Source organism: Humulus lupulus, chromosome 9 (genome assembly GCF_963169125.1).
Source record: "Humulus lupulus chromosome 9, drHumLupu1.1, whole genome shotgun sequence".
Lineage (NCBI taxonomy): Eukaryota > Viridiplantae > Streptophyta > Magnoliopsida > Rosales > Cannabaceae > Humulus > Humulus lupulus.
The window spans coordinates 27,414,162-27,486,250 of record NC_084801.1 but is presented as its reverse complement, the minus strand read 5'-3'; the positions used below and the strand labels follow the sequence as shown (position 1 = coordinate 27,486,250).

The 72,089-nt window shown below is 33.9% G+C and overlaps 2 protein-coding genes and 1 pseudogene across 2 annotated transcripts; all 3 read left to right on the top strand.

Moving 5' to 3' along the window:
• LOC133799550 (berberine bridge enzyme-like 26) overlaps window positions 1–5,521 on the top strand; it is a 6,411-nt pseudogene extending 890 nt beyond the window's left edge.
• Window positions 5,522–40,003: 34,482 nt separating this feature from the next.
• On the top strand, window positions 40,004–42,105 carry LOC133799548 (uncharacterized). The gene is made up of 2 exons (XM_062237557.1): window positions 40,004–40,745; window positions 40,877–42,105. Exons 1-2 carry the CDS (start codon window positions 40,004–40,006, stop codon window positions 42,103–42,105), a joined length of 1,971 nt encoding a protein of 656 aa, XP_062093541.1.
• A 36-nt stretch (window positions 42,106–42,141) lies between these two features.
• On the top strand, window positions 42,142–43,746 carry LOC133799547 (uncharacterized). The gene is made up of 2 exons (XM_062237556.1): window positions 42,142–42,391; window positions 42,659–43,746. The coding sequence occupies exons 1-2, from the start codon at window positions 42,142–42,144 to the stop codon at window positions 43,744–43,746; spliced, it is 1,338 nt and encodes a 445-aa protein (XP_062093540.1).
• The last annotated feature ends 28,343 nt before the right edge of the window (window positions 43,747–72,089 follow it).

The following is a 72,089-nucleotide window of genomic DNA, read 5'->3' as shown; positions in this document are numbered from 1 at the left end:
TGAGTGCCTCGAAGATAACGTAAGATGCGTTTTACTGCTTGCCAGTGAGAAGTAGTGGGTGCGTGCATAAATTGGCAGGCACGATTAACAGCATAAGCGATGTCCGGGCGGGTCATAGTGACATACTGAAGAGAGCCAATGACACGCCTGTACTCAGAGGGGTCGTCGAGTAAAATTCCATCATTTTGAGAGAGAGGTTTCCCAACCATTCCAGGGGTAGGGGCTGGCTTAGTATCAAGCATGTCAGTCATGGATAATATGTCATGAACATATTTCTGTTGGCAAAGGTGTAACTGATTGGATGCCCGAGTGACTTCTATTCCCAAAAAGTAGTGAAGCTGACCGAGATCACGAATAGCAAACTGATTGTGTAAAGCTTTCACAATGTTCTCAAGTTTAGTAGAATCACTGCCAGTGATGATCAAGTCATCCACATAAACAAGTATGAAGATGGCATAGGAAGGTCGATGCAAAATGAACAAGGAAGGGTCAGCTTTGGAGCAGGAAAAACCCCAGCTGGACAGAGCTTGACTGAGCTTAGCAAACCAGGCACGTGGCGCCTGCTTGAGACCATAAAGAGCCTTGGATAATTTGCAGACATAATGTGGCTGGGTAGAGCTGACAAATCCGGGTGGTTGAGACATATACACAGTTTCTGAAAGATCACCGTTGAGGAAAGCATTGTGAACATCGATTTGCCGAAGAGACCAGCCGTTGGAGAGAGCCAAAGTGAGCATAACACGCACTGTCCCTGGTTTAACAACCGGGGAAAACATGTTGAAATAATCAACCCCTGCTGTTTGTGTAAAACCCCGAGCAACCAGCCGTGCTTTATAGCGGTCTATTGAACGATCCGGCTTGTATTTCAACTTGAAGAGCCATTTACAATCAATAATATTGGTGGTAGGAGGACAAGGAACAAGCTGCCAGGTGGAGTTATGATGAAGAGCATGAAGCTCAAGTTCCATGGCAGCTTTCCAATGAGGTATGCTCAAGGCTTGTGTGAAGGTGCGGGGGGGCTTGTGAAGATCAGGAGCCTTTTTTACCACAAGAGCTCGAGGTTTGTGGATGCCACACTTCGCACGAGTCAACATTGGATGAGTGTTGGCTACGGATGGGACTTGAACAATATCAGTAAGAGAATGTGATGTTGGTGCAGCCATGGGAACCTGCAAAACATTATCAGTAGAGACCTGATCTAAAACAACAGCATTAGTATCAACAACATTAGTATCAACAACATTCTGCACAGTAGTAGTAGTGGGAACTTGATCTGAAGTAAGAGGGAAAGAGGGGGGTAAGGAAGAGGAGAAAGAGGGAGAAGTGGAAGGGGTAGGATGAGAGATATGAAGAGAGTGAGGGGGAGAGAATTGTATAAGAGCTGGAGTAGGAACATAGATAGATTTGACCGCAGAAGGACATGGATTTGTAAATGAGGGAAAAGAGGCCTCATCAAAAACGACATGACGAGTGGTGTATATGCGGCGAGAGGAAGGATCTAGACAAAGATAGCCTTTATGAGATGTACTATAACCCAAAAAAATACAAGGGGAAGACCGAAATTGGAGTTTGTGTTTGTTATACGGGCGAAGACACGGGAAACACAAGCAACCAAAAGTACGAAACAGAGAGTAGTCAGGAGATTTGGAGTATAGGACTTGAAATGGAGATTTAAAATGGAGGAGTTTGGTGGGTAGGCGATTAATGATATAGGTTGCTGCTCTAAAGGCATATAGCCAATAACGAAGAGGAAGGGATGCATGAGCTAGCATAGCAAGACCAGTCTCAACGACATGGCGATGCTTGCGTTCGACGCGACCATTTTGGACTGAGGTATGGGGACAAGAGAAACGGTGACTAATGCCACAAGAGTGAAGAAAGGGAAGAAAGCTTTTAAACTCACCGCCATTATCGGACTGAAGTTCTTTTATGGTGGTATTAAACTGATTTTCTGCTAACAATTTGAATTGTTTAAATGCTGAGATTGTTTGATCTTTACTTGACAGTGGATAAATCCATGTGAAGCGAGAGAAATCATCAAGGAAAAGAACAAAGTATTTAGAGCCATCAATAGCAGTGATAGGGGAAGGTCCCCATAAATCGGTATGAACCAATTGTAATGGTTTTGTGGCATGAGAATTAGAGTTAGCAAAGGGGAGTCGATGGCTTTTGGCCAATTGACAAGATGTGCAAACATGATTTTTATTATATTGAAAGGGTTTATTACATTGATGTAGAACAATATTAACAATAGTAGAATTTACATGACCAAGCCTAGCATGCCAAATAGCAGCTGGAGTCTGAGTAACATTTGAAAAGGAAAGACTGGAAGGAACAGGAAAATCTGATGAAGGAATAGTAGAGTGATAGGCACGAACACTAGAAGAAGAACCAGAAGTGCGCAAGGCTGAAGCAACTTGAAAAGTATAGAGACCGCGATCAAGGTAGCCTTGATGGAGCAATTTCTTCGAAGAGAGATCCTTGATGTTATAATGATTGGAATAAAATTCAATAAAGACATGGTTATCCAAGCAAAATTTAGACACAGAAAGAAGATTGGAAGTTAGTTTAGGAACAAGATAAACATTGTTCAATTGAAAAGATGAATAAGAGGACTTTAGATGAGAATGACCAATTGAAGAAATTGAAAGGGAATTACCATTACCGACTGTCACAGAGTCGGTACCAGAGTAAGTGGAAGATTGATCAAGAGCATTGGAAGAGGGTGTGAGATGGTGGGATGCTCCAGAATCAAGTAACCAAGTGTCGTCGGCAACTGTGTTGGAACTTGCGATCATTGCTGAGGCACCAGAAGAGGAAGCCGACGAGGGAACTGCGGAGGAAGGTGAAGGCAGATTTGGATCAAACCGCCTGTAGCAGCTGAAAGCACCATGGCCTGGGCGGAGACACAGTTGGCATATGATTCTTGGCCCGGAGTGATTCGATCTAGGGGGACCTCGAGAGCCAGAGTTAGGGGGAGGAGGATGGACAGAACCCCTGCCTTGAGAGTTGCGATACCATGGTTGAGACTGAATTTGAGAGTGCTTGTAAGCCACATTACCAGAAATAGAGGTAGATTCATCAACAGAATTCTGGTTCTCCAAGCGGGTTTCATGAGCAAGGAGAAGACTTGTAGCTTGCTCGAAAGTAATGCTCTTGGACTTAGAGGTAACAGACACCACAAAGGAGTTATAGTCAGCTCCAAGACCTGCAAGAAGATACAAGACTTGGTCTTTTTCCGAGACCTTTTCAGAGCAGGCAGCCAATTGATCAGCAAGATTCTTAATCTTGAGGATATATTCGAGCATGGGAGTGCCGCCTTTCTTGAGAGTTTGTAGCTGGAGACGTAATTGCAGGAGACGAGCATTAGAGGTGGAGGAATAGATCTGTTGAAGGGCAGTCCAGGCGGCTGCACTAGTAGAATGCCCAACAATTTGGGCCATAATTTCATGAGTGAGAGAAGAGAAGATCCAACTAAGAATCAGACGATCCTTCTTTCTCCAAGTGAAAAATGCAGGATTGAGAGTGGTAGAGCCAACAAGAAACTTCTCAGGAGCAACATTAGAGCCATCCAGATAATCCTCGATGTCGTTAGCGTAAATAACGTTCTCCATTTGAGCATTCCAAAGGAGGAAATTGGTTCGGTCAAGCTTCACTGGGAGGGCGTGGTTTAGGGCTTGAGATAAGGCAATGAAATGTTGCTGCTGTGGAGTGAGGGCAGAAAAGGAAGTGCCATCTTCGTGGATAGTAGAATCGGTAGTCGCCATTGGAGAGAATGAACACAAGGGTAGGACCGTGGAGGCCTGATACCATGTAAAGAACAGAACAGAGAAGAAAGTAAGAGAGATATTTAAGATGAAAGCTCTCAGAAAATTGAATGAATTGACCTGAGAGAGAAACCTCTTATTTATAACCAAACAATTACAAGAAAGAGAGAAACAGAAAAGTAGTTAGCCAAGAGGCCTTAACAGAAAATATAACCGAAATATATCAAGGCCTAAACTAACTAAAGGACTATAAACAAAGGTTATTTAACAGTTACAACCCTCTTCACTCCAGAAAATGCATCATTCACTTCAGTTCTACAATCTTCAGCGACGAATCTAAGGTTCTTGAAGCCTTCAGTTCCAAAACCAGAGTTCATTTTTACCCCCTTACATGATTCCCAAGTCGAAGCATCTGTAGTACGCTCAAAAAACTAGGGTTACATCTGAGAGTTCGTAGTGGAGGCCATGACTATGAAGGTGTCTCTTACGTATCCGAAATAGAAATACCTTTCATTGTTATAAACCTTGTTAACCTTCGACTTGTCAATGTTGACATCATCGATAACTCGGCATGGATTCAAGCCGGCGCCACTAACGAAGATGTTTCCTACAGAATCGCCCAAAAAAGCAAAGCCCATGGCTTTGCAGCTGGAATTTGTACCAGTTTAGGCATTGGTGGCCACATAACAGGAGGAGCTTATGGTGCCATGATGAGAAAATATGGTCTTGCAGCTGACAATGTTATCGATGCTAAAATGGTCGATGCTCATGGAATAATTCTCGATAGAGAAGCCATGGGAGAAGATTTGTTTTGGGCAATCAAAGGTGGTGCAGGAGGAAGCTTCGGCATCATTCTTTGGTGGAAGATTAAACTTGTACCGGTTCCTGAAATTGTTACAGTTTTTAGAGTTAACAAAGTATTGGCACAAGGCGCTATAGAGCTTCTCTATAAGTGGCAAAGTGTTATGACAAAGCTTGATGTAAACCTCTTCATCAATATCATCATGCAAGTAGTGAATGTCAGTAATCAAAGAACTGTTGTCAATACTTATAATGCTCTATTCCTAGGAGGAGCTGATAGACTCCTTCAAGTTATGAAAAAGGGTTTTCCTGAACTGGGATTGACTCGAAAAGATTGTGTTGAAACGAGTTGGGTTCAATCTGTGCTTTACGTAGGAGGTTACCAAAGTGGAACACCCCTTGAAGTTTTGCTGCAAGGCACATCAACATTCCGAACTAACTTCAAAGCCAAATCTGATTTTGTGAAAGTTCCCATACCCGAAAAGGGACTGCAGGGCTTATGGAAAAGGATGTTGGAAGAAGACAATGCAGTGACGATTTGGACTCCATTTGGGGGAATGATGAGTAAGATTTCAGAATCTGAAACTCCTTATCCTCACAGAAAAGGAATATTGTTCTTGAGTCAGTACTTAACATCATGGGGAGATGATGAAAAAGACCCCAAAAGGCACTTGGATTGGATTAGGGAGTTGTATGACTATATGACTCCTTATGTTTCCAACTCTCCTAGACAAGCTTATGTCAACTATAGAGATCTTGATTTGAGGATTAACAAGAACAAGTACACAAGTTTTACTGAGGCAAGTGTTTGGGGTAACAAGTATTACAAGAACAACTTCTACAGATTGGCAAGAGTGAAAAGCGAAGTAGATTCTGATAACTTTTTTAGGCACGAACAGAGCATTCCACCCATCTCAGTTAGTCTTAACGAATATTTAAAACAAAAATATTAGGTGAAATCTTTAATATTATTGATAAGTTATTGCAATTATTTTGCTTTCTTTTCTATTTTCTCTTGTATCTTTATCAACTATCATCTCATGTACGTTAGTCTAGTTAGATGATATCTCACTTTTGTTTGAAGAAAATAAAGAGAAAGTTGAAGCACTTTCACTATGTTACCAGTAGTGGTATATGCCTACTTGAAATTCTTCGTTTGTTTTTTTCCCCCACAATTCTGGATATAACCAATCAATTCAAAACAATACTGGCATTTTTTTATCACCATTCAGTTTCATTCGGTCTTGCTAACTATATACACTGGTTTCAAAATCATAATGGCAAACATTCCAAGATCTTTTGTTTTTTTTAATTTGACAAGCAATGTAATTCACTAATACTCCTTCAAGTGTCAAGCTCAACTGTTAGAAATCTATCTAACAAATAGACTAATCTAAATAATTGATGGTCAAACAAATAAAATATTTGGTTAAGAGTATAAACGAAATCAATTAATCAAGAATATATAAACAGAGGAACAATGAAAGAACAACACAGAAGTTATCCTGGTTCCGGTCCTAGAGATCAATATGATCCCTGACCATACTCCAGCTGAGCTTCATCAACTCGAATCCAATAATAATAATCTGAACTTGTACAAAACACAACCGACAGAATCTCTCAAGCGCACAGCACTCAGAACAGAAGAACAATCTTAGTTCTTCAACCAAACCCCGAGTACACCCTCAGCCCTTAATCTCAAAGAACTGAAAAACTCTCTCTAACAAGCTTTCCTAATCTCTGTCTCTCTCTTACTCTTGAATTGATTACAAGTCATTGAACAAAAAGAGCTAAAGCTATTTATAGACTATAGCTGAAGCAAGAAACGTTATAACAGATTTACCCAACTAAATGCTTTTGGTCAATGAGGTAGTTAAAACCGTTGATCTTAAAGAGGATCAATCACCACAAATTCCACCTTGATCCTTTAAAGATTAAGAGTTTTAACTAAGAATGATCTTCGAAGATGATGAAGAGCTCAAAAAATTTCAGCAATCTCTAATTTTCAGCAAGTTGAGACAATGTTTCAACTTGGTGAGAGTTAGAACCTTAGTTCCCATGTCTGCAGGGTTCTCACTAGTGTGAACTTTCTCCTGTTCGAGTATTTTGCCTTCAATCTTCTCTCTTATCCAGTATAGCCTGATGTCAATATGTTTACTCTTCTCATGGTAAACAGGATTTTTACACAAATGAATTGATGATTGGCTGTCCGAGTAGATTGTTCCTTTTTCCTTCAATAGTTTCAACTCTTGGAGAATTCCTTGAATCCAAATTGCTTCTTTAAAAGCTTCAGTTGTGGCCATAAATTCGGATTCTATTGTAGACAAAGCTACCACTTGTTGCTGTTGTGATTTCCAGCTTATGCAACTCTTGTTTAGGTCAAAAACATAAGTTGTAGTAGACCTTCTGTTGTCCCTGTTAGAGGCATAGTCAGCATCTACATAACCATTTAGGGAAACTTTTCCAGGGTCCCTTTCATATATCAAGCCATACTTGGACGTTCCCTTCAGATATCTTATCAGCCATTTTAAAGCTTTCCAGTGCTCGGGACCAGGATTTGACATGTATCTGCTCAAAACACTTAAAGAGTGTGCAATATCTAGTCTTGTGCTAACCATGATGTACATCAGGCATCCAACAGCTACAGCATAGGGAACCTTCTCCATTTCCTTCCTCTCAGTTTCAGTTTTAGGACATTGTTCATTGGACAGCTTAAAGTGTCCAGCTAATGGTACTGCAGTAGCCTTAGAAGTATCCAAGTTGAACCTTTTTATCACCTTAGCAATGTAGCTGCTCTGATTGAGAATCAATTTCCCTTCATTCTTGTTTCGTAGAACCTCTATGCCTAGAATTTTCCTCACTGGTCTAAGGTCCTTCATTTCAAACTCAAACTTGAGTTTATCTTTAATAAATTTGATCTTTGTCTTGTCTCTGCTGATGATCATCATGTCATCAACATACAATAACAGGAAAACAATACTTGTTGTTTCCAAATCCTTATAGTATAAGCAAGAATCAAATTTAGACCTTACAAAACCAATCCCTTGAGCAAATAAGTTGAACCTCTTGTTCCATTGTCTTGGAGATTGCTTCAATCCATATAAAGATCTCTTGAGCAAGCATACCATTTCTGTTTTGTTGTTTTCCACCTGAAAACCAGGTGGTTGCTCCATGTAGATTTCTTCCTCAAGGAAACCGTTCAAGAAAGCAGTTTTAACATCTAATTGCTCAACTTCAAGGCTCTGATGTGCAGCAATAGCAAGCATCATCCTAATGGTTTTGTATTTCACCACAGGAGAGAATATATCAGTGTAATCTATTCCCTCAACTTGTGTGAACCCTTTTGCTACCAGCCTGGCCTTGTATCTAGGTGGTTCCTTTTCTGTCATGCCTTCTTTTATTCTAAAAATCCATCTGCATGATACCACTTTCTGTCCATGAGGCCTTGGTACTATTATCCATGTCTTGTTCTTCTTCAAGGAGTCCATTTCTTCTTCCATAGCAGCTAACCATTTCTTCCCTGACTTGCTCGCCATAGCTTCCTCATAGGTGGTTGGTTCTGGTATTTCTTCAGGTTGGAGAGTAGCTAGAGCATAGGCTATTAGATCAGCTTCAGCATATCTTTTTGGTGGCCTTATTTCTCTTCTAGTTCTGTCTCGAGCCAACTGGTAGTCTTCCAACTCAGTTTGATCTGACTGAACCATTTCTTGTTGTTCCACCTCAGTTTCAGGTCCTTGAACTGGTTCTTCAGCATCAGTTTCGTCAGTGTGAGCAGGAGCTTGGTCATTTGTTGTTGTAGTTCCAAACTCTGTTTCAAATTCAGTCAGGTCTTTTCTGCCTTTGTTGTTTCCTGCAAAATCAGAAAACATACCCTTCTCGGCTTTCAAGTGCATAAACTCATGTTCATTGAAAACTACATCTCTAGAGATAACAATCTTAGGTCTTCCATTTTCAATAGTACACAGTCTATAACCTTTCACACCAGTGGGATAACCCAGAAAAATACATTTCACGGCTCTAGGATCAAGTTTATCTTCTTTTTTATGAGCATAAGCAGTGCAGCCAAATATTCTTAAGTGCCTGAGACTTAGTGCTTTACCAACTAGCATTTCATAAGGTGTTTTCAATTTTAAGACCCTACTAGGACTTCTATTTATCAAATAACATGCAGTAATCAAAGCTTTTCCCCCAAAAATTCTTTCCTAGACCAGAACTAATCAACAAGCACCTAGAAACCGTATATAAGTCGCCATCAGAAGAACATTGATCTGTATCTTCAGCAATGGACACAGAGTCTTGCTTCTTTTCCCTGTCTTCCTTGAGTTTATTTTTAAACTCAGTGCAGAACCTTCTGACGTGCCCAACTTTGCGACAGAAATAACACTTTCTGTCTTTGTGATGTTTTCCCTTGGATTTTGATCTTGAATGAGATCTGTGATGTCCTCTGGATGGATCTCTTCTGGTCTGATCTCTTCCTCTGACATGATCTCTTCCTTTGGCCATGAAAGCTTCATCTTTCACTTTGTCCTTCTCCTTGTTTAATTCCTGTTTTTTTTTTTATTTAAGTGCTCCAAGAACATCACTGAGGGTAAGTGTGTCCCTTCCATACTTAATCACTGCCTTCAGTTCTTGGTAAGCAGCTGGTAGAGATCGAAGCAAAATGACATCTTGACTTTCTTTATCTACAATGTATTTCAGGTTAGCCAAACCAATTATAATTTGATTAAAAGCATCAAGATTATCATCTAAAGACAGATTTGAAATCATTTTAAAGCCATATAATGATTCTAACAGATTTATTTTGTTAGTTAAAGAGGGCTTCATATAGATTTCCTCAAGTTAATCCCACAACTCCCTGGCTGTCTTCAAGCTTTGAACCTTTCTTCTCACTGTGTTGGACAGGTACATGATAATGGTGTAATAGGCCAACTCTTCCATATCCTCAATCTCTTCTTTCTTCAATTTCTCAGAAAGTTCATCCTTTGGTTTGAGTGCTTTGGCAACTTTCTAATGAACAAGAATTCCTTTCAAGCTTTCCCTCCATAGACCAAAATCTCCTATTCCATCGAACTTCTCAAGTTCGAACCTTGCTGATGTGACCATCTTTGAAAGAACATATCAATCTTGAATGATCTTGGTGCCTTCTTGCCGATCACGAACCTGGCTCTCTGATACCACTGTTAGAAATCTATCTAACAAACAGATTGATCTAAATAATTGATGGTCAAACAAATCAAATATTTGGTTAAGAGCATAAACGAAATCAATTAATCAAGAATATATAAACAGAGGAACAATGAAAGAACAACACAGAAGTTATCCTGGTTCCGGTCCTAGAGATCAATATGATCCCTGACCATACTTCAGTTGAGCTTCATCAACTCGAATCCAATAATAATAATCTGAACTTGTACAAAACACAACCGACAGAATCTCTCAAGCTCACAGCACTCAGAACAGAAGAACAATCTCAGTTCTTCAACCAAACCCCGAGTACACCCTCAGCCCTTAATCTCAAAGAACTGAAAAACTCTGTCTAACAAGCTTTCCTAATCTCGGTCTCTCTCTTACTCTTGAATTGATTACAAGTCATTGAACAAAAAGAGCTAAAGCTATTTATAGACTATAGCTGAAGCAAGAAACGTTATAACAGATTTAACCAACTAAATGCTTTTGGTCAGTGAGGTAGTTAAAACCGTTGATCTTAAAGAGGATCAATCACCACATCAACTTTGCGAGCATACCTGCTCACGAGTGACATGAAAGTCTAGTAACAGAATAGAAACTCGTTAGCAAGACCCTCAGTAAGGCTTGATTAGCCTAAGAAGTGCTCGCCTGATAACTAGGCAAATGCGGAGTAACTTCTATTTCCTTGGTCCTTCATGAAGATAATTTGGAGGAGACTACACATTTATTGACTTACAAATGAGAAGTTAAGAAAAAGGTTCAACACTTTATTTAGGAAAAAATATTTCTTTTATTTGAATTTGAACCCGTTTCATATTTTATTTATATTAATTATTAGAGTAATGATATGTTTACCCAAAATATGCACTTAAACTTTAAACTTTACATGGAGTGACGTGACAGTTAAGCCTAACCAATCACATTTATTAAAATTTTGACACAATATTTTAAAAAACACTGTCACATTACTATGTATAATATTTTAAGGTATATTTTGGGTGTACATATCATTACACTAATTATTTATTTTAATTATAATGAAATAGAGAAATATTCATATTGATTAGGGAAAATAGGTCATAATTTCTTAACTGTGATAACTCAAAATAGTATGATACAATCTTTGTATGTACTTGTTAACGCGATTTCTCGCCAACAGTGGATTAAGAAATCCGACAATAGGGATATTAGACTTTTCCTAAACTGTAATTAAACAAATAAAAAAAATAACACAAACCCCACAATTTTACATATGGTTTAGTGGTTAAAATTCACCTACTCCACAAAACAATCGTATTGATCTATTTAGGGCTCTGAGAGAAATTGTTCATGACAATTTCAGCAAAGTTTCAGTATATCAAGAATCGATCCATTTTTCTATCCATTCCCCTAGTATTTATGGGGGATTTTTCTAGACAACTTTGGGTCACCACGTACATAAATATGGTAAATAATAAATTTGGATAACCTCTCATTTACATAATGATATGATTGTCTATAGAATTTATATCTGATATCTCGGGTAGTAAATGTATAATAAAATATGAGCATTAATGAGCGTATGAGGAATCTCTAAGTCTTTGTTGGGGTTTTATGCCCTAATTAAAACCCAAATTCTTTGTAATCTCATTTTATTATCAACAAAAGAATAGAAATCATTTTTTGACTTGGTCAATCACTTTGCTCACATGTTTTATTTTCATGATTATTTATTTAATATAAACTTCTATTAAATCCCGAGCATATAGCTAATCTTATTTATAGTGACGTAATCACAGTGGAATATAAATATGATTATATGTTCAAAATAAGTTAGTCATAAGATTAGTCAGTGCACCGGATTTACACTGACTTGCCAATCTACGATATGATCTACTTACACATTATAGTGTTATGTTCTTTCCAGAACATTAGCAAAGTAGATAAGATCGGATGTATTTGTTACATCGGACAGGACCGATATTGACAGTTGATAAGATAAGTAAACATACCGTTATTATCTATTCTAGTCATATCATATAGTTGACCATAGGTCAATTCAATCTCAATTCTGAGTGGTTAGTATTCTAACTGATTGTATTATTTGAGTTCTTTGACTTGTTCGTTACCAGCTTACCCTACGGACTAGCCCATACTTACATCTTGGGAACTCGGTAGTATAATTGAGTGGGAGTGTTAATCATAGATATGAACATCTATAGCTTCTGATGAAGAAGTGAAACGATGGTTTCCTTTTAGTTTGGTTCAAGGTGTTAAATGATAGAGATCTCATTTTAGTAATTAAATTAGTTTACTGAAATATCATTTACAAGGAACTAAGTGTTTTAAGGATAAAATACAATGAGGGGTAAAACGGTATTTTAGTCCTATCTCATTGTAGACCGTCTATAGAGGATTGAGTGACAATTATGGTTGTAACAATGGATAATTAATAGCGTATCTATATTTGTTATAGAGCGTTCTATGAATTCAAGAGCGCAATTCCAAGTCTATAGTGGAGTCATGAGGAATTAATAAGTTAGTAAATTTATTTGTTAGATTTATGATAACTTATTGGAGCTTGGTTTCATAGGCCCATGGTCCCCATTGTACCTTGGATAAAATCATATAGATAGTCTCAATTAATTGATTTAATCATCAATTAGAATTATCAAAGTTGATCAGGTCAATTTTGGATAGTTTCACAGAGTTGTGTAATTTTGAGAAGAAAAGAGAAATTATGGCAGATTTATTAATTAAGATAAATTGGTATCTAAATTATTAAATAAATTTAAATCAAGGTTCAAATTATAAATAATTAATTTGATAAAGGATTTAAATAATTATTTGATTAATTAAATCAATAGAAAATAATACAGGCCTTGATTTTAAGTCCAATGGGCTTATAATCAAATGGGAAATTTCACGGGCCTATAGCCCATGATAATTTTGACCTAGGGCTTCAAAATGGCCGTTATTTTATTGATTTTTTAATTAAATTAAATGGCCTAATTGAGTCTATAAAAGGAGTGTTATAGAGAAGTCAAAAAAAGGGTTTTTGATAAGTCAGATTTTCTGATAGTTTTATATTCTCTCTAAACACAAGTCCTTTTCTAAGCCACTTTGTATTTTCTCTTCTTCTCTCTATATCTATCTCATGTGTTGAGAATTGCCCACACTAGTCTAGGTGGTTCTAAGGATACATTGGAAGATCGTGAAGAAAATAGAAGATCGGTTCAGTTTCTTGATAATACTCTGCGACAGAGAGGATACAAGAGTTAGAGAAACTGAAGGAAGGACTCTTAATTCCGCTGCGTATACTGTAAGTATTATATTTTTTGTTTCTCTTTGAATTCAATTTAGAAACATGTTTTAGGCTATCTCGTATTAATTTTTTTAATATCAGATATACATGAAAATAAATAAAGATCCTGTATAAGTTTTTTTCCAACAGTCTTTTGGGTCCTTCATTGTGCGTCATGACAGACTTGTACGAGCTGGTCACTTCCTCGAATTGGATGTGTAGAGTCCAAGAACTTTACTTAGCTAAGATAGATAGTAGTATGATAGTATTTATAGCATTATCTTTGTTACTTTGGATTTTTGGTTCAGACCGGGAGTTATTTGGACACTCATAGTAGTACTTATAGATTTTCTAAGTTTAACCTATAGTTTAAGAATATTAAGTATAACCTAAGGTTTGATTAATGTGACTGATATTAAGGATTATATTATTATATTATAAGGTTTAGACATCAACCAATAGGATTTTAAGCACATGTTTTGAATTGTAATTAAGGATTAAGATTTTTGAGGATTAAATATAATAAGGAGTAAAGTTTGAATGTTATAGGGTCAGTCAGCAGCTTTGAGTACGTTGAGGGCTTAGTCAAGGCTGTTTACTCCATTCAAACTTAGCTAAAAATGTGTAATTTCGTGTTTAAATATTCAGCGTGTGCCGATATATCGCAGCTATAGGGGGCGATATGTCGCAGCACGTAGATACGGAAAACACGAAACGATGCACGGTCGCCTCGGGCATACTGGCCCAGGCGATATATCGCCTACAGGGGGCGATATATCGCCTCCTTCAGCATGGATTCAAACTCTTTTGAATTCATTTCCTTTCAGCCATTCAAACTCCTTCAACAGTCCAGCATCTTGTGAACGAGTCTTCAGCCTCTGCTGAACGATTATTCAAATGATTTTCACCTAAAAAAGCCATTATTTTTATTCAAGTAAAATCAAGATATTTTCATTCCCAAACTCTATAAATAGGACCTAGTACCCAGCCATTATTCACCATTTGCTCTAAGTTCAGAAGCTGCTAGTGTTAAGTGAGTGTGAGAGTGTAAACACTTGGTTTGGGGAAAAAAACTATAAGCTTAAACATCATAAGCTTATCAAACACTTTGGGAAGTGAGTTCTATAGTATTTCGGTGAAGGTTAGATTGATCTTGCAATCTTTGAGGTAAACCCAAAACTCTAGTTCCTTTCTGTATTTTATGTTATTTCCTTTCTCAAAACCTTCTACTCAGTCCCCTAACCTTATTCTTATTTTGGTTAGGGAATCCAAGCTCTTAAGCATATAAGTTGGTAAGTATGTTTTTATGGTTTAGTCTTTCCATCTCTTTTATTTCATCTCCTTTCTTTAGACTCACTCTTTCTTATGGTTTTAGGAGTGTTCCAAAAGTCCCAACTCAGTCCATAATCCCGGTAACTTTGGTAAGGAAAATAGGCTAGAATCAACATGTTATGTGCTTATGTTATCTATATGATTTATGTTATTAAAAGTGTTATGATATGTATATGTGTATGTTTGTAGGCTTGGGCATATGACCCATATGACTAACAAGACCCCAAATGGGTTATGGGCATATGACCTACTTAGCTAGTAGGACCCCACTAATCCCATGGGCATATGCTTGTTTAGTCTATGGGACCCCAAGTAATAATGGCCATTATAATAAGTGAATTATGTGTTATGATATGTCTTTACGTTATTATGAAATTATGTTTATGTTTATGACTATGTGTTAGATTTTTCCTTGCTGGGCATTAGGCTCATTCCTTTCTGTATATGTGCAGGAAATAAGCTTTAGAGGTGGAAAGATTCGTGACGCTTAGAGGATGTGTATCGATGGTGAATGGAGTCAAGGGGCCGAGCGTTATTCGATTCGAGGATGTAGTCTTCTTTATGTTTTTATGGTTTCAAATGTATTTTCCGCATTTTCTATGTAACTCTTTTTAGTTTTTAAGTTATTTTTGCTTTAAAGACAATGGGTACCCATATCCTACTTATTTTATGAAAGTAACCTTTGTTTCCACAAGTTTCAATAAAATTATGGTATTTCCGCAAAAATGTAACTGTTATGTATAGATTCGTTAATGGTCCAAATAGTCTAGATTAGTGGGTCGTTACAGTTGGTATCAGAGCAAACGGTTCCTTCGCATGAAGTTCTCCTCGATACACATGCCAAAGCTCCGAATCGGACCGCCAAGTAAGTGTTTAAGTTACAAGTTACAAGTTACTTTGTCTATGTGTATAGCTAACGACTTTAGTGTTTATGTTTCAGTTAAGAATGAATGGAGCTTTAAGCAATGAGGATATCCGAGCCATTAAGGCTTTAAAAAGAATAAGGGAGCCAAGAAACACCGTAGGAGTACTAGAAAAGATCACTCGAAGATTGATCTTGTTCCACAAAGAGATAGGTCACCTTCAAGAGTCTAAGCAAATCATGATGAGAGCTGCAGAACAATATGTCCTAGTAATTAGGCTTTTGAAAGATTTTCCTTCAGCAATTTTAACTTTAGAAGAAATATGGGAGAATATAAATAATGATGATGACTTACAAGCAGCCCTAAGATATTATTCTCTCATACTTAAGTTCACCTATGATTTAGAGTTTCAATTCACTAATGAGCAACAACATAGAATCTTCTTGAATCTTCCCCGAGGAAATTTTGAGGCTCAAGACAATGATAATTATAAGGAGATAGATAATGATATGCTAGATGAAGGATCGGATGTAGAAGATCCCGATTTTTAAGAATAGCTAGTTTTTCATTGTTTGTTTTGTTTATTTCTTTATTTTATGATTGTAATAAGTGAAAATTATTTTTCCAAATTAATTTCATGTTATTTTATCATCATGTATGAGTTTGATTCTATTTTCACAATCATAATAAGTAATAAATAAAATAAATAATGACTAAGTTCAGTGAGGGTGGATACAAGTCAATGAACCAAGTTTCTTTATTGAGAGTTAGGGGGCCTTAGTAGTGGGAACGATTTTACTGATCCCAGCCCTCCCTCAATATGGTTAACTTTGGAACAAAGATAAGTTTCGAGCCTGAGAATTAAGTCATATAGGATGATAAGAAACACACCTAGAAAATAAAGATGACTTGTTTTTCTAAGTATAGAAACCCACTCTAATAATAAATAAAGACCTATATAATCTTTTCATAAGAAGTCATAATAAATAGGTCCGAGATATGTTTGTTTTAGAATAAGTTTTTGCCTTAGAGCCTATTAGGGTAAGTTCTAACAAGTTCTCGACTGTTAGAACTTTTGGTGAAGATGTCGCTCCGAAGATCTGCACGCACCAGCGGAAACGCCTCCAACGTTGTTCCAACGACCAATAATGCCCTCCAGTTCGCAGAAGAGGAGTGCGTGCTACTACTAGCCGCAACACGCCGACACCGCCTTCTGACAACACCGCGGAAATCGCTAGACGGCGACAACAAGTCGAGGAACTCTTGCAGCAACAACGTCAACAGGCGCAGACTCAGCCTCAGCCTCCGCCGCAACCGCAGCCGCAGCTACAACAAATGGCCCTAGCACCCCAACAAGTTGGTCCATATGGGGGATGGCCAGTGACGAACTACGCGCCACATCCAGTACCGAATATGGAGTCAGTGTATGAGAGGTTCCGCAAGCAGCACGCTCCAAACTTCGAAGGGACTATAGACCCCTTTGAGGCAGAAGAGTGGCTAAGGAATGTAAAACCAATTCTTACGCACATGAACCTCAGTAATACGGACCGCATATCCTGCGTCTCGTCATTACTCAGGAAGGATGCCAGAATATGGTGGGACTTAGTTCAGCAGACTAACGATGTCACCACCATGATATGGACAAGATTTGTGGAGCCGTTCCACAAGAAGTATTACTCCTCGGCAGTCATCGCTAATGGTAGAAAAATATGCTCGTCAGTTCAACAGATTAGTCAAGTTTGCACCAGAGTTGGTCCCAACCGACTTTACGAGGTTGACCAAGAGGACTTAGACCAAAGATGGAATTAGGGGTTAAGTTAGCAAACCTGGGAACCACTACCTATGCCAATGTTCTAGAAACGGCAATCGAAATAGAAAGGATTCTGATGAATGTTAGTGAGGAGAAGAAGGATTAAACGATGGTTCCAGACCAAAGTCTTTGCATTGACCCAAGGAGGAACCCATGCTAAGGATTTACAGGTCAGATCCTATCCTCGATAGTATATGTTCTAGTATCACTTGATTGGTAGATGTATACTCGTAGATCTCGTTAGGAATGATAGAAAAACTAGACAAACCTAGTGAAAGATTTAGAACTAGGTTTGTGACCGAGTTGCCTTCGGGCAAAGTAGTTCTATCATCACGAATAGTACGAGACGTACCGATCAAGATTGAGGACATAGAACTAGAAGGAGACCTGATAGAGCTAGTGATCAAGGACTTCGACGTAATACTAGGCATGGATTGGCTAGCACGGCATGGCGCAACGATCGACTGCAAACGCAAGAAGGTGATGTTCGAAACTCCTGACGGCCAGAGACGATGCTTCATGGGACAAGCTTCAGGATTACGCACCCCGTTAGTGTCATCTCTCAAAGCTCAACAAAGGATAGAGAAAGGATGTCAAGCGTTCTTAGCCAGCATCACGAACGTGGAAAGGGAGACGCCACTTAAGGATGGAGATGTTCGAGTTATACAAGAATTTCCAGAAGTTTTCCCCGATGACTTGCCAGGATTGCCGCCAACTAGAGAAATAGACTTCATGATAGAATTAGTACCCGGCACCAAACCTATCTCTAAGGCACCATACCGGATGGCACCTACGGAACTCAAGGAGTTAAAGACACAACTACAAGAACTCCTAGACTTGGGTTTCATTAGGCCAAGCCATTCACCATGGGGAGCTCCGGTACTATTCGTGAAGAAGAAGGACGGAAGTATGCGAATGTGCATAGACTATCATGAGCTGAACAAAGTAACGATTAAGAACAAGTACCCGCTACCTCGAATTGATGATTTGTTTGATCAACTTCGAGGCGCGACTGTATTTTCTAAGATCGATTTACGGTCCGGGTATCATCAGCTCAAGGTAAAGGGAGAAGATATTCCTAAGACAGCCTTTAGGACTCGTTATGGACATTACGAGTTCTTGGTTATGTCTTTTGGTCTTACTAACGCACCAGCCGCGTTTATGGACTTAATGAATAGAGTCTTCAAGGATTACTCAGATAAATTTTTCGTTGTATTCATCGACGATATCTTAGTATACTCCAAGGATGAAGTAGAGCACGAGGAACATTTGAGGATGATTTTGACGCGATTGAAGGAGCATCAACTCTACGCGAAGTTCAAGAAATGCGAGTTTTGGCTCTCACAAGTGGCGTTCCTCGGGCACATCTTATCGAAAGACGGAGTTGCAGTAGATCCATCGAAGGTAGAGGCCGTGAAGGATTGGCCTAGACCAAAGAACGCGTCGGAAGTAAGAAGCTTCTTAGGGCTAGCAGGTTACTATAGAAAGTTTGTAGAGGGCTTTTCTAAGATAGCCACTCCACTCACCAACCTGACCCAGAAGCAACAAAAGTTTAACTGGAATGATAAGTTGAAGAAAGCTTCCAGTTGCTTAAGGATAAGCTTTGCTCAACACCAGTACTTAGTGTACCGACACCCGACGATAAGTTCGTTGTCTAATGCGATGCATCAAAGCTAGGATTGGGATGCGTGTTGATGCAAAAATGACAAGGTGATAGCCTACGCCTCACGTCAGTTGAAAGAGTATGAACAACGCTATCCAACTCACGATATGGAGTTGGCAGCGGTGGTCGTTGCATTGAAAATCTGGTGCCATTATCTTTACGGAGAACGGTGCGAGATTTATACGGACCACAAGAGTTTAAAATACTTCTTTACGTAGAAGGAGCTCAACATGAGGCAGCGCAGGTGGATAGAATTAGTCAAGGATTACGACTGCGAAATCCTATACCACCCGGAGAAGGCGAACGTAGTTTTCGATGCACTTAGTAGGAAAAGTTATGGAAATTTAGCAGCTTTAGCCGGAATAGAGAAGCCGCTACAGCAGGAGCTGATTAGTGCCAGAATAGAAGTGATTCTAGGCAAGCTGGCTAACTTGTCTATCCAATCGAATCTGTTAGAGGACATACGGATTGGTCAGAGGCATGATGACACACTAACAGCGCACATGGATGCAGTCAGAGAAGGCAAGACTACAGATTTCTCAATATCCAGTCAAGGTTTATTGAGATATAAGGATCGGGTATGCGTGCCAGACAATCAGAGTATTAAGAAGACGATCCTAGAAGAAGTGCACAATACTCCGTACTCAGTTCATCCAGGGTCTACCAAGATGACTCATGACATCAAGGCAGTCTATTGGTGGCCAGGGATGAAGAAGGACATAGCGGAGTATGTATCTAAGTGTCTGGTATGCCAGCAAGTGAAAGCAGAGAATCAGCGGCCTGCAGGATTATTGCAACCGCTTAGCATACCGGAATGGAAGTGGGACGATATAGCCATGGACTTCGTGACGGGTCTGCCAAAGACGAATAAGCAGCATGATTATGCTTGGATAGTCATAGATAGACTAACCAAGTCGGCTCATTTTCTGCCGGTTAAGACTTCTTATACGGCAGACCAATATGCAGACATCTACATCCAAGAGATTGTACGATTGCATGGAATCCCCAAGACGATAATGTCAGATAGAGGATCAGTATTTACGTCAAAATTTTGGAGAAACTTACAGATAGATATGGGTACTAAGTTAAGCCTTAGTACAACTTTCCATCCTCAGACAGATGGGCAGTTTAAGCGTACGATTCAGATCTTAGAGGTATGCTACGCGCGTGTATACTTGATTTCGGAGGATCGTGGAACAAGTACTTACCGCTGATCGAGTTCTTGTACAATAACAGCTACCAGTCAACGATCGGAATGGCATCTTATGAGTTGCTATATGGACGAAGGTACCGATCACCGTTGCACTAGGACGAGGTAGGAGAAAGGCAGCTTCTAAGGCCCGAAGCTGTTAGACAAGCTCAAGAAGCAGTAACGCTTATTAGACAGCGTATGCTGGCTGCTCAAAGCCGTCAGAAAAGATATGCGGATACCAAGCGACGCGATGTGGAATTCCAAGTTGGAGATCAAGATATCTCCTATGAAAAGTGTCAAGCGGTTCGGAAAGAAAGGCAAGCTTAGTCCCCGATTCTTAGGTCTTTTTAGATATTGGACAAAATGGGAACAGTTGCGTATAGACTAGCCCTACCGCCAGCATTAGCCGATAGTCACAACGTCTTCCACATCTCGATGTTACGCAAATATGTGTCAGACCCATCTCACGTCCTCAAGTACGATACGATAGCGCTCCAGAAAGACTTAAGTTACGAGGAACGACCGATTAGCATCCTAGATAGATGGATGAAGTAGTTACGGTCTAAGAGCTTTCCTATAGTCAAAGTCCTATGGAGCAATAGTTCTGAATGCGAGGCAATGTGGGAGTTGGAGGAGGACATGCAAGACCGGTATCCGGAGTTATGTGATAAGTAAATTTCGAGGACGAAATTCTTTTTAGTAGGGGAGAATTGTAGAGTCCAAGAACTTTACTTAGCTAAGATAGATAGTAGTATGATAGTATTTATAGCATTATCTTTGTTACTTTGGATTTTTGGTTCAGACCGGGAGTTATTTGGACACTCATAGTAGTACTTATAGATTTTCTAAGTTTAACCTATAGTTTAAGAATATTAAGTATAACCTAAGGTTTGATTAATGTGACTGATATTAAGGATTATATTATTATATTATAAGGTTTAGACATCAACCAATAGGATTTTAAGCACATGTTTTGAATTGTAATTAAGGATTAAGATTTTTGAGGATTAAATATAATAAGGAGTAAAGTTTGAATGTTATAGGGTCAGTCAGCAGCTTTGAGTACGTTGAGGGCTTAGTCAAGGCTGTTTACTCCATTCAAACTTAGCTAAAAATGTGTAATTTCGTGTTTAAATATTCAGCGTGTGCCGATATATCGCAGCTATAGGGGGCGATATGTCGCAGCACGTAGATACGGAAAACACGAAACGATGCACGGTCGCCTCGGGCATACTGGCCCAGGCGATATATCGCCTACAGGGGGCGATATATCGCATCCTTCAGCATGGATTCAAACTCTTTTGAATTCATTTCCTTTCAGCCATTCAAACTCCTTCAACAGTCTAGCATCTTGTGAACGAGTCTTCAGCCTCTGCTGAACGATTATTCAAATGATTTTCACCTAAAAAAGCCATTATTTTTATTCAAGTAAAATCAAGATATTTTCATTCCCAAACTCTATAAATAGGACCTAGTACCCAGCCATTATTCACCATTTGCTCTAAGTTCAGAAGCTGCTAGTGTTAAGTGAGTGTGAGAGTGTAAACACTTGGTTTAGGGGAAAAAACTATAAGCTTAAACATCATAAGCTTATCAAACACTTTGGGAAGTGAGTTCTATAGTATTTCGGTGAAGGTTAGATTGATCTTGCAATCTTTGAGGTAAACCCAAAACTCTAGTTCCTTTCTGTATTTTATGTTATTTCCTTTCTCAAAACCTTCTACTCAGTCCCCTAACCTTATTCTTATTTTGGTTAGGGAATCCAAGCTCTTAAGCATATAAGTTGGTAAGTATGTTTTTATGGTTTAGTCTTTCCATCTCTTTTATTTCATCTCCTTTCTTTAGACTCACTCTTTCTTATGGTTTTAGGAGTGTTCCAAAAGTCCCAACTCAGTCCATAATCCCGGTAACTTTGGTAAGGAAAATAGGCTAGAATCAACATGTTATGTGCTTATGTTATCTATATGATTTATGTTATTAAAAGTGTTATGATATGTATATGTGTATGTTTGTAGGCTTGGGCATATGACCCATATGACTAACAAGACCCCAAATGGGTTATGGGCATATGACCTACTTAGCTAGTAGGACCCCACTAATCCCATGGGCATATGCTTGTTTAGTCTATGGGACCCCAAGTAATAATGGCCATTATAATAAGTGAATTATGTGTTATGATATGTCTTTACGTTATTATGAAATTATGTTTATGTTTATGACTATGTGTTAGATTTTTCCTTGCTGGGCATTAGGCTCATTCCTTTCTGTATATGTGCAGGAAATAAGCTTTAGAGGTGGAAAGATTCGTGACGCTTAGAGGATGTGTATCGATGGTGAATGGAGTCAAGGGGCCGAGCGTTATTCGATTCGAGGATGTAGTCTTCTTTATGTTTTTATGGTTTCAAATGTATTTTCCGCATTTTCTATGTAACTCTTTTTAGTTTTTAAGTTATTTTTGTTTTAAAGACAATGGGTACCCATATCCTACTTATTTTATGAAAGTAACCTTTGTTTCCACAAGTTTCAATAAAATTATGGTATTTCCGCAAAAATGTAACTGTTATGTATAGATTCGTTAATGGTCCAAATAGTCTAGATTAGTGGGTCGTTACAGGATGCCTCAGAGCTAACCTATCCTGACACTGACTAAGTTCAGAGTTTCACAAAAGAGATCTTGCCATCACGCATCTCGAACTAGGTTGCTGGCGCAAGAGGCAATCTGAAGATTATTTGGTTGTCCTAAGGTGTCAAGTTGAACTCGAGTTGCTCACTTCAGAATTAGCTAGATATTCTATCTATATGTTTTCTTCATGCGCTTCTCTGCCCACTGTATCCTACGCTGAGTGATTCAGTACGTATTTATTTTGGGGTAGAATAATATTATTACTCCACCAAAATCTATTAATAATAATCCTCAACGAAAACAAATTGTATTAATAATATTAACTTGCAAGAAAGCTTACTGCAACTCAGGCATAAGTAATTCTTGTGAATTTGCCAGAAATATTATTGACTCGAATATATATGCTTCATTGAACCGCATACAAAATTTACCTTGTTCTTTTATTTTCTTATTGCCGTTTTACAAAGCTTTGTCAAACTATATATCTATATAATAGGGAGCTACATGGAGCTTAGGTGGCATCCTAACATCTCTTTTAGATGAGTTATCTAATTTTTAAGAATTTGATTTTTTTATAATAAATTATTAGTATTATATTAATTACATGTGAGTTAATTATTAGAATTATCTAATTTTTAAAAATTTGATTTTTTTAATAAATTATTAGTATTATATTAATTACATGTGAGTTATTATATGAGAAAATTTAACATTATTATTATTTATTATATTAATTACATTATTATATGAGAAATTTTAACATTATTATTATTTATTTATTACTAATTTTTAAGAATTTGATTTTTTTAATAAATTATTAGTATTATATTAATTACATGTGAGTTAATTATAATATAACAAATATATCTACATGTTCAAATAATAATAATATCTATATAATTTTATATTATTATATGAGAAAATTTAACATTATTATTATATAAATAATTTTTTTATTAAAAATTTTATGCTTAAGTAAACTTATATATAAATATATATAAGTTTAAGTAATAATAACTTCTAAATCTATACATGTTATAACCATCTATTAGAATAGTTTTATATTATGATATGAATAATTTTATTTACATATATCTATGATTAATATTATTATTATTATAATATAGGACTTAAAACGTTATATTATAATAATAACATCTAAATAATTTTATATTATTATATGAGAGTTAAAATTTAATATTATATACATATATATATTTACCTATATAAGTTCAAGTAATAAAAACCTATAATAATAATAATAACTTCTAAATCTATATATGTTTTAGATAACATCTCTATCTATATATATGAATAATTTATAATATATGGATAATAAACATATATGAACATAATATATATGGATAGTTTTATATTATGATATATACATTTTTTATTGTTTTAACGGTAACCCCACTTGTATGTATGTCATTAATTTATATATATATATATATATTTAAATAAATGCATATATATATATAGATTGTGTCATGTACTATAACTACACAAAGTGTATATATGTATATGTAACTATTTTGTAATTAATCAGTTATTTTTTAATTAATAAAGTTATTTTTAATGATTAATCAGTTAGGAAGTAAATTTAAAATTGATTACAATTATTATTATTATTATTATTATTATTATTATTATTATTATTATTAAGACTTACCGTTAAAATAATAAAAAAGAGATGGAATTCCAATAGTTTTGTAAACATATATCTCTTTCATCATTTATGGGTATTATTTCATAGTCTCAATCTCAAAACCAGTAATAAGAACATATAATAAATATATTGTTATTATTGCTATTATTAAATGAGAGAAAATGAGTATCTACATAACCTATGTGCATATATAAATTTAAGGTATTATAAACATATGAATTAGCCTGACACGTAATCATTCAATATAGTTATATTCTCTACCAAAAATATATTAGATATACATATACAATAGGTTGTGTATCTACTTTTCTTCCACGTAACCCGTTACATGCAAACTATATTATTATGCATGTAGGACAAAGGCTCATATACATACACGATACACAACAGTTTATTTTATTTATTGACCAATGGCTGCACCAATACCCATAACGTCTACTTTTTAAATTATAGTTAAAAATAACTTTATTTTTTAAAAAATAATTTGAATAATCATATAAGTTATGAGATTTAAAAAACGTTATTTTGTAGAAAAAAAACTGATTAGTATATAATAAATGTAGCTTAATATTTTATATTTTTTAATTAGTAAATAGAATTAATTAAATTGGTTATATATAAACACCATTTGCTTGAAGGAAAGTTCCCCTTACAAAGTATTTTTGTGTTTTGGTAATTGATATTTGAACTTTTTCATTGTTTACTTTATGGAGTACTCTTTTCTTCAAGATTTAGACAATGATAAGGGTAGTTTGATGATAAGAGTTCGAGTTTGTAGGATGTGGGAATCAATCAACACCAAGAAAAATGGAGAACTTATCAGTCTTGACATGATTTTCATTGATGAAAAGGTATACAAAAAATCTTTTTATCCTATTATATTGTCTATTTTTTTCAATTATTTTATACTTAATATAATATGGATTTTTGTGACAGGAAAATCTTATGCATGCAACAATAAAAAAAAATTTAGTTACCAAGTTTAAGCACCTTTTGAGTGAGGGTTGTTTATATAGTATAAAAAATTTAAAAGTGGTTGCAAGCACAGACGAGTACAAACCTCTTTCTAATGAGAACAAACTTCTTTTTTTGGTTACAACTTCCCTAAAGAAGTTGGAAGAAGGAATTGTTAAGATTCCAATCAATGGATTTCAATTCATATCTCAAAGTTTAATTGATTTACGTGTCAATGACAATACAATCATCTCAGGTACTTGTATCATTTTTTATATTTTTTAATTTATATTTTAAAAAAATTATCTTTGTATTCTAATGATATTTTTTTTGGGGTGCTATTTTAGATGTTGTTGGATGTTTGTGTGGAGTGGGTGACATTGAGATTGTTGGAGGTAGCTAGAAAAAAAGAGACATAAAAATTATAACAAATTAGTAAGTTTTAACATGGTCATAAAAATTAAAATTATGTGTATGTTTCTTATTATTGGTTTATTTTATAAATCTTTCATATTCTGCCTTTATTTTTTTTTAGTTAACATTGAATTTTTTTTTCCTTCATAGTTCGGTGACAACAAAAATAACTTTATTGGGAGATTTGGGGGAGATGTTTGATCGTGAGTTGTATAAAAAAGATGACAAACCATTTATAGCGATACTCACTTCCACAACAATTAAAAGATTCCAAGGTGATAATTTTTTGACATCTCACCAATTATACTTTTTTTTTTAAAAAAAAAAAAATCAATGTGTATACCTCACTATTATAGTCAAGTTATTTTTTTATTGAAATTTATATTCTTGGCTGTGTGTATCTTATTTTATACTCAAGTTTTGTATATCTTACTATTATATATTATGTTTGATATGTCAAAAATAATTTTATTGAATTTTACAATTACTTTAAATAGGTGAAGTCATTTTTTCTACAACAAGTGCAACAAAAATATATATTAATCTTGAAATAAATTATGTGACATCTTTAATTGAGAGATTTTCCACCACCTCCAACCGAGTGCAAGATATTGAAAGTTCCAACGTCAATAGGCTTTCTCTTGAGGAAGAGATGTTCCTCAATCGCTTGATTATTAAAGAAATGTTAGAGGCTAATTTGGGTGATCATGTCAAGGTAATCATTTTCCATTCTCTTCATCATTCTTTGACTATTCTATTATTTATTCCTTAATGTTCCTATGTCTAATTGTTTGATTTATATTTTTCTATGGTTTGTGTTTAATTGTAGGAGTGCATTGTTACAATAAGGTGAAAAATTATTGGTATAGACAACACTTTTGGATGGTATTATATACCATGCAAAACATGTTTAAAAAAAATCATACCTACAAATGGTGTTTATATGTGCGGCACTTGCAAGAAAATATGTGATTACCCTCTTGTGATGTAAGAGCAATAATGTTGGTGATTTTTTTTTTTTAAAAAAAAATCTTGATTATTTTATTTGATCTATTCTAACTTTTGTTTTTGTCTAATGTAGGTACAAAATACATATAAGAGTCATGGATAAAACTGGAGAAACAACTTTTGTTTTATTCAATGTTATAGCTGAAAAATTACTTGATACATCTGTACACAAGTTATTCAATAGATTATCTTCAAACAATAATCTCCTACAGAGATTGAAACTCTTTGTGGAAAAGATTTTGTTTATAAGTTAAGATTGAATGAATATAACTTACAAGAGGGTCTTGAAAATTTTGCCGTGTCCAAGATTTTTGTGCCTGATGAGAAATTATAACAAGAACATGAATCAAAGAAAGTAGAGAAGGTAATTTTTTTAAAATGCAAGGTTTAATTTGTGTGTGATATATGTAATTTAAATAAATATATTTATTATTTGTTTTGTAGGAAAAATTTACTACAAATGACGGAGATGAGAAACTAAGGGTAACGAAAGAAAATCATTCTCAAGATGTGGTAATTTCATTAACTCCCATTTCTAAATTGATATTTCTTATTATTAAAATGAATATGATTTGTGTTCATATTTTTTTCTTCTAAAAATTAAATTGCAGGGTCATCATGATTTTGGAGATTCTGTGGAAGACTATGGTCTCACTGTTCAAAGTGGAAAGAGAAAAAAGCATGTTGTAGTTGATGATGAAGATGATGATTAAGTTGATGATAGTAAAATTATTCAATTTTAAGGATTTGCTTAGTAGTTTGGTGGACTATCTTTCCACATGTGTGTTTGTGTGTTTAATTTAATTTTATATCTAAGTGTGGTGTAATATGATATTTCTCATTCCTTATTAATCTATGCTTTTATTTAGAATTATTATTGCATTGATCACAATTCATTTCATTGTCTATTTTCAAAATAACCCATAAAAAATATTAAGATTTATCTATTAAATAAAAAAAATGATCAAGTCCATTAGACTTAATAAATCTCATAATCTATTACTTAATGGACTTTTAATCTACTAACAGAATTTGTCAACAAATCAATTTTATTTTCAATAATTTTATTAATGAGATAATATCTCATATATAGAAAATTATAATTTTGTTCTTGATTGAATATTAGACGAGTAAAGAGTCTTTATTTATAAGTATAACAAGTAAAAAAAGAATGAAAAAAATGTGAGCATAGTGGCACTTGAATCAACAAGTTGATGAAACGAGAATTTCTACAAAATATTCTAATTTTAATGGTGATGACTAAAACTTTTTTTTTGGTATTATTTTGTCAAATGTATGCATGTAAATATTAGTGTTTCCTTAATTATATTTTATTTTGTTATGTTCTTTCATACACATTTACATTCTTTTTTTAGGAAAAAAAATTAATAATCATTAATAATAATAGTATTAAAAATTATGATTAATATATTAAATTAATATTAGTAATAGTTCTTAATTTAAATGTTTACGTTTTTTTTTTAAATATTGGTGTTATTCTTATTATATTGATTTCAAAATCATGATGATATGTAAGAATAATTTTTATAATTTAAATGTATTATAAATTGTTTATTATATATAATAGAATAATTTTATATTATTATTATAATGAGAGTTAAAGTTTTATATTATCATTATATGAATAAATTTATTATATACATATATATTTACATATACTATTAATTATAACATAACAAATATATATAAGTTCAAGTAATAATAATTTTGTATCTATATATAGTAGAATAATATTATATTATTATATGTATAGTTTTATTTACATATATATATATATATATTATAATAATAATAATATGGTGTTAAAACTTTATATTATTATTATATGAGTGACCATTCAAATCATCATTGTTTGAATTATTAATAATTATTATATATATGTAAAATAGGCTATTTAATTCATATGATTATAAAACTTTAAATTTATATACGTTATTCTCTCATCTTAAAAAATAACTTTATTACCTAAAACAATAACTAATTAATTAAAAAATAGTTACATATATATATATATACACGTATAGTTATAGTATATGACACAATATTATTATAATAACAATAATAATAGTACAAAAAATATGTAACCTATATATGCATATTATAAATTGTTTATTATATATAATAGAATAATTTTATATTATTATTATAATGAGAGTTAAAGTTTTATATTATCATTATCTTGAATAAATTTATTATATACATATATATTTACATATACTATTAATTATAACATAACAAATATATAAGTTCAAATAATAATAATTATGTATCTATATATAATAAAATAGTATTATATGTATATATGTATAGTTTTATTTACATATATATATATTATTATAATAATAATATGGAGTTAAAACTTTATATTATTATTATTATTATTATTATTATTATTATATGAGTCACCATTCAAATCATTATTATTTGAATTATTGATAATTATTATATATATGTAAAATAGGCCATTTAATTCATATGATTATAAAACTTTAAATTTATATACGTTATTCTCTCATCTTATTAATAATAATAATAATAATAATATATTTATTATATGTTATTATTACTGGTTTTGACTATGAAATAATATCCATAACTACAAAACCATTAAAATTCTATCTCCTCTTTATATATCTTAACTATATCTCATTAATAATAATAATAATAATAATTGTAATTAATTTCTAATTTTACTTCCTAACTGATTAATCATTAAAAAATAACTTTATTATCTAAAACAATAACTAATTAATTAAAAAATAGTTACATATATACATGTATAGTTATAGTATATGACACAATATTATTATAATAACAATAATAATAGTACAAAAAATACGTAACATAAATATGTATATATATGCATTTATCTAAATATATATATAAATTAATGGCATTAATGACATATAGGTGAAGGCTTACCGTTAAAACACTTCCAAGAATTTAACTTTTATTATATGCATATGAGTTATATTAATAAAAATAACATATATATGCATATATAAATTCCAAATGTTATAACAATATGAATTAAATATCTTATTAAATAATAATACCAACGTAACAAAATTTGAATTTATTTTTCAGTTTATTTTAATTATTTTTCAATTTCAGGTTATATTCATTAGTAAAATAAATTTTTGTTTCATTAACTATACTAAAAAAGTCACTTATACATTTCTCTTTTCTCAAAGCACACCACATTTTACTATAAATAATGTGGTTATAGAAAAAGGAAAGGTCAAACAATTATTCTTCACATCATATATATATACACACACATTGAAATGTAAGAAAAGGAAAAAAAATTAGATTTTTGAGATCTTGATGAGGAGCGATTCCAAGGTATTTGGGAGGAAAAAAAGGTGATCTTACAATAGAGTTGCACTTAGACTAAATGTATTTTTAGTTTCATTGTTCTAATTATTAGCTTTACTATATTAATAAAGAATACAAGTTCATGTGTCTATGAAATATCATTATTTTCTTTATATACATATATATATATGTGTGTATTGCACTTTACTTTTGAGCAAATCGTGTTCACCTTGCAATTATATAAAGTTAAGAGAGTTTTAACTTTGTTTTATTTGATAAAATATTGAAAAAAAATGAATTAAAAAATATATCAAAACAAATTTCTTTAATCTTTTTTTTTTTTCAAGGATTGCATTTTCCATTTTTTTAATAAAAAATATCGTTTGAGTTGTTTATTATTTTGTATTGCATGTTCTTATAAATTAGTATTGATGTTTTATTTCTTCTTAGCTATAAAATTTTTCTTCTTGCGATTGAGATTCCTACTGTTAGAATATGTTAAAATATATTATACCTTTAATGATATATTTTGAATATATTCTATGTTATACTGTATCTTTGTATTTATAGCTAGTATATATTTAGGCTCCTTATTGTAAGTGATTCATATCAATCTTTGTACAGCTAATCTCCTAATTCATAGCAATCAGTAGCTATAGTCAAACATATGGTTAGCAAAATAGTTGCCTAACTAATAGCTTGTATTTTGTATATATTGACAAAGTTCAATGAAAAGACTCACGGGATTACATTCCTTCATGGTATCACACTCTTCAACGATCCTTTTCTCCTACCCCTAGCTGCACTTTCATCTTCTCTTATCTTCCTCTTCTTTCATCTTTTCTTCTCCATGGCAGACTCATCCAAATTTCATCCCGCTCTCACCATCACAAACATCAAGTCTCTTGTTCCCGTGACATTAGACAATGAGCAAAGCATGTATCATTCTTGGGCTACTTTGTTTACCAATCTTGCTAGGGTGCATGATCTTTATGATCATTTGGTTCCACCAACGGAGGAGAAGGCTAAAGCTAACTTCGAGAAGGCTAAATCAGATGATACGGCCTTTTGGAAGCGATTGGATGTTGTTGTCTTACAATGGATTTACGGCACCGTTTCCAAGGATCTTCTTCCTGCTATTCTCAAGCGTAATGATACGGCAGAGAAAGCATGGAAACGTCTTGAAGCCCTCTTTCAAGATAACAAAGCCTCTCGGGCTACCCATCTCGAGGAGGATTTTACAAATGCTGTTTTCGAAGAACATAACTCGATTGATAATTACTGTAATTACCTACAATCCATTGCCGACAGGTTAGCAGATGTTGATGCTTCGGTGACCAATGGTCGTCTGGTTTTACGTCTCACCGGCTCTCTACCAGAGGCGTATAGTGGTACGGTTGATTTTATACAAAATCAAGACCCTTTGCCTTCTTTTGAAAGTTGTCGTTCGAGGTTGAAGATGGCGGAGCGTACTATTAAAGCCCGTAATGCTCGTGAAAGTGGCAGGTCTGGGAGTCGTGCCAGCAGTTCAGCCTTGATTGCTTCTGACTTGTCTCATGCGGCTGATTCGTCTTCAAGCAACAAAAGGAACAACAACTATAAGAGTAAAAACACTGGAAAGAATAATGGGAAGAAAAAGGCCCCAAATAATTCCAGTGGGCTCGGACCTAATCCGCTGCCACGTCAGCAAGGCCCTCCACAGTGGCCACAGTGGCAGCCTACTTGGGGTGGGTGGACCATACCCCCATGCCCAATGCCAGCCTACTCTTGGCAACCTAGGCCAAACTACACGGCCCCAAGGCCTGCTGGGCTGGGTGTACTTGGGCCCAGACCCCAAGCATACAAAGCAGTGGCTCCTCTTTCTGCTCCTAGCTACACTCCAACGGACATTGAGGCCGCTATGCAAGCCCTTTCGTTCTCTCAACCCGATGGGAACTACTACATGGATACCGGTGCTACATCTCACATGACGGCGGATGCAGGTATTCTCTCTTCTTATTTCAATTCAAGCAATAAGCATCATAACATTGTTGTTGGTAGTGGTCATTTAATTCCAATTATTGGTCACGGTCGCACTATTTTGCCCCCACCTTATCAACCATTTACCCTAAACAATGTGTTACATGCTCCAAAACTCATTAAAAATTTAGTCTCGGTTCGTAAGTTTACCACAGATAATATGGTTTCTATATCATTTGACCCTTTTGGTTTCTCTGTTAATGACTTACAGACGGGGAACAGACTCATGAGATGTAATAGCACCGGGGACTTATATCCACTTTTCTCCAACTCTACTGCCGTTTCTTCCACAAATCAATCTGCTTTTACTGCTTTGCCTTCAGCTATTTGGCACAATCGTCTAGGTCACCCTGGCGATGCTATTCTTCAGTCTCTTTGTAATAAAAAGTTTATTGATTGTAATAAGGCTTGTTAAACTTTTTGTTCTTCTTGTCCTCTTGGGAAACATTCTAAGCTACCTTTTCATGATTCGGTTTCATATACTTTTCTTCCTTTTGATATTATTCATAGTGATCTTTGGACGTCTCCCATTGTTAGTACTTCCGGGCACTGTTATTATGTTCTTTTTCTAGATGACTATAGTAAGTTTCTGTGGACATTTCCTATTGCTAAGAAATCTCAGGTCAAACATCTTTTCTTAGTTTTTCATGCTTTAGTCAAAACACAATTCGAACGTAATATTAAGACCTTTCAGTGTGACAATGGTACGGAATACATAAATGGCACCTTTAAGGATTTTTTTGAAAAAAATGGCATGCTTTTCCGTCTCTCATGCCCTCATACATCTCCTCAAAACGGCAAGGCCGAAAGACACATAAAATCCATCAATAATACCATCCGAACTCTTCTTGCTCATGCATCTATGCCTCTCTCTTTTTGGCATCATGCACTCTCCATGGCCACATATCTTCTTAACATTCTTCCTACTAAGGTATTGAATTACCAATCACCCGCTCAAATCCTCTATCAAAGTGATCCGGATTATTCGGGTTTGCGTGTTTTTGGTTGCTTATGTTTCCCATTATTCCCATCTTCTACTATTCACAAACTACAGGAAAGGTCAACTCCTTGTGCTTATTTAGGTCCGGCTCCAAATCATCGTGGTTCAAAATGCTATGACATGACTAGTGGTAAAATCATAATTTGTCGTCATGTTCGTTTTGTTGAAACTGAATTTCCATTTTCCAAACTTCACAAAATAAAACATTCGGATTATGATATTTTTAGTGACAATAATATTAATCCACATTTAATACATCACTTGTCACAAAAATCCACTCAACCCTCTGTGCAACCAACACCACATGAACATCCAGACCCAACTGTGCAGCCCATATCAGTTGCTTCCTCTCTTCCTCAATCTGGGCCGCAGTCTCACACGGGCCCAGATCAAAATTCTTCCCGTGTTGTTTCTCCTTTGACCCAACAGGTGCAACAGCCCACTCCTTCTCTTCCTCTCTTGGGCGCCACTCCATCAAGTGGTGATGTACTTGGCCCATCATCTCATACAAACAGCCCAACCGTTTTGACCCCCCTACTTCTAGGCCTACTAACCCCACTTCAAACCGCATGACCACTCGTGCTTCTCAGGGCATTTTTAAACCCAACCCCAAATACTCTTCCAACTATCACACTACGACCACTACTGATATTTCTCCTGTTCCAAAAAATCCTGTTAGTACGCTTAGTGACCATAATTGGAAAAGTGCAATGTTGGATGAATTTAATGCTTTAATTGAAAATAAGACTTGGGAATTAGTGCCTAGACCACCTAATGTGAATGTTATTCGGTCTATGTGGATTTTTCGTCATAAACATCATTCTGACGGTTCTTTTGAGCGTTACAAAGCTCGTCTTGTAGGTGACGGACAAACTCAACAGCAGGGCATTGATTGTGATGAAACGTTTAGCCCCGTGGTTAAACCTGCCACCATTAGAGCAGTTCTAAGCATTGCTCTCTCTAAATCTTGGCCCATTCATCAAATGGATGTCAAGAATGCTTTCTTACATGGTCACCTCAATGAAACAGTCTATATGCATCAACCCATGGGTTTCCGTAGTAAACAATATCCAGATTATGTTTGCCTTCTGAAGAAGTCTTTGTACGGGTTAAAACAGGCTCCTCGGGCTTGGTACCAAAGATTTGCTGATTTTGTGGCTACCATTGGGTTCTCTCACAGTAAGTCAGATCACTCTTTATTCATATACAAGAATGGTTCTGATATTGTTTATATTTTGTTGTATGTGGATGACATCATTCTTACAGCTTCCTCTGATCGTCTTCGTAAGCATATTATGACTCTCTTGTCTTCTGAATTTGCTATGAAAGATCTTGGTCCTCTGAGTTTCTTCTTGGGTGTTGCTGTCACCCGTAATACCCATGGTCTCTTCTTATCTCAGACACAATATGCTGCAAAAATTATTGAACGTGCTGGAATGTCTAACTACAGTCCCTGTCCTACTCCTGTTGACACTAAGTCCAAACTTAGTGCAACCGCAGATACTCCGTATAGTGATCCGACTAAGTATCGTAGTCTTGCAGGTGCACTCCAGTATCTCACATTCACTCGGCCAGACATTTCATATGCCGTGCAGCAGATCTGTCTTCATATGCATGCTCCAACTAATGAGCATATGAGTGCTCTCAAGCGTATTATACGCTATCTTCAAGGTACTTTAACCCACGGTTTGCATTTGTACAACTCCTAAGTTGATCGACTTATCTCTTATACAGATGCTGATTGGGGTGGGTGTCCTGACACCCGTCGATCCACTTCTGGGTATTGTGTTTTTCTTGGGGATAATCTGGTCTCTTGGTCTTCCAAACGGCAGCCTACTCTCTCCCGCAGTAGTGCAGAGGCGGAGTACAGGGGTGTTGCTAATGTTGTTTTTGATTCATGCTGGATCTGAAACCTGCTACTAGAGTTGCATTGTCCTATTCAAAAGGCTACCCTAGTTTACTGTGACAATGTGAGTGCGATATACCTATCCAGCAACCCAGTTCAACATCAACGCACTAAACACATTGAGATGGATATTCACTTCGTCCGTGAGAAAGTGGCTCGTGGCGAAGTACGTGTGCTACATGTGCCGTCCCGTTACCAAATTGCTGATATTTTTACAAAAGGGCTTCTGCGCATTTTATTCAATGATTTCCGGGACAGTCTAAGCATACGTGAACCTCCCGCTTCGACTGAGGGGGTGTGTTAGAATATGTTAAAATATATTATACCTTTAATGATATATTTTGAATATATTCTATGTTATACTGTATCTTTGTATTTATAGCTAGTATATATTTAGGCTCCTTATTGTAAGCGATTCATATCAATCTTTGTACAGCTAATCTCCTAATTCATAGCAATCAGTAGCTATAGTCAAACATATGGTTAGCAAAATAGTTGCCTAACTAATAGCTTGTATTTTGTATATATTGACAAAGTTCAATGAAAAGACTCACGGGATTACATTCCTTCACCTACGACCCAAAGCTAAGTAAAAGTAAGTATATCAATCTATATTTTTGTCATTTTTTAATATTGTACATATTTTTTTACATAAAATTCTTGAAGATTGCATAACAAAACTATATTGTTTTTAACTCATGTTTTTTTTTTCTAATACTGTGACACAAATTATAAATATAAGTAAGAAGTGTTTATTAGTACAAATATCAATAATAATTTTAAAAGTGTTTATTAATGTTAATAATAATTTACGTTCCTTTTTAAAAAAAATGGATTTATTAATCATTAATAATAGTAGTAAAAATTGTGCTTAATATATAATAACTAATAATTTCTTACGTTTTCTTTTATTATATTATTTTTCTTGATTCTTATTTACATTCATATTTTTTTTTAAAAAGATAACCATTAAAAGTAATGCTAATATTTTATATTTATAATTGTAATAATACAAGTATTAATATTAATAATAATTTCAAAAGTATATAAGTTATTTTTTATTTTATATTGATTTATAATTTTTAACAAATTCAATTGCATCACCCAAATTGTAATTAAATATTCAAATGTATTAAATCTCAAAATCTTTTTTTATAGTTTTTTGATAATTGAATTTAGCTTAAAAAATAAAAGGTCAAATTAGTTTGTCACGACACGTTTTCGATAAAATTACAAATTAAAAATCTTTTTATCTTTTGTTAATTTTTCTTGGCTGACCTCCTCATTATCTAGAGATGTGTTTTTATTTTTATTTTGAATTTTTAGAACTTAGCTTATTTTTTGAATTACATTTTTTAAGAGTTTTTTGATGATTGAGTTTAACTTAAGAAAAAAAAAAGTCAAATTAGCTTAACACACAACACGTGTTCGATATAATTACAAATTAGAAATCTTTTTATTTTTTGTTTAATTTTCTTGACCGACCTTCTCATTATAAAAAGATTGGTTTTTATTTTTTGAATTTTTCCTATTTTTTAATTACTTAACAAACATATATAAAGCTTCAACTAATAATAATAATAATAATAATAATAATAATAATAATAATAATAATAATAACATACATGTCATTGTCTAGGTATATAATAAATTTCTAATAAATAAAATTATTTCTTTAATTGTGAAATCATTTTAAATTTTTTTCATATAATAATAACAACAATACTAATAACAAAATAAACATATATAAACCTTTAAATACTACTACTACTAATAATATGTAAATATATATAATATATATTTTAATAAATACACATAAAATTTTAAGCGGTAATAATAATATTAATTATAACGTATATGTAAATGTAAATAATAATAATAATAATAATATGTAAACATATATGTATATAATAAAAATAATAACATAACAAATATATATAATAATAAAGCTTTAACTAATAATAATAATATATATATGTTTATAATAAATTTTAATAACATTCCATATAATATAAATTTGTTCAAATATATTTTTTTTGGGTAAGTTAGTAAGTTCTTCATTCATAAAAAATGTTTACAAAAGACAACCCCCTAAAAGAGACACACGTCAAACAAATCACAAAACCCACCCTCTAAAATAACTCCTCAAAATAGAATATACAACATAAATTCATAGTTTTTTTTTCGCTCAAAGTTACAAGAGATTTAATCCTCCGGTTTTGATAGAAAGTTAAGTGCAATGATATTTTTAAAGATTATTTGTACTAGACAATATGTATTTAGAAAGAAAAAAAAGTACAACAATAGTCATTTAATTTTTTTGACTACTATCAACTTTCTTGTGCAAGATAGAATTTTCTTAACTTTAAAATCACAAAAAAAAAAAAAAAAAAAACTCCAGCATATACAAAGAGTGTCTCAATCACTATTTTTAGTCAATTCCACATATATTGTATATTTATTTAAAACTAAATTGGTCTAATTGCATAAAAATTAACGTCAGTGAGTATGTATTTACATCCTCATTTATCCATTATAAATAGATTATATATAGATATGGATGGTTAAATATTATTTAAGATGATTATTAGAAATATACGAATATATTTATTTTAAAATTAATAGTTATTACAATAAATTTCTAAATTATCTTTTGGAAAAATTAAATCATAGGGATGTTGTTATATCAAAAAATAAAAGTAATGCATTACAATATTTATATTATTTTTTTTATCATTAGATAATTTCAATATATTATTTTTTATATAGTTTTTCTTATTTTTCTAATCAAATTTATTTTACAAAAAAGCCACATTAGTATGAAAATATAAGAAAATTCTAAATTAAAATTGCAAACAAAAACCACATAAAATAATAGTTCTAGTATATAATATAAGCAAAAATTTCACAAATGAGAATCTCATATTTATTAAACATGTGTTCTTAAGAAACTCTTAATTTTTTAAATATCACAAAGTATTATTAATATAATAAAATGGTTCAAATATACACATCTATACTCTCCATATTGACTTAAATAAATAACCATAAATAATCATATGTAGATTTAATACAAAACTTCAAATAGACATCTTATATATGACAAAAATTTAGGACTAAAATATGAAAAATAATTAATGTAATTTTACCACATATCTTATATAAGAATTTTTATCCTTCACAAATATCTCATGCCCTTAATATTTACTTATTTTATATGATTATAAAGTCATGACAACCAAAATAATGAAATCATAAACAAATTGTTACTTGTGATCAAGGAAGTGCAGTAGTATTGAAGCACAAAGAGTATTTTAGCACAAAAAAGCTACTTTCTAAAGAAAAAATACAACTATGATTATTATTGGCGATTAAAATTACGTCACTTTTACTACATAATACATAATAAATTATTGGTGAATAATAAATAATTATCTCAACAAAATACAAACATTTCAGGGAGGAATTCAACAAAAATAAAATGGAACATATACAATATTTTTTTAATAAAAATTTTGAATATAAGTTTTATTTTTAAATATTTTTTGTTGAATCTTTCAAATTACATTCCAATTTTCATATATTTCATAATATACTTTATTCTTTCATATTATTGTACAGACTAAATGGAGCTAATTACTGCAACCATCCAAGAGTTTAGTGGTTCAAGGAATATCTCCGAAGAATTTTCTTACTTATGTCGTCAACTCACAACTATAGCTCGACATGAAAGGATTCAAAGATTACAACTTCATAAATATTTATTGAGTGTTCAATGTCACACTAAAAAAACTGAATTAGCTATCATTCGAAAGAACATATGCAAACATGCAAGATTCAAGAGAAAAATTACTATTATCCACAATAGATTTAAACATGATTTAAGTAAGCGAATCATTTTGATCCTACAAGTCGTGGTTTTTTTCACAAAATCTATGAAGTTGGACAAGCTAAGAAGTGAAATTGAATTGATTCAATCAAATGGTATGTCATTCTTCATTTTATAAATTTTATTTCTATTTACACATCAAACAAAATATTATCCTGTTATATGTATAGATATTTGTATTAATAATTAACAAACATATTTGTTTCTAACATGTTTCAGTTCAGATTCTCCTCCAACCAAATGGAAGTATAGATGACAATTATACTACATCAATATAAATTAATCCAAACAGGCAAAAAAAATAAAGAAAAACGTCGTCTTCAAATAGGTATATTCTCTTTGAGATAAAAGTTTGTTATTTATCCTTCATGCTTCTAATATTTAAAAAATACTAATTATTTATGCTTTTGAAACTACAAAAAAAAAAAAACAGTTGAATACGAACAAGTAAAAAGAATATGTCACTATAATAACGAGGATGCAAATGATTCAACCGACAAAGACCAACACAAAGAAGTTAGTATCCATGGACTTCGTAGCATACAATTGGAGGGGAAACAAGGTAATTTTATATTTTTGTTGTCGTATTCACTTGAAAAATTCGCATACTATATCTTTATCAATATATATTTTTTTCATTTGATAGCTCATTACACAACACCATGGAATTTCGGACCCCCTACATATACGTGCCAATATTGTGGTGCTATTTTATGGTATGAGGAACGAACTAAAAAAACCCAAAATGCTTCACAACCCAAATTCTCTTTTTGTTGTATGGAAGGACGTGTGCAAATACCACTAATGAAAGAAACACCTCATTTACTCAAATATCTCCTCGGACCAGATTCTGGCCAAAAGGGCTTGAAGTTTCGAAGAAATATACGTGCTTATAACTCCATGTTTGCTTTCACATCAATGGGAGGTCGAGTTGATACGTCGATCAACAAATCTAGAGGTCCTTATGTATTCCAGATGAGCGGTCAAAATTATCACCACATTGGTTCGTTATTGCCAGATGTTGGGAAAAAACCACAATTTGCTCAACTATATATATATGACACTGAAAATGAGATTGGAAACAGAATCAAAACATTATCAAGTCAGGGGAGAAAGCCAGAAATAGAACATGAAATTGTCCAAGAATTATCTGAAATGTTGGATCAACATAATAGTTTGGTCAAATCTTTTCGAATGGCAAGGGATAGATTCAAAGAACAACCTGAATCAACGTTTCATTTAAGACTCTTAAGTCGCAGGGCTACAGATGGTCATTAGTACAATATGCCAACAACATCTGAAGTAGCAGGCTTAATAATTGGTGATTTTAGTGAAGCAAACTACCAACGCGACGTTATTGTTGAGCATCGAACTAACGGACTTCAGAGAATCACTGATTTGCATCCAAGTTTCATGTCTATGACATATCCATTGATACACCCTTATGGTGAAGATGGATATAGAATTGATATACTCTTAAGAGACTTAACTAAGACCTCTTTCAAGAGGCAAAAGTTGACAATGAGGCAACATTATTGTTTTAGGTTGCAGCAAAGATTAAATGAGGGGCACACTCTTCTCCGAGCTGGTAGACTACTACAACAATATATAGTTGATTCTTACATGGCAATTGAAGAAGAAAGATTCCGTTGGATACGAAATAATAAAAAAAAACTCCGATCAGATCTTTACTCCGGCTTAATGGGCGCTGTTCATCGAGGTGATTCCGATTGTTCAAGAGTCGGAAAATCAATTATTTTGCCTTCATCACACACTGGGGGACCACGATATAGAGTTCAAAATTACCAAGATGCAATGGCCATTTGTAAGTGGGCAGGATATCCTGATTTGTTTCTTACTTTCACTTGCAACCCAAAGTGGCCAGAAATAAATAATATGCTGCATTTGATTGGGCAAAAAGATGATGACAATCGAGTGGATATCATATGCAGAGTTTTTGAGATAAAGTTATTCCAACTAATGCAGGATCTCAAAAAAGGAAAACCATTTGGAAAAATAATTGCATGTAAGTCATCTTCGTATTCATATCCACAACAAATTTATTTTATTTGTTAATGAAAAACCTGGGCAAAAGTAATACATTAACAATTTGTATCAAAATATTTCAAAACTAAGTTTCACTTCAAATTTTTGCAGGTCTTTACACAATTGAGTTCCAAAAAAGAGGCTTGCCCCATGCACATATACTTTTTTTCTTACACCAAACATTGAAAAATCCATCAGCAAATCATATCGATGAAATAATAAGTGCAGAAATCCCAGACGTACATATCGATCCTGATGGTTATAATGCAGTCAGCAAATTTATGATTCATGGACCCTGTGGCAAGCTCAATCCTAACTCTCCGTGTATGATGCAAGGCAAGTGCACAAAATATTTTCCTAAAAAATTCACAGACGAAACGATTGTTGACACAGATGGCTTTCCGGTTTACAAAAGAAGAAATACAGGTATCCGTGTTGAAAAGAAAAATGTCTTCTTAGATAATCGTTATGTGGTCCCTTATAATAGGAATTTGATTGTCAAATTTGATGCACATATTAATGTTGAGATTTTCAATTACTCAAGGTCAGTCAAATATCTATTTAAGTACGTTCATAAAGGGTTTGATAGAACAACAGCAACAATAGAATCTATTGACACTGCTGAACAAATAGATGAGATCAAAACATATCTTGACTGTAGATACATATCAGCAACTGAAGCTTGCTGGAGAATCTTCCAGTTTGACATACATTACAGACAACCAGCTGTCGAAAGATTACCATTCCATTTGCCTGGAGAGCATACAATAATATTTGAAGAGAACAATTGCACCGAAAATGTGCTTTGCATACCCGGAATAGAAAAAACAAAGTTCACTGAATGGTTAGAGACAAACAAGAATTATGAGGATGCGCGTGAACTAACTTATTCTGATTTTCCTACATGTTGGGTTTGGAATTCAAAAGACAAAACATGGACAAGGAGAAAAAGCGACATAGCAATTGGAAGAATTTACTTTACACATCCTTCAACTGGAGAACACTTCTATATGAGAATGATGCTCAACTTTGTCAAAGGAAGTACTTCGTTTGAAAGTATTAGAACAGTAAATGGAGTGACCTATCCTACTTTTAAAGTTGCATGCTATGCTTTGGGATTATTAGATGATGATAAAGAGTGGATCGATTACTTGACTGAAGCTTCAATTTGGGCAACTGGAAATGAATTAAGACATCTTTTTGTCATGATACTCATTCATTGTCAGGTTTCCGATGCATCACAACTTTGGAAATCTAATTATACTACATTTTCAGAAGACATGGTTTCATTACAAAGGAAGAGATTTGGAACGAAGGACCTTCAACTAACTGAACAATAGGTGGAAGCATACACATTGTTCGAAATTGAAGGTATAATGCTGAAGATGGGAAAAAGTCTGAAAGACATAGATGGAATGCCACTGCCTAATTCTTCTTTAATAAGAAACTCGGGTAATAGATTGGTCAACGAAGAGCTTGAATATGACCAAGATCAATTAAAAATATTGCATGAAAAATCATTTGCTGCTTTAAATCCTTGCCAAAAGTCAGCTTATGAAGCAATAATACATTCTGTGGAGAATGAAGAAGGCAATTTATTTTTTATCAATGGACATGGCGGTACTGGTAAAACATTTCTATGGAATACAATTATTGCAAAGCTCAGGTCACAATAAAAAATAGTCTTACCAGTTGCAACTTCAGGTATAGCAGCTTTATTATTACCTAATGGTAGGACAGCTCATTCACGATTTCGTATTCCCTTGGATGTAGCAGCAGAGTCAACTTGCGTAATTCGACACGGCACCCAATTAGCTGCTCTTCTTATGAAAACCTCCTTGATCATTTGGGATGAGGCACCTATGGCAAATAAGTTCTGCTTTTAAGCTTTAGATAAAACCTTAAGGGATATTTTAAAAACAAGGTATGAAAATAGTGCTACCAAACCTTTTGGAGGACTTACAGTGGTATGTGGTGGCGATTTCCGTCAAATATTGCCAGTTGTCCCAAAGGGAACAAGAGCTGACATTGTTGATTCTTCTCTTAATTCATCCTACTTGTGGTCATTTTTCAAAGTATATCAGCTCAACCAAAATATAAGGCTCTATAATGGAAGTGTTAGTAGCTCTGAGGCTGCTAAAATCGCTTCTTTTGACAAATGGTTGTTGCAGGTTGGAGATGGTACATTATATGATGACATTGATAGACAATCAATTAAAATTCCTTCTGATATATGGAAAAAACCATCTGAAGATCCAATGAAATCTATAGTTGAAGCTATCTATCCTTCGCTTTTACATAAGTACAATGATCCAGCATATTTGAAAGAAAGAGCTATATTAACGCCAAAAAATGAAATGGTTCATGAGTTAAATGAGATGATTATGAATATGATACAAGGAGAAGGGAGAACCTATTTCAGCTCTGACAATATATGCAAAGCAAGTGTAAACGCAAATGATGAAGACCTTCTATATCCACCTGAATTTTTGCATAGCTTGAAATTTAATGGCATCCCAAATCATGACATACGACTTAAGGAAGGTGTTCCTGTAATGCTGCTTAGAAATTTGAATCAAACAGAAGGTCTATGCAATGGCACAAGGTTGATAGTCACCCGTCTTGGTAAATGGTCAATTAGAGGTGACATCATTTCTGGAACAAATATTGGTCAAAACGTAACGATTCCAAGAATTATCATGTCTCCCAATGAATCAAGGTGGCCATTCAAGCTCAATAGACGACAACTTCCTTTGGCCCCATGTTTTGCGATAACAATCAATAAAAGCCAAGGACAATCTCTTAAACATGTCGGCTTGTATCTCCCTAAGCAAGTATTCACTCATGGTAAATTATATGTTGCTATCTCTCGAGTTACAACAAGAGAAGGATTGACCATAATAAATGCTGACGATGAGGTGGAAGACAAACCATTCATCAAAAATATCGTGTACAATGAAGTATTCCAAAATATAGTATAATCAGTCCATAAAATCAAGGTATCTCACATCCTTACATTTTATTTTAAATTTAATTAACATATTATTGCAACCTCATACTAAAATAATAATTTTCATTATGTGTTTTACTTATTCAGCTCACAAATCAATGAATCAGATAAAATATCCAGTCTGCAATGTGGTAGTCATGTCATTTATGTCATTGCTTCGAATTTTTACCTAATAAGGTATAACTTTTGCAATCCTTCTATTTGTTCAAGATAATACTCATTTTTTAGAATTTTATATAGCTCAATTGTATCCTTAATAAATGATTATATATTTTTTTTCACGTTGCGTATCTTTGAGTACTTTCAATTTTATTCTTTTCTTATTTTTGTTTCTAATGCATCAAAAATAACATCATATATTTTAATATATAAAAAATATTAATATATATGTAACATTGAGTTATTATCAAGACCGCGCAAGCGCGGTATCGCTTCCTAGTTTCATATAATTCTGTTGTTGACATCTTTTAGTGTCATACCTCAATTTTGTAGTGTTACAAACAGGACACATGGAACACGTGGCATGAGTATGTTCTTGAATTGAAAGGGATATATACTGTAGAGGGCGTGAATTTAATTGTTGAAATAATAGATATATCTCTTTTATATAATAAGTGTGTAAATTTTTCCTTTTAACGGTTTGTTTTATTAAATTTTAAGCGAATATTCTAAATATTTAACGAAATATACCTTTAAAACTGTAAAATTCTTTATTGACTAACTTTACTTTAGACAAAATATTTTAAAGTTATTAAAGAAAATCAATAACATATCCTTATTGATTCATGGTTTAAATATCAAATTAATTCAGCTGATTTTCTAATGTGAAAATATCTTTTAAGTGTGAATATATTTTTTACCCTATTTATCACAAATAATCAATATTTGGTAAAAATATGTATTTCAATTATCTTGAGATTAGTTTCAGGGATTATGTTTATTCAGGAATAAATAATGTGTCGAAAATGAACATGGTCAAAAGAAATAACCATGTTCGTTCTGCTAGATAAAACTGATTACATTGTTGACTCATCAGTTTCATTTTTTGTCGACACAGAATTCATCTGGCTAGCTGATTTCCTAAATCAAAGGAATTTGCAAATTGATTTCAAGGATATCAGAAAATGATGGCCTTGGACGATTTCCTTGTCTATAAATATCTTGCCAAGGCCTTCGGAATTTTCACCTCTTCCATTTTGAATATTTGTAAACATTGTGTTATTTTGAAGAGTGTCTTTATTTGTAGAGATTAAGTTTGTTCACCTTAATCTTTGTGAGAATGCTGAGTGTACTTGTGGATATCTATCTAGTCCATTGTAAACATATAGTGTCTATTGTGAACGTGTTCATAAGGATCTTCGGGAGAGGATTCTATCTAAGTCTCATTTCAGGAGGGAGTGAGCACTCGCTATTCTTTGAAGGGAGTTCAAGAGAATCAGCGTTTCATCAAAACCAAATTCGTAGAGAAGAGTACAACAAGATTGCGGTAATAGTTTAAAAGGGAGTCTTACATTGTTTAAGTCAATGCTTTTGTACACATTGTTTCTTTAGTAATTGGTTTATTCTCTCGGCATGGCCCCGTAGATGTAGATTATTTGAAAGGATTTCTGAACCTCGTAAAAATTATCGTGTGTTAAATTTTTACCTGTTTTTCTGTTTCTGTTTAAACAGTTGCATAAGTAGTGTGAACAAAACTGAAATCTGTATAAACAACTTAATCAATATTCCACATTTCATTAAGTTGTTTATTTTAAATCACTTGGTAATATTAAAATACAGAATTTCAAAAACTAACTTTAAAATAGATATTTATCAATTATATTAAGATAAATTTAAATATTATAAAATATCATTATTATAATAATATTTAATATAAAACTACATATATAATAAATAGATTAATATAAATTTAAATTCAAAAAATTCAAATGTTATAAAATATTATTATGATAATAATATATAGCTAGGGTGAGACTTCGGTGCAGCCAACTTTTTGGATGTTTCGACACCTTGCAAATTTTTTTTCTCCATTTTTTTATGACAGTGTACATTGTTGTCATTTAAAACATCCTGTAAATTTTCAAGAAATTACAAATAGTTTACAGTGCCGAAAAAATGTTCAAACAGTTGAATTTTACACGTGCATATAAAAAATAGACACTCGTCCAACAACCTTGTTTTCAGCACCATAAACTATTCGAAATTTCTTGAAATTTTTTCGAGCATGTCTTAAATGACAACAATGTACACTGTTATAAAAACAATTGAGAATTTTTTTTTTAAGTAGCGAAACAGTGCCCTGGCTGCACCGAAGTGCTGCCCATAATATATACTCCTATTTTTTTTACTAATTATATTAATATGAATTCAATTATTATAAAATATTATTATATACAAGGCTAGATATTTAATACTTATATCAATATAAATTTAAATATTATAAAATATTATTATAATAATATATAATACATAATCTTAATTTGTATTAAAAAATTTACAAACAAAACTAGATATTTAATAATTATATTAATATAAATTTAAATGTTATAAAATATTATTATGTTAATAATAAACAATCATATGTTTTTACTAATTATATTTATACGAATTCAAATATTATAAAACTTTATTATACTATTAATATTTAATACAAGACTAGATATTTAATACTTATATCGATATAAATTCAAATATTATTATTATAATAATAATATATAATACATAATCTTAATTTTTATTAAAAATGATAATTTATGTTTAAAAAAGTTATCATATTATATATATATTTTTTTAAATTGTAAATTATATATATATTTATATTATATATATATATTAATTTTTCATTTAATATTGCTTATTTATTTGAAATATTTATATGGCAATGATACAAATTTAATAAATATAATTAATAAGTTAGATAAATAAAATTAAGCAAACGTGCATTGCACATTACTTGCACATATATATATATATGTATAAAGATACGATAAGCTCGAATACTCGACCAATTATTTGTACACAAAAGATTATGTCTTGGTCACTTGGGCCGCATTTGTAATAATAATAATAATAATTAAACTATATGAAAATGGTCTATGCTTGGTTGGGAGTTTCCTAGTCTTGACCTCTGAGGCTACTTCTACAGAAGTCGACAAACAATCAGTTTCATTCCATTGGTAGAGCAAGCGTGGACTCCAGGAAAATCTTGGTTTAGTCATGCCCGAACATGGCTTAGTCATGCTTGTACACAACCTAGAGTCATGCTCTAATGTGGCTTGGTCGTGCTCATACTAGGTGAGCTTGAAGCTTACAACAAGTTGAATCAAGGACAAAGCAATCTATAAAAAAATGGATAGTATACAAAGGTATAAGTAAATAGAAGTAAAACACTAGATAAAGCTCACCAAGGTTAGATGGTCATGAAGGGATAGAGCTCACTCAATGATGTTGTCTGAGCTTAATAGTGATCAGTTTGGCCTAAGAAAGTTTGAGGTCTTCTGCCTGAAAACCTACAGATATGGTTGAGCAAGAGTTTAGAAGGGTTAGGTACCACATTGAGTAAGGAAGTTGACTCAACCCTTTGCTTAGATACCTCACCCAAAGTCTCCACTTCTTCCTTTGGGCCCTAGGAAGTACCTTAGAAGGGGTTATATGAACCTTTTGTAGGATCTCATTTATAAAAGTCTATATGCATGCTCCATATTGCACAAAATAACATACAATAGAAAACATATATACATGCATAGAAGTGATTTTCATACAGAAACATGTAAATACAATAATAGAACCATTAGAGTACTTATGAGATGCGTAGCGGAACAATGACTACACACTTTGGATTCCCTCACCTTTTGTCATTGTTGAATGCTAGGTATTGCAAGGAATCCAAACCACTTTGAAACAAGACCTCAGTGTTCCAAGTTTTTCTCTAAAACGACCTAGTGTTTGTGTGGGAAAGTATCAACACATGAGAAGAGAATTCCTAGAGAGAAAACTAAGAGAGAGTGGGCGGCTAGGTATATAATATTATGAGTGGATTTTTACCTTGTCAAATTCATCTAACCTAATGCATTCTATAACACTAGTATACATAGGCAATTATCTACGACATAAAATAAGTTTTAGTTACCTATTTTATTTTAATTATTTAATAATAATAATTAATTAAATACTTGTCAAAATTAACCATTTATAATTTTGATATTTATTTAATTTATTTTATTAATATTAATAAAAATTTATCAATATTACAAAAATTGTCACAGTTGGCTATAATACTCTCTTTTTGAGACTTTGCAATAAAATCCTCAAATTTTCTTCTATTTCTTTTCTCACAAAATATCAATAAATAATTTAACATTATTTATTTTCATTGATCTAATAAATATGATATTTTTAAAATAAATTATTAAAGACTACTAGGTTCATTTTGATAAGAGATGACATTGGGACCATGGATCCATGAACTCAAGCTCCAATACGTTACCGTGAGTTTATTCATAACAAATCATCTCACTACCTTATTAATTCCTCGTGAATCCACTATAGATTCAGAATTGCACTCATTTCATTTATAGAACGCTTTACACCAAATGTAAATACGTTATCCATTATTATAACCATAAACATCATTCAATCCTCTATAGATGATCTATTAATGAGATGGGTGAAAATTACAGTTTTACCCCTTATTGATATTTTATCCTTAAGTCCCACAAATGTCCTTGTAAATGATATTTCAGTAAATTTAATTACTGAAATAAGTACTCTATTATTTAACACTTGAAACAAGCTATAAGGAAATCATTATTTCACTTCTTAAACAGAGGCTATAGATTTCATATCTATGATAAATACTCTCACTCAATTATACAACCAAATCTCCAATATGTAAGTATGAGCTAGTCCGTAGGGTAAGCTGGTAATGAATAAATCAAAAGACTTGAATAATACAATTAGCATACTATTAATCACTCAGAATTAAGATTGAATCGACCTATAGTCAACGTTGTGATATGATTAGATTAGCTAATGATGATACTTACTTATCTTGTCAATAATCAATATCGGTGTAATACCCCGACTAATTCTAGACCTCGGATCATTAAAAACTACTAAACTTAACTACTATTTTAAAATACATTCAAGAAATAATAGAACTTTATTAAAATCCAAAATACGGTACGAGATCCAATTGTTTGATACATAAAAACATAATGAAAACATAAACCTTTATTTAATTGTTTAAAATACTAAGTGCATAAATAAATACATAAATTAAAAGACTTTAAATAACTTCATCCTCGATCTTCCAGCAATCCATTCAATCAGTCCATCCCTAATACACATGCCCAGCTACTATGAATCTGACCTGCCTTCCATCCTCATTTTCCCGTACCACCTAAAATAAAAGGAATGAGCCTAATGCCTAGCAAGGAAAATCTACTAAAAACATATATCATAAATCATCAGACGATATCATAAAACATATACTATAAAACATATGACGTAAAAACGTATATCATATATGACTACAATATTAATGACCATTAACTCATTACCGTACCATGTGATAAAACCATCTAGGTCCTCAGTCTACTAATCAAGGTAGGTTAAATCACATGGCAGTATATGATAACCCATCTAGGTCCTCTATCTACTAATCGAGGTAGGGTAAATAATAACTCTAATCTACGATGATGATAAAAATCTTGGGATTTGATTTATTATCACTAAAACAAAAAAGGTCATTTGCGTCAGTTTATAACTGCCACAATTGAGTTTTTGCGTCAGTTTAATATGTGACGCAATTACCCATGACGCAAACTAGAGTGCCATTTGCGTCAGTGGGGCACTACCACAAATGTTAAAAATGAGTATTTTTTGCGTCAGTTGGGCATTGTCACATAATGTATTAATCAGGGAAATTGCAAATGTTTATGCCAATTTCCCAGGCTTATTTTGATAAAAAAAATCAGCACTAGAAACAGAAAAATAGCAGCAGTATGAACAGAAAAACAACAGTATAATTTTTTTTAAACATTTATCTTGAGTTAACATTTGTGATCAAAACTATAAAAGTAATTAAGATATTAAAGTTAATATATGTACTCTTGTGTTCTAAATTTCTAGGTGTTAAACCTACTTAAACTAAAATTTCCTCACCAACTTGCTCATTTGCTAACTGAGATATGCCAAATTGATTCAGTCCACTCATCCCATATCTCATTGATTTCGTCAGCCGAATATGGACTCGTATTCATAAACTAATTAGAAAATATTAAAATAATAAGTTAGAAATCATCCAAATAAAATTATGAACAATAGTTTAAATGAAAATTAAAAAGTAAAACAATACCTCATTTTCCAAGTAGGCCTTCAGTCTAGGCTGTGAAATCAAGTCTCTAGCAAATTTCATAATGTAAAAGCCACACTCGGTTGGCCCAGTCTGGTTTCGACACTATTACAACATAGTTATCCAAATTTAAGTATTACATTTAGTAAGTTATTATTATAGAAATATGTCAAAAAGTTGAATACGATAAGTAATATAATTTACTTACCTTACGAATACAAACTTTTAGATTAATTGACTCTTTTAGTCTTCGGTGTGTATCATATTGATCCAACGCCCTGAACACAATATTAATATTTACCCATATATGAGTTTGAAATAAAATCATAAATTAATTAAGTAATATGAAAAACTTACATGATAATTATCTTCTTGATTTCCAGACGAAAATGTGAGTTTACTGGATCCAAAAAAGCCACTGAATGACTATGTGGTTGAATTAATACTAACAATAAATGAAAGCTACAATACAAAATCTTGTGTAAGATATTTATCAATAAACAAAATATATGAATATAAAATTAAGTTGAATTACTTGATGTTCCAAGGACAAATTAGAAACTGTGTCTCTAGCTCCATCTGTAGAAACCGATCGAAGAGATTTTTAGCACGTACTTCATTGGTTCCTGCATTAGTGGACACTAAAGCAAGATGCATGAAAGTGTACATGTGGTTCAATCCCTTCGTTTGCACCAAATTATCGAGGAAGCTACATATGATTAAAAAAGTTAATAAACTATAAAATTTCAAGTTAAAATAAATAAACTAAAAGATTATAAACACCATTTTACCTCATATATATTGTTAGCTCAGTCTGTCCAATCATCTCATAGTTGCAAAAGTGGAGGATATCATCTTTCCCTAACAGAGTGATAGTTTGGAATCCAAATACCCTTTCAACTAAATTAAAAAATTTCATATCTACCAGAGAAGAAATATTTGAAAAATAACCTTCTGGTACTTTCACATTCGACAAAGAATGACATACAATTCATTTTTCTTCTTTAGACAGGGTATAACACGCAAGTGGTAAATAAGTTCGTCTCTCACCAACCTCTGGTTGTAACTTACTGCGTATACCCATTACTTTTAAATCCAACCGAGCTTTCTTTCCATCCTTACTCCGATCAGGAATATTCAACAATGTACTAATTAAGTTATCCGACACGTTTTTCTCAATGTTCATTACATCAAAGTTGTGTCGCAAAACCAAATGCTCCCAATACTCAAGCTAAAAAAAAATAGATTTCTTCTTCCAACAACCTGTCGCACCATCTACAACCTCCTTTGTTTTTTCACGTCTAACATTTTTTCTCTTATTTGTATAATTTCTAGGTTTACCGAACTTCCATTGGACTTTGTTCAACTTTGTTAACAATTGTCCTTTAAGTAAAGGTGGTGGAGCCTTTCCAAATTTAGGTTTACCATTAAAGGCATATGTCAAACTTCAAAATTTATGTTTTCTGGATAAAAACTTTCAGTGTCTCATATAACAAATCTTTCTAGAATGTTTTAAATATTCAGAATGAGTCCCTTCACAAATGGGACATGCCTTGTACCCTTTCACACTAAATCCAGAAGGATTACCTATGGCTGGAAAACCATTAATAGTCCACAACAACACTGCTTTAAGATTAAAATTTTCTTTCTTATAAGCATCGTAAGCATTAACCCCCTCATACCACAATGTGCTCAAATTATCAATTAGAGGAGCTAGGTATACATCAATATCATTTTCAGGTTGTTTAGGACCAGGTATCAACAATGTCAACATGGTAAACTTCCTCTTCATACACAACCATGGAGGTAGATTATAGATGACTAACATTACAATCCAACCACTATATTTACTACTAAGGGAATTCTGTGGATTAATTCCGTCAGTAGAAAGACCCAAATGAATATTCCTCAATTAATTGCCAAATTCTGGCCATTTAACATCTACTATTTTCCAAGCTGGCGAGTGAGCTGGATGTCTTAGCTTGCCATCCTTGACTCTATCTTTAGCATGCCAAATTAAATTTTTAGCACAATCATCATTTTGGTACAACCTAACCAAATGAGGTATCGGTGGTAGATACCATAAAACCTTTGCAAGGACACCTTTTCTGACTGCATCTGAATTTTTTTTCTTTTGCCATCTAGACTCGCCACATGTCGGACATGCAATTGCATCAACAAATCTCTTTCGATATAAGTTGCAGTCGTTAGGATAAGCATGCATTTTTTCATATTGCATGCCTAACGAACACAATGTCTTCTTTGCTTCATAAAATGAAGATGACATTTCATTACCTTCGGGTAATAATTCTCCTAAAAATGTTAACAACTCTGTCATTCCCTTAACATTCCACCCATGTTTGGCTTTTAAGTTATACAACCTACGCAATGCTGATAATTTAGTGAACCTTGTACTATTTGGGAAAATAGGTTTCTCAGCATCTTCTAAGATTGACTGAAATTTAATTGGATCCATATGTGATTCATATTGTGCATCATCAATCGTTTATGCAATATCATCAACTTCGTAATCCACATCAAAATAATAATTATTCTTAGATGGTCCCTCATCAGTGACTTTCAATCTTTCTCCGTGCAAAAACCATACTTTATAACTTTTGTCTATTCCATTCCTAAATAAGTGGTCTTTTATTTTAAAAAATGGCATCCTCACAACGTTACCACACTTAACACATGGACAAGGAATGCTATTAGGAGATTGAGTATTTCTTGCACATAATTCCAAGAAAAACCCAACTCCATTCATATATTTTACGGATAACCTATCCGCTAACATCCAATCTCTATCCATTGTCAAACTTCACATAACAAAAAAAAAAAAAAAACAAAGCAACAAACATTAACAATTAAGTTCGTGGATTACTTAATTGACAAGTAAATAAAATAAACAATATGTCCAAAAAAAAATTGGGCAACATTTGACCTATTTCTATCACATTTCCCAAATTTAAAATGTGCATTTATATAGCACATGGTATACACAAAAATATCAAACTAATCAATCAAACATGCATAATTATCAAATTACTAAATCTTAAAAAAAATTGGGCAGCATTTCCCCTATTTCTATCATATTTCTCAAAATTTAAATAAACCTATATTCATCACATAAATACAAAAAACCAATCAATCAAGCAAACATGCATAATTCTCAAATTACTAAATCTTAAAAAAAACTGGACAGCATTTCCCCTAGTTCTATCATATTTTCCAAAATTTAAATAAAAATATATTCATCACATAAATACAACAAACCAATTAATCAATCAAACATGCATAATTCTCAAAGGGTGCACTCTTAATGGTTACTACCCATGGATGATTACTTTAATATTAACCATTGGATTAAGATCAATTGTCCATATTTATAGTATTTAATTAATATTTCTAAAAATAAATTTTGATTTTTTCAAATTTTTGGAAGGGTTACATGATGAAAAAGATGTATTTATTATGAAAATATAATATTGTAAACTTTTCATTTTTCAAATGCATGTCAATTTCTAAATATAGCTAGTGTCTCTCATTGGTTGGAAACAACATTAATTACGGCAAAAAAATATATCTAAATTTGAAGTTAATGTAGAAACAAATATTTACTTGTTGGTGACTTGCTATACCAAGTCACTATGTTGCCACATCATCATAATTGTTAGTACCCATCTATGTGTAGTAACCATTGAGAAGTCTTCCAATTCTCAAATTACTAAATTAAAAAAAAAATTGGGCATCATTTCCCCTATTTCTATCATATTTCCCAAAATTTAAATAAACCTATATTCATCACATAAATACATCAAACCAATTAATCAATCAAACATGCATAATTACAGCCTTATATCAACGCAACACACAGTCCCAGAACCTATCTCCACTATTTTATAATTCGTACGTTCCACTATCTTAATTATACATTAAGGTTTAAAATATTACCTCTAATATAAAATCCTCCAAAGCTTGATCTCACCAACAAAGTTGTCAAAAAAATACATACTCAAATATAACAATAAACAAAAAATAATAAAAAAGTTGACAAAATATATTAAAGCTATATTGTAACTAAATAAACAATAAAAAGTTTAAAGAAAACAAATAATTTGTTATATGTACTCATTTATATACTTAAACTCGAAAGAATTTTTTGTTTAAAAAGTTAACAAATCACATAAAGAAAAATCGACTATAAATATCATAACTAAATCAATATAAAATATAACTTAAAAAAAACAATTTTAATATATATACATATTTAACCAATTAAACACAAAATTTAAAAAGTTAACAAAATATAAACAAAAATTTACTAATAATAATCAAAATAAACAATTAATAAAATAAAAATTATACAAAATATATACATTAATATATACAGATATACTCATTTACATAAGTAAATTCGAAATTAAATTAAATTTTAAAAAAAAGTTAATAAAAAATAAATAAATTATAGTAAAAAAATTCTAAAAAAAATAAAATATTAAAATGCAAAGTATAAACCTAAAACAATTTCATAATCATTAATATAAAACTATCTAAGAATAAAAAATCTGAAATATAGTCAATTTATAAAAAAAAATCACAAAAATTTAATTTAAATCATAAAAATTAATAATATTACACTAACTTGTGGTAATTGAGCAATGTGAGTTCTTGAAGTAGAAAACCCAAAAAAACTAAGAAAGTTTAGGGGTTTTCAAACTATAATCTTCAAAAATATAAAATCTATACAAAAAAAAAAAAAAACTATATATAAGTTTCATAACCATATATAAATCATTATTTTTACATTGAAATTGAAAAAAATGGATACAAACGTAACTAAATGAGTAAAAGTTGGTTGGGGCGCCGCTAGTTTTTGAAGGAGAGTTTTTTGAAATTTTTAAGGGAAATGAGTTTTGCTGAAATTGTGGGCCAGTTGCATCAGTGCCCCACTGACGCAAACGCCCCGTTACCGTCAGTGGGCCACTGACGCCACGGCCCGTTTGCATCAGTGGGCCACTGATGCAAACGGCCAAATTAAACAGTGTCAGTGTATGTTATGACGCAATTGCCCCATCATTTGTGGCAGTGCCCAACTGTCACAACTGCTAATTTTTGGTCAACAGCATTAGTCAACTTCGTTGACTGGCCCGTTTGACTAACACAATTGCCCTTTTTTGTAGTAGTGTATCTAAGCAACTAACCCACGTGACTATAACTTAAAACATATTCATATACATATATAACATATCAACATAACATATCACATAAACATACCATAACACATATAATCTAACCTATTTTCCTTAACTTGTGTGTGGAGAGAAAAAGAAAGAGATGAGATTGCTTGCTATAGAAAACGTCCAATCAACCTTAAATACAACATAAGATATTTATATTAGATCCTTATAATAAAAATATACTTTCAAGAATTTTCTAAACCTCATAAAGTCATACCATAAACCTAGAACCAAAATGATAAAATCCTGAGTCTTCTCTCTAATGTCTATCTTTAACAACAACACCAAGGGTTTGGATACTTAGGTAGATTTTGGTTATATATTGGCTTAATGGGGTTCAATATTTCAGCTATAATAGGGTTTAGAAAGGCAATAGTGTTAAAGGAAAAATAAAGAAAATAGAAGAAAAAGATCCCGAGCACTAAAAGGACTAGTGTTTCGGCTATGACTACGTAGAGTGTTTATGGCAAAATGGAGAGAGCTTTTGGGACTATGGAATTTTATATGAGAGGCTTTTGAGAGTTTTTGAGTGTGAGAAAAATGGTGAAGGGTAAGTCTCTATTTTATATGCTTCAAAACCCAACTCCCTTCCTTGATTTTCTCCACACTACTCAACTTAAATTAAAAAAAAATCAAATCCTTCCTATTCTTGAGCCAAGCCCTAGACTAAGCTATTTTAGTTTTCATTTTAATTCTAATACTTGGACTTAGTTTAATGCCACATGTTCACTTCTTAATACATCAAATAACATGTACATTTAAACACTTAATAAATCTATACACTAATTTAATCATATACTAAAATAATTATATTTACCCAAACTGTAATTATTTCTAAATCATAAAATCATAACTTAAATAATTTAAGCTTAAAGAAATATTTCTTCTACAACTCAAGTTAACTAAATCTAACCTAAGATCATATTTCAGGAGCTTATAAGAAAATAATAACCTTGGTTATTACAATCGGTCCATTCCAATGTAACAAATTACTTCCATTCTTATCTACTTGGTCAATGTCCTGGATATGACATCACACCAGATATGTAAATAGATCTTATCATAGATTACCCAATCAGTAAGAATCTAGTGTACTCATTTAATGTTAAGACAAAATGCTTTTGAACATATAATTACAATTATAATCCACTGTGACCGAGTCACTATAATTGTAAATACATATGTTCGAGATTTTATAAACGTTTATATTAATAATAATTAATCATGTAATAAAACATGTAAACAACGCAATTTGATTGAACAAAATTATTTCTACTACTTTATTGAAAATTAATGAATTACATAAGAAATGTTGTTTTATAAAGGCATAAAACTAAACAGATCCCACTTCCACTTTTAAAACAAATGTGAAATTTCTCTCAAACCCATCCCCTCTATATGCTTTAGAAAATTTGTCTCTCCCAGTGTCTTTATGAAGGGATCCACAAGATTGTCCTCAGATGCAATCTTCATGACCTTCACTTCTCCCCTTGCCACATATTCTTTGATGATGTGGTACTTCCTCTCTATATGCTTCACTCTTTTGTGGCTCCGAGGTTCTTTAGAATTGGCTATCGCCACATTTTTCTCACAATAAAAAATGTGGGGTTTATCCATTTCTAGAGTAACAACAACATTTGTATAGAACTTCCTCAACAAGACTATTTCCTTAGCTGCCTCAGAAGCAACTTTGTACTCAGCCTCCATAGTAGAATCTGAGATTGCATATTGCTTAACACTTCTCTATCACAGCTCCAACCCCAAGAGTAAACACCATTCCAGAAGTTGACTTCCTCTCATTGATATCAGTCTGAAATTTGGAATCAGTGTAGCCTAAAGGATTCAGAACACCACACAAGTAGACTAGCATATAATCCCTTGTTCATCGAAGATATTTCAGTATGTGCTTCAACGCTATCCAATGTTCCCTTCCTTGGTTTGACAAGTATCTGCTCATAACTCCCACTGCGTGGCAGATGTCCGGTGTAGGGCACAATATAGCGTAAATTAGATTTCCAACTCCAGATGCATAAGGAATCCTTCTCATATCATCTTCCTCTTCTAGAGTCTATGGATACTGCTTTTTAGAAAGAAGGATTCCATGTCGGGATGATAACATCCTTTCTTTAAATCTTTCATAGAGAAACTCTCAAGCACCTTATCTATGTAAGCTGCTTGAGATAGAGCCAAAGTTTTGTTCTTTCTATCCCTCAAAATCTGAATACCAAGAGCATAACTCACTTCACCCAAGTCCTTCATCTCGAATTGAGTTCCCAGCCAGTTCTTTATATCTGATAATTTCTTGACATTATTTCCAATGAGCAAGATATCATCCATTCAGAGAATCAAGAATACCACAATGTTGTTTTCCTTAAGGTGGTAAACACAGGGCTCGTCAACATTCTGATCAAAACAATAGGTTTTAATGATTTCATCAAACCTTAGATTCCAGGAGCATGAAGCTTGCTTAAGTCCATAAATAGACCTATTCAACTTGCACACTTTCTTTTCTTGTCCAGTTACTTTAAACCCTTCTGGTTGATCCATATAAATGGTTTCGTCCAGGTTCCCTTTAAGGAACGATGTCTTGACGTCCATTTGCCAAATCTCATAATCAAGAGCTGCGACTATGGATAAGAGTATTCGAATAGATTTTAGCATGGCAACCGGAGAAAAAGTTTCCTCATAGTCAACTCCTTCTCTCTGGGTATAACCCTTTGCCATGAGTCGAACCTTGTATGTCTCGACCTTTCCATCAGCTCCTCTCTTCTTCTTGTAGATCCACTTGCACCCAATGACCCTAAAAGGACTAGGTGCTTCTACAAGATCCTAGACGGAGTTAGAGTGCAAAGACTCCATTTCCTCTTTCATGGCTTCAAGCTAAAGATCCTTATTAGCACTACCCATTGCCTGTTGAAAGATAATGAATCATCATCACGTGTGTCCCCAACGACCATGTTGGTTACACTATCCATACGATAGCGGATCGGGGTACAAGAAACCCTTCCACTACGATGAGGCATCGTAATTGTCTGAACCAGAAGTGTGGTTTTTAGTTCTTCCTCGTTAATCTTGACTAGCGTCACTTGAGGAAGATCAATACGAATATTTTCATTTTCATCAACTTGCGTTGATGGAATCAGAATAGTAGGAATAGATAAGTTAGAGTGCAATTCTTTCGAAACTTCTTTGCTGCGAGGTTTGAAATTATACATGTAGTCCTGTTTAAGAAAAAGTTGTGTTTGTAGAAACAAACACTTTCTTATCTTGTGGAATATAGAATAGACAATCCTGAGTACCTATAGGATAGCCAATAAATAAGAAAACTTCAGTTCACGGTACTAGCTTTCCTCCCTTTTGCTCAGGATGCGAGAGGGACACCCCCAAATTCTATAATGATGGAAACTAGGTTCAAGACCATTCCATATTTCTAAGGGTGTTTTGGAGATAGCTTTAGACGACACAACATTTAAAATGTCACACACGGTTTTCATGGCATGTCCCCAAAAAGAAATAGGAAGAGTTGAATAACTAATCATGGACCGAACCATATCCATTAACGTGGGATTTCGACACTTTGCAACACCATTTTTTTAACATCCAAAATTACCTAATAAGGCTTATGGCCTTAATTAGGGGACCAGGATGGAAAATTATGGAAATTATATGTTTATGTGATATATATGTGTATCATTATATGATTATGTGAGTTATATAATAATTTGACTTGATATGCATGTTTAGGTGTATAAAATATGCATGTGGGCCCATTTTTGGTCCAACGGGCAACTTTCATAATTTGGCCTGTTACGTGTATATGGGGAGTATATGTGAATATATGTGATATATGTGTGAGACCACTTTATTATGTGGATATATTTGGGTTATTTGACACGAGACAATTGTGGCAAGCAAAGTAGCTGTTTCGTCATAACAGGGTCAAATACCCGGCTCGAGGCAAGCCTATGGGTATTTGGTAATTTAGTACATTATTGGGATTGATCGGGCAATGAGAAATTATTTGGTAATTATTTAAGGATATTGGAAGTATTGGGAATTATAAGGAATTAATTATGATTAATGGGGTATGAGACAAATGACCACTTTGCCTTTGAGGGCATTAAAGGACCTAAGTTGGACTGGAAGACAACTTAGTCATTTCTAGCCTAAGGAAGGGATATACTATGTAGTTAAGAACACAGATGAAACACTTAGAAACATACTCTAAACTATCCATTTTCTCACCATCTCATTACTCTCTCTCTCTCTCTCTCCCCTCCCCCCCCCCCCCTCTCTCTCTCTCTTAGCTTTGAGGTTTTATTGAGTTTTGAGGAAGAAAGCTCAAAAGTTTGAGGCTTAAGTTGGGGACTTGGTTAGGAGAACATGAAGATTGGATTTCATAGCTGAGGTAAGCTCTAACCCTTGCTTTAATTCAGGTTTGTTTTGGGTTTAAGGGTGTTCTTGAGCTTCATAGCTCAAGTATGGATTTTTGTGTTTTGGTGGGGTTTTGATCAAGTGTAAGCTTTGGTTTTGTGGATGTTAATGTTTTGACGGGGTTTTGAAACTGAATTATGAGTTTGGGATGGATTTGTGATGGTTTGGATTAAGGGAAAACGTAGAGGAAAACGAAGGATTTCTGTGTTCGTAGGGGAGCGCCCCAGCGCTATTCAGGGGAAGCCCTAAGGGGGCTCTCTGACTTCGTTGGCGCCTCAGCACTACCCTTGGGCATCCCAGTGTTATGTAGGGGAAGCCTTGAGGGGGCTCTCTAACTTGGTTGGTGCCCCAGTGCTACCCTTGGGCACCCCAGTGCTAGACCAGTCTCAACAAAACCCATTTTTATAACATGGGATGTCTTGGGGGCTCGAGGGATGGATCCACCACCCCGTTGGGTGGGATTGGAAGTCCCAAGAGCAAGGGTTTGGTCCCAGAGTTTGTTTTTAGGGATTGAATCTTAATGTGGTTATTATTTGTGATTATGACTAGGTTACCGCTAGGGCTCAGGACAGAATCGTGTTGGAGGGTCGTTCATATTTAACTCGTGGTTAGACCAAAGGCAAGAAAACTGCACACAATACATGATGTACGTGATTAGGGCTTGGCCTGAATGTTGAATCTAGACTTGATCAGAGCTTGGGCATCTGAGAATGTGCATAATTATGGATTAAGAATGATGAATGCTCTATATCTAGATATTTGATATATGATATATGATTGTTTGCATTATCTGATTGAGAAATGCTTGACTTATGAGTCAAGGATGGCAATAGTGCTGAGCGTTGGTAAAAAACCATTAAGTTATAAGTCAAGAGTGACAATAGCGCTGATCTCTGGTTGTTTTTGTTAGAGAACCAAGAGCGCATCATATGCTTGGCCGACCCAATGGCCGTGGAAATCTTAGTGCCAGGTACGGTGGGCCAGCTCCAAGGCTGTTTATATAGAGGATAGGGCAATGGGCTCCTGGGTGATTTATTAGTCCCATATCCTAGGGTTGGGCCTCAGACTAGAATTATGAGTCAAGAACGACATTAACACGCTGAGTCCCGGTCGAAAGCATTGACTTATAAGTCAAGGACGACAATAACATTGAGCGCTGGTCAAAAAGAATTGACTTATAAGTAATGGGCGGCAATATCGTGTTTAGCGCTGGTCGAAATGGTTATGCCTAACCAGGAGAGTGACATACGCTTGATTGAGTTATTGGTCGTGGAAAATTATAGCACTAGATACACTGGGCATGCTCCAAGGCTGATTATACATAGGATAGGGAAAAGGGCCCCGGGGTGACTCATTAGTCCCATATCCTAGGGCACTGAGCCCCAGTATGATTCATTAATCATGAATTTTGGGCACGTGCCCTAGTATGATTCATTAATCATGGTATGATTCATTAATAATTTAATTAGGGCAACTGGTCCCATATGAAGCTATAGTAATATATACGAGTAGTATGCATGCATGAGTAGGGTTATTACTGCTAGGCATGCTTATTATGATTTGATAACATGTTATTAACTGCCTATGAGCGTGTTTAAGTTTTCTTGCTGAGCCTTGGCTCACATGTTCTATATGGTGCAAATAAGGGGAAAGGAAGATGGACCATCCTTGAGTTGGAGAGCTTTGGTGACAATGTGTACATATGTAGCTCCTCGACTACAACGACTGGGGTTTCTCAATGGAACTAGGGTCAATGTAACGACCCGAAATTGCTAATAAGGCTTAAGGGCCTTGATTAGCGTGTTGGGATGGCATAATTGGTATATGTGTGATTTAATTTTTTAATGCATGATTATGTGGGATGCATGATTAATATGATTATATGATTATGTGACATGCATGCTTGTGAATATTAGATATGCATGTGGGCCCTTTATAGCTTATAAGGGCATACTTGTAATTTTGGCCCATTGAGCCATAAATGTGATTATATGCGATAAGTTGTTGAGACCAAATTATTATGTGGATATATTTGCAGCATATAGCTCGAGATGGTTTTAGTGAGCAGATTGGCGAAATAGTCACAGCAGGGTTCAATACCCGACTCAAGGGGAAACCTGTGGTATTTTCGAGAATTTGGAGGACATCATGGTAATTATTAGATTTTGAGTAAATAATTGGCGCTTAATTGGATGACAAGATTAATTGGTAAATCTTAGGAACACTCGAGGAATTAGCGGGAACTGGGAGCAAAATGACTAAATTACCCTTTTAGAACCCTTGGAAGATTGGTAAGTTGGGAGGGACAAAATAGTCTTTTGTATAACAAGGGATAAACTTAGAAGGGTGAAGGAGGTAGAAACAACTCTGGCACTCTCTCTCATTTTCACAATTTTTCTCTCTCACTCTTGAAGAAGTTGAAGCTTTGAGACTTGGGAAATTGAAGGAGCTTAGGCTTAGGCTGGTATTCTTTGAAGGGAGACTGAAGGGAAAGGCTAATTCTAGGCTGGGAAGTCTTGGAGAATTGAAGTCATTTTTCCATAAGGTTCAGCTGGGAACTTAGATGGATTAAGCTTAAGAATTGAAGGTGGAGGCAAAGGGTGTAGCAACTATTTGAGGTAAGCTTAGACTCTTAATTTGTTGAGTTATTGGACTGTTAGGGTAGAATTTGGGCTAAGTAATTGGGTAATGAATTCTGTTGCAATGGGGATACTAGCTTTAGTAATTGCTAGGAATTTCATGGTTTAAATATGTGGATTAAATTCTTGAATTCGTAGCTAGTTTGATTGTGGTTGGTGAGGTTTGTTTAGGTAAAAAATTCTGGGTTAAAGCCTTGTGGTTCTTGGCTGGGAAGAAGAAGGAGAAAACCATGGTTTTCTGGATTCGAAGGAGGCGTTCCACGACCCAGCCGTGGGGCGCCACAGTGCGTGTGGCCTTTTGGGTCCTTGGGACGCTCTCTGAGATGGGAGTGTGTCGTGACTCACTAAGCCAAGTCACCGCCCGCCTCCCCTTTGAATTGGGACCTTGCTCTTTGACTTGGGGGCAAGTCGCGACCCACTAAGCCAAGTCGCGACCCGCCTGGAGTTTTTAAACTTAGAACTGTTTCTAGAATTGGTAAGGCTTGGGGGTTCGATCATAGGCGCTCGGGACAATTTACTACCCGGTTTAGTAGAAATTGAGGTCCCGGAGCCCAGTTTTTGTCTCGTAAGTATTTATTTGGTTTGGAAGTTAATAATTACCCATTGGTCACTGAGGATCGTGCTCAGAACAATTTCATTTTCTCCGTTTGGAATTAAAGGTAAGAAAACTGTACCCTTGTATGGCTATGTTGGGACTAAGTTTCCCTATATTTGAATACATATGTTGTGTGATTGTGATATGCCATGTGAGTATGAAATAAACGACCTAAGAGAGTTGGGGCTGACAATTTGCGCACAGGACATGACTCGGCCACTGTGATCTTGGGTCAGCTAGATAAACACTGGACTCGGCCTAAGCGAGTCGGTGTTAGTGGGATAAATAGAGGGTGCGGCCTAAGGGCATCGACCCTGTTGTCTGTTTGATGATTGTGATTAACTATTGAATATAAATATGTTTTCTGTTGTTAATCTGATGCTTATGGCTAGTTGAATATCTGGATGATTGACTTGTGATTCATTGATTTCCATCACTGATTATGCGTTTGCTATGTTGTTATGGTTTTCTTGGTGGGCCTTGGCTACGGGTGCTACGTGGTGTAGGTAAAGGCAAGGGTAAAATGGACCAACCATCAGTTGGAGAGCTCTGGGGGTGAGATGTACATTGTCAGCTGCTCTTCCACCACAACCGAGGGAAAGTACAGGAACAGAAGCCTAAAACTTGTATTATGCTATTAGAGTGACCACTTATTGTACATAACTTTTGGAAGTTTGTAAATTTTTCCTTTAAACTCTGTTTTTGGGATCCCATGTACTAAACATTTATTTTAATGAAAATTATCAATTTATGACCAAAATCTTTTAACTCTAACTTGATTAGGACATTAAGATCACATGTTTATTCAAATGACCTTATTATCAAGTCTTGCACTATTTTAAACACACAGTGTAAAGGTCTTGGTTATCCAGGTCATTATAGTCAAACTCTATTTTTTCGCTTAGGTCAGCTCGTTGTAACTTTTCAATTATAATGAACCTTTTTCAATGTAGATTGGGATCCCATGTATGGAAGTAAACATTTTAGTGAAATAGTTATACCTTTTGACCTGAATTTTTAACCCTAAACAACTAATCACGTGTAGTTACACGGTTATGGCCAATTGACTCGTTTAGCGAGTCTAGCACTATTTAAAATACATAGTGTAACAGTCCTTGAATAGTAGGGCATTACAACTTGGTATCAGAGCAAGCCAAGGTTAAGGGTTCCTGAAGACAAGATGGGCATGTACACTCGTCACTAAAGACAAGCTCCACTCAGGGTTTGGTAACTATTTATGTGGATATGTGTTTAACTACTTAAATAGGATATTATGCCTTATTAGGAAGCATGAGATATTCTGATAGGGTCTGGCCCTTGAATGTTTATATGATTATGTGCTTGCCTACTCATTTGATATATGAATGTTTTACCTGAATGCTAGAGTTGAGAGCATGATTTATTGATGATAAAAGCACAACTTATTGATTTATGTATGAATTTTATGGGGATGTATTTTAGTACCATAGTGGTATATCAATGTGGTGCTGTTTTGTTTTCCCGTGGGAAGGCTTTTGGGTGTGCTCATCATGCTTAATGGGTCAAGTTATTTACTATAGATGAAATTAGAGGTTATGTACCCAAGGCAGTTAATGGGACCTGGTGGTGTTTATGTTGAGGCTAGAAATTATAGCCAGGGCCAGAGCCCTCTGCTTGCCCCCCAGAATTGGCAGCAGGTGTTTACAAATATGCAAGCAAGATTGCAGAGGCAAGGGGAAGAGATCATGTGTTTAAAACAGTAGGTTCTTTCAGAGAACACCCCTTCAATTGTTATGCCAAGAGTGGCACTATTTTTCTCTTATCCTAGGATTGAGAACAAGATGGGATTACTATATGAGAAATTTCAGGAATATTACCCATCATTTTTTGAGGGAGGCCTAGATCCATTCAAAGAGGAACAATGGATGGGCATGATCAGTTCAATCCTCGACTTTATGGGGTGGTAGGTCACGATATGGTCATCTGTACTACGTATGTGCTATGGGAGGATGCCCGAACTTGGTGGGAAATGGTATCCCAGACTCAAAATACAACAGCAATGAATTGGGAAGAATTTAGGTAGTTGTTTAACGAGAGATATTATTGTGAAGTAGTTAAGACTGGAAAGACAAATGAATTTCTAAACCTGGTTTAGGGAAATAGGGCAGTAACAGAGTATGTTAACAATTTCGATGGTTTGGCCAAGTTTGGTTTTGGTATGGTACCCACGGATGAGACTCGGAAACAACGATTCATCTAGGAATTGAATTCCGGGATAACTTAGAGCGTTAGAATCCCACCATTACATGAGATATCTACCTATGCTCAGGTGGTAGGGATAGATCTTGGTGTTGAGGGAATAGGAAACAAGATATGGAGGGAGAGTGCCAGGTAGGGGCGGAGGCGCTAGTGATTAGAAAAGATTTGTTATCAGCATATTCAATACCTATGGATGAGAAAATGGGTTTCGAAATACTCACATAGGCTATCAGGGAGAGGGCGAAGATTGAAAAGTTTATCCAGATTGAGCTCGATGCATGAGGCACCATCTGGGAGAATGCCAAGCAAAGGCATGTTTCTTATGTGGGATGGTTGGGCAGCTTAAGAGGGATTGCCCAAGGCTGAGAAAGGATGAACCAAAGGGGGCGAACAACTTGACTCTAACTCGAGTGTTTGCTCTAACGTAGTCAAAGGCTGAGGCTGAGGCTAGTCCCTCAGTTGTGATTGGTCCACTTCCTTGTTCTAATTCTTACATTGTGATGATTGGTTTTGATGTCATGTTTTTTTGTTTTTTTACATCTAGTAGAATCACTGAATTAGTATGTGGAATATGTGGTTATGTTGTGATGAGAATTTGGAACCCTACTCGTAACTCTTTAAGAGATGGGTTAGATTATTTTGGGAAAAGATTCATCAGTTGACTTGATAGAGTTGGTTATGACCCACTTTGATATGATCTTGGATATGGATTGGTTAGCCAAGCCTGGGGCAATGATAGATTGCAAGGGAAAAGATGGTAACCCTTAAGCGTGAGGGTGAGAAAAACTTTGTATTTGATGGCACTGTGCATGGACCCTGGATACCTATGATATCTGTACTTAGAGCTAGAGATCTATTGCAAGGGGGATGCATATGATTCTTAGCTAGTGTGGTGGATAGCACTCAGGTCGTGCTAATGAGACCAGGACAGACTAGATTAGTCTGGGAGTTTCTGGATGTGTTTCCAGAGGATCTGCCAGGGTTACTTCTACATAAGGAGATAGAGTTCTGATTTACAGGGTAATATGATATTCTCCAATATAGATTTTCGATCTCGTTATTACCAACTGAGGATCAAGGAGAAGGATATGCAGAAGACTGCTTTTCGTATCAGATATAGGCCTTAGGAGTTCTTCATCATGTCTTTTTGTTTGACTAATGACCCAAATGTTTTATGGATCAGATGAAAGGGTATTCAAAGTTTATCTAGATTGATTTGTGATTGTCTCTATCGACGACATTTTGGTATACTCTCAATCAGAGATTGGCCAAGGACAAGGAATGCCTCAGAGATCAGAAGTTTCCTTGGATTGGCAGGGTATTGCATTTGTTTTTTTGAAAGGTTCTCAAGGATTTCTACCTCATTGACAAAATTGACACGCAAAAATTAGAGGTTTGCACGGTTAGATAAGTGTGAGAACAACTTTCAGGAACTAAAACAGTGATTGATTACACCTCTAGGTCCGAGTCTTCCTACTGATCAGAACTAGTTTATGATTTATTGTGATGCCTCAAGATAGGGTTTAGGTTGTGTCCTTATGCAGACAGGAAAGGTGATTGCCTATGCATCATGTCCTTTGAAGGAGATGACCAGAGCCGGAATAGAGTTACTGGTGGGTTAACTAGCCAATATTACACTTCAATTTACTCTTTTAGACAGGATCCAAGAAAAATAGTTGAGTGACCCACAATTGGGAAAGATTAAAGGGGATGAGAAAGCTAGAGTAGCTAAGGACAATACAGTGTTAGGTATGGGTATATCGAGGTATACGGATCAGATTTGTGATTCGATGGACACTGAGATAAGACGGTAGATTCTAGATGAATCTCATACTACCCTTATTCTCTACATTCATGAACCATGAAGATGTACTAGGATCTAAAAGCTTTATATTGGTTGCTTGGGATGAGGAGGGATGTAACTAAGTACGTGGCAAAGTGCCTGACTTGTGAGTAGGTCAAGGCATAGTATCAGAAACCAGTAAGGCTATTATAGCCTTTGGGTATTCTAGAGTGGAAGTAGGAGGGCACCACGATGGATTTCGTGGTTGAGTTGTCCAGGATAGTTGACCAGCATGATTCAATTTTGGTCATTATGGATCGGTATACGAAGTTAACTCATTTTTTACCAATGAGGATGAATAATATAGTTGACCATGTATGAAATACTTATTGCAGGATCTTTATCTATTTTCATGCAAACATATTATCAATCAAACATGTAATTTCCTAGAACATGGTCCTATGAAATTGATATTAATATAAAGTAAAGTAAGCACTTACATTATGCAGCGGAACTAGAACAACTCCATCCTTCAATCTCTCTAACCCTTAATTCCTTTCTGTAGTAGAGAATTATACAGAGATTGAACTAGATTAGCAACACAATCTTCCTCACCAAGCCTTTGATCAACCTAGAACTAGTGTGGGCTAGTTCTCAACACATGAGAAAGAGATCTAGAAGAGAAGAAGAAAAGAGAGTGGCCAAGAAAGGGTTAGACTGTCTAGGTTTTCACTTACCATAATTACGTTATCCATTGTTATAACCATTACCGTTAGTCAATCCTCTATCGATGACTTACTAACGAGCTGGGTGCAAATTACCATTTTACCCCTCATCAGTATTTTATCCTTAACTCCCACTAAGTTCCTTATAAATTATATTTTCGTGAACTCAATAATTTAACCTTTTGAACAAAGCAATTAAGAAAATCATCTTTGCACTTCTCATACAGAAGTTATAGATTTCATATCTATGAATAATACTCTGTAATAACTCAACTAATTCTAAGACTTTGGACCATTAAACTACTATACATAGATATTATTATTAAGAAAACATACATACGAAACATTCATAACTTTATCAAAAACTATAAAGGAAATTTTGAAATACATAATTCGGGCATGATATGGGATCCCATTGTTTTAAAAATAAAACAATTACTTAAATCTTAAAATAAATTTGTTACAAAACCAAGTGCGGAAAATACATAGAAAACATAATTAAAAAACTAAAAACAACCTCGTTCTCGAATCGCTCACGTAGTCCACCGAATCTATTCTTCCTCAATACACAACCCCAAGCTGCCAAGAACCCTTCTGTCGCCATAACTATTTTCCTGCACATATAAAAATAAAGGAATGAGCCTAATGCCCAGCAAGGAAAATCTACGAAAACATAAAACACATACATAAACATATCATAAACATATACTATAAACATATGTCATATACTACTATAATGGCCATCATACCACTTAGGGCTTGTTAACTAAGCATGTCATATGCCCAATATATTTGTGGGGCTTGCTAGCTAAGCAAGTCATATGCCCATAAATCTTTGGGGCTTGCTAGCTAGATAAGTCATATGCCCAAGGCTATAAAAATACTATACATATAACATTACATAACATAATCATAACATAGATACATATAAACATATAAAATTCTATCCTATTTTCCTTACGAAAAATCGGGATATATGAACACTCCTAAAACAAATAAGAAGAATGTGAGTATTCTAAAGAAAAGAGATGATAAAGACATGAACTAATCCACCGAGAAGAAGAGCTTATCGAAAGGAAACCTTAAGTTCAAAGATCTTAAATACCTAACCAAGAGTGGAAAAACAGCGAGTTAAGATTTGCGTACAGAAAACTATAAGAAACTAACGAAACATACAGAAATGAACTAGGAATAGGAATACCTTTGAATGCACTAGAATCGAACTACACCTTGATATTGAAAAACACACTATTATCTTACTTCCCAAGTGTTTAATAAGCTTAAGGGGATAAAGCTTATAACCCCAACCCAAGTGTTTATCACTTAAAAGTAAACCTAGCAGCTTGAAGGCTCTTAACTCAGCTTGAAGAATGAGAGAAATGGCTGGGTACTAGGTCCCATTTATAGAGTTCGAAGAGTGAAAAGATCTTCTTTTATCTTGAATAAAAATAATGAAAATTTACTTGAAAAACATTTGAATATTCGTTCAGCAGAGGCTTAAGACTCGGTCAAAAGGTTCAGAGGCTTGCTAAGAGGTTAAGTGTTGAATTGAGCTCGGTTTCAAAACCATTTGAAAATCTTGCCCTAGGGTCGATATATCGCCCATTGTAGGCGATATATCGTCTGGGCCTATATCTCGAGGCTCGACGATGCGTTTGTGCGAAGTTACGTGTTTTTCGTATTCCTTGTGTGGCGATATATCGCCCCTAGAGCTGCGATATATCGGCATACGCTGAAATATTATACACGTAACTTTTTCAGCTTAATTTGAATTGGGTAAACAGCTTTGACTGAGTCATAAAACAATTTTAAAGCTGCTGGCAGATTCTAGGGTTTTTTTTTAAATATTTCTCTTATAAAACTATTCCTCAAAAATACTTAATTTTCCAACAAACATGCACATGACAAGTGTCATGATCTTATTAGTTCTATCTAAACCTTATAGTATAATAAATATCATCTTCATGATCAGCTATATTAATCAAAATTTATGTTCTAATTAATATTCTTAAACTATAGGTTAAACTTATAAAATCTATAAGTGTTGCTACGAATGTTCAACTATGTCCTGGCTTGAACCAAAATCCACAGTAAAACATACTATAAATACTACTGCCTATTACTACTACTACTACTATCTAACTAGCTAAGTAAAATTCTTGGACTCCACATACTCCCACTTAATTACACTACTAAATCTCCAAGATGTAAGTATGAGCTAGATCATAGGGTAAGCTAGTAACGAACAAGTCAAAAGATTTAAATAGTATAATTAGTAGAATATTATCATTCAGAATTAAGATCGACTTAACCTATGTCAACGTTGTGACATTGATTAGATTCGATAACAATGATACTTATTTATCAATAATTAATCAATATCGTTCCTATTCCAATGTAACGAAATACATCCTATCTTATTGTAATGCCCTAATTTCTCATAGATTACCGAGAACACAACGTTGGGTCATAATCGTAAATATTTCTCTTTTATTGAATAAAAACTTGAAAATAATTACATACATGGATCCATGGTTTAAAAAAAATTAAATAGTTGTCTTTAACACAAAAATGAGCAACATTTAAATAAAACTTTAAAATAAACATTATTTGATAAAAATAGGTCCGATTAATCTTTCTCGACTATATGGTCCCCACAAGTACATCACGAAGCTCTTAGGTCCCCACTCACCACCGGCCTTTCTATCCTTAATTTCTTGAAATAACAACATCATAAGGAGTGAGCTTCTAAGCTCAGTAAGGAAAATAAAAACAAGAGTTAGTCATGTAATCATATAATCAAACATAACATAAATTAACAAGAGCCATACAAACACAAAACTCTAGGTCATATGATAGCTTAAGTCATAACTCTAAATTATAATCTAAGTCAATGTACCTGAAATCATAATAGCTTAGGTCCAGACACTCTTACCCCTTTATTGTACCTAAAATGTTAGATCATACAAACATAAACTATATCATAAATTACATAAACTAAGTCATAATAAACTACCTAATTTTCCTTACCAAAAACCGGAATATTGGAGAAAAGAGCGGGATTGAAACTCCTAAAACTAAACATAAAGAAACCATAAGTTTCTAAAGAAATGAAGATGAAGAGAAGATCTAAACCATCAAGATAAGAACTTACCGAAAACCTTACGTTTCAAAGGAATTGAACACCTAACCAAAAGTTACTATAACAAGTTAGGATTTGAAGAAAAATGAAAGCATAATACAAAACTATAGTGAACTAAACTTGAATATAATGAATACCTTGGATAGCTTAGAACCTCGATCTATATCTCGAATATTGAAATCACACAAAAACTTACTTCCCAAGTGTTTATAAAAGCATTAGATTTGAAATCTTTAACCCCAAAACCCTAGTGTTTCTCTCTAGAACAATCTTAGCAGATTGGAGGCTCTGAACTGTGCTTGAATGATGAATATAAATGGCTGAGTACAAGGTCCTATTTATAGAGTTCAAGTAGTGAAACTAACTCCCATTTCAATGAATAAATAAATGATTAAAAATGAATAAATTTGAATTATCTATTCAACAGATGCCCAGAACTCGGTCAAAAACGTTAAAGAACGAGTCAAGGTTGTTGAGGGTTGTTTCTAGTTCATATTTCTACGAAATCCAAAAATTGGCCACTGGAGCCGATATATCGCCTAGGGTAGGCGATATATCGCCCCTACCATGATCCCGAGGGTCCGTGGTTTCATTTGTATGAATTCGACGTGTTTTCCGTATCATTCATAAGCGATATGTTTGCCCTTATAGCTGCGATATATCGTCATACGCTGATATTTTAAACACGTTTTTGCACATTTCAGGATAATTTGAATTTGATTAAAAACTACTTTGACTGAGTAAAATGTGATCCTAATAGATAATGGAAGGTTCTAGAGTTTTTAGATCATTCTTTTAATTAAACTATTCATAAAAAATACTTAAATTCTTAATAAACACGCTTGTGACAAGTGTCACATCCTTATTTAATCTATCTAAATCATAGGTTATATGTATAATATTCTTAGGACCAACAATATTAATCAAACCTTATGTTAAAATTAATATTTCTAAACCATAGGTTAAACTTATAAAATCCATAACTATTTCTACGAGTTTCTAACTAATTCCCGACTTTGACCAATGTTCACGAAAACTAAAATACTAAGCTACCTAAGTAAAATTCCAGGACGCTACGATTCTCCCCTACTTAAAAGAATTTCCTCCTCAAAATTTACTTACCATACATCTCGGGATACCGTTCCCTTATATATTCCTCCAAT

Coding starts and splice junctions, on each gene's coding strand:
- LOC133799548 (XM_062237557.1), top strand. CDS start 40,004: ATGCCAACAACATCTGAAGTAGCAGGCTTAATAATTGGTGATTTTAGT. Junction 40,746..40,876: donor ATTTGGAAAAATAATTGCAT/GTAAGTCATCTT, acceptor AAATTTTTGCAG/GTCTTTACACAATTGAGTTC.
- LOC133799547 (XM_062237556.1), top strand. CDS start 42,142: ATGCTGAAGATGGGAAAAAGTCTGAAAGACATAGATGGAATGCCACTG. Junction 42,392..42,658: donor CAATGGACATGGCGGTACTG/GTAAAACATTTC, acceptor TTTAAGCTTTAG/ATAAAACCTTAAGGGATATT.